Source organism: Bombus flavifrons, chromosome 6 (genome assembly GCF_040668555.2).
Source record: "Bombus flavifrons isolate JBK064 chromosome 6, iyBomFlav1_principal, whole genome shotgun sequence".
Taxonomy (NCBI): Eukaryota; Metazoa; Arthropoda; class Insecta; order Hymenoptera; family Apidae; genus Bombus; species Bombus flavifrons.
In genome coordinates, this window is record NC_138447.1 from 12,527,273 (window position 1) to 12,588,732 (window position 61,460).

A 61,460-nucleotide genomic window follows, 5' to 3' on the forward strand; every position below is an offset into this window, starting at 1 on the left:
AAATTACGAGAGTGAGCTTTAAGTCGTGTAAATTTCTAGGAAACATTTTAGCGATATAAACTGAACAGAGGGATTCATTTGGCAAATTGAAGTGGAGGATGGCAAATAAGATGTTCGCTTAGATGGCAATTAAATGTTTCGCTTATCGCAGTTCGTTAAGTAACATCAGGCGAGCGGTAGTTCAAGGTTCGAAGTGAGCAAAGTTATGGAATAAGTAGATATCAGTAATTAGACGTTTACCGAGCAACGACGTCGAAAAATGAATTCAAGGTTAGCATAGAAGCTAGCAAAGTTAGTACGATGAGAGAATAACGTTATAATTAATTTCGAATTGTCACAGTCGGAAGCGAGGAAAGAATCTTGTGTCTCGGTCCGTCTCAGAAAGTTGGAGAACGTCGCAATAAAACGTGTTCTATGGCCTTCCGGATAAACAGAATCTCAATTGTTCGTGTACTTGGAGCTCCAATTTAAGTCTTATTATTTTCACGATTTCATTTTCAATTCTACGTACGTTTGATTCTTGTTGAATTAAATTCATATTGCGCGCAACTTCGACCTGGCTCTCAAGCGGAAAGGAAATCACCGACCGCTTTTGATCTCAAACTTTTCTACAGCCTCTTCTGGAAGGAAATTCTTCTCAGTCTTCGAAATCTTCCTTTTCAACAGAAACATGCTGAATATCAGTTTGCTCCATGACCTTCGTATGTTTCCTCTGTACGTTGCCACAATTCGATCTAAGAATTATATACACTTTGCCACAGTGGGGTGTTTTCATATTCTATTTGTACGTAACGTGAAACATCAATCGCGTTCTTGGAACCTTTACGATTTATAGCAAAGAACGATTTAATAATGGTTGTGCGTATTAATTCCTGTCTTAAGGCCAGAAACCGCTAATACAAGATACAAACATAAAAAATGGCTATTCAACTTTCGAGACAAAGACACACAAACGAGGCTTTCAAGCCGCCTATGCATGTGTTTAGTCTCACGGATTTAGTTTATGGAACTAATTAAACTCACGACATTGGAAACCTCTACGCTTGGCTCTTATAAACGTTACCATACAATTTTCAAGAGTGTTCATATTTAGTCCACGAATCTTTTTGCAGGTATTTTATCGCGAAAAAGAAAAAAGAATGGAGAAGTTATAAAGTGTATGTTGATTTATTCTGACACGAGAAACAATACCGATACGGTGGATCATCGAGGAAGATGCACATATTTCAAGATTTTTTGATTTATAAGTGGGTCACTGGTACCGCCATAGCACTCAATTTTTCTCGGACTGAAGAAATATTGCACTCTGCATCTTTTTAAGGCGAGAAAACCGACTTGAAACATGCGGAAGGTTCCTTAGATTTTTAGAATTCACTGTTATCATAAGGATATAATGAGGTGATTCGTGAATAATGGACGAAACTAGTTGCACTGACAAAAATGTTTCAGTTATTTTTCCTACCTTTTGAAAAAATTTAAAATAAAAAGTATTTAATTACATTTTCGGAAGGGGAAAAAAGGATTAAAAGAACGCAGCGACAACGTGGCAAGAATTATCGATAATCCCTACCCAAGTATTTGATAAATTGTCGGGATGTGATTGATGGAAAAGATTTATGCAATCCAGATTGGAGGTAATTTGTTGCGAGACCAAACCTAGCCATCGATGAAAAATTTGTATTGATGCCAACATGTGTATCTGATGGATAAAAGAAACTAATATCGTTAATTTTAAAATTATACCTAGTTCTCGATTTCCAGACAATATTATACTGTTTGTTGGTGGATGACGAACCCCTTTTGCGTCTATTGTTCAATTGGTAGTATACTTTCGAAACGTCCAGGAGGAAGAAAAAATTTGATGCTGTAGAGTCAGGTTAATTTGTTGTTATATATATAAACCATATACTTGTTGCAGAAAATAGTTATCTTTATTGTTTGGTCCTATTTCGTATAAATAAAAATTAGAAAGATCGCTCAATTTATAACTCGAGAAACTGAATTTATTTTAAGCCGAAAATAGTCGGTCAGAGAACATATTGCGTTTGTAGGAGTTTTCAATAAAAACGCTATTAACAAGTAGAATGACGAAGATGCAAATAGGAGGTTAATCAAAACTCAGTCGCGAAACTATTCTATTAAACCAGCTTCGAGGAACTCGGGAGGAGATTGTAAATAATTTCGGAAGTTCGCAACTCGCCAAGGAGGCAAGTAATTCTCGAATATCCGCTATACCTTCTAAGAAGCCGTGTGAAAATTCACGAAAGCTAATTAAAACTTACGTTTATTGCAATGTATTGAAAACAATTTCACGAAGAATAAAAATTACACGTGGACTTGTTTTCTATGCTTTTATGTGAAAATGTGGATCGAGAAATGCAACGATAGAGAAGGATTTGATAATCAAACATGAAGAGCAGTTAGATATATGTACACTCTAAGGAGTTGAATCGAAAAAGTAAACGCTTCCAGCACTCAGAATCTTCGTAACTCGGATAAAACCGATATCTCTATCCTTCTATCAGCGTAGTTTCCTTTGCTATTTACTCTTTTGCTTTTTACGCAAACTGGCTCAGGATTTTTCTTATTCATATAATATATGTGTAAAACGTGTATTTTATGATTTATGTATACTTAAAGGCTTAAATATAGTAGTAGCATACTAAATATACTAGGACGATAAGCTCTAGCGATATTGAAGGTAGTATTTCATAACATACCAATTTTTCAAGTATGATAGTTTTCCCGGAACGTTTTTTGTACGGCAGTGTTGGAAGAATTAAACAGTAGAACAGAACGATTCAATGGTACTTCATCATTAAAGTGATACGAATCGATCGATGACTAATCGTACGAATATTCGCATCAAACCTGCAATGATTGATTCGATCGGTGTTTGTTTATTTCTTGATCTCGCCGTTGAACGCGAATGGTATTAATCCTAAACAATTTTAAACCACTGCGGTAATATCTATGGTTAAACGTTATTCTTATCCTCTCACCCGAAGGTTTACTTATACCTTGTCGTAATTTTTTGCTTGTTCTGTAGCTATAGATTACAAATCGATAACGCTCGTGTGGGAGTGATAAACATTTGTGTGCATCCTCATGTAATGACATACTCTTAATATAGTTTGAAAAAAAGCAATAACGTTGCAACATACATACTTGATGAAAATAGTTGAAAAGAATCGATGGAAAAATTGTATTACAGTGGAAAAAAATTGACCTTCACGAAAAGGGCGTCAAGAGTATAAGAGTAAAAAAAGTGCGACTTCGTAGAGAAAGAAAATTATTTTCTAAAACATTTAAGAATAAAAAATATTACATATAATGCTCTATCAGACAATCTAAATGAACGTCTAGTAGAAAAAATGGAATTAAAAAGCATTATAAATACGTTGTTAAGTTGATTAATTGTTGAACATAATATGTAATGACAACGTAATGACATATGAAGTGGCACCAATGTTATTAACTTCTACAAAACTTTAATCGTGTAATACATTTCAGAGAAACATTTAATGAAAACGTCAATTTTTATAATCTTTTATTTATAATTTTTGATATAAAACAATATGTTGGTTATTAACACAATCCTAACATATTTTTTTTATGTCAAACAATGTGAGTGTACAATAACAATTAAAACTATTTGCTTATCATAAAAAGTATCGACAAATAACTAATCAGAAAGCAAAACGGTTTATACATTGAACTAGATGAAATACGAAATCATAATAATTTTACATAAAATTACCTTGCATCGTGAAGTAATATTTCGTTAATACAATGTGAAAAACATAAACACACGGTTTCGACTGAAACTACGGGGTGCTTTTATAACCCGTAAACATAAAACAAATATTCAATTGTCCGAAATATTACGTCCGAAACACTGAATTCGCTCCATCTAGAGATCGTTTAGTTATCGCGAAACTGTACTTCGATAAACGATAAATCGAAGTTACTCGTAAGCTCGAACGATTTCCAGTTGCCGCGCTCCATCTTAGCGTAACAACCCTGTTTCAATTCGAACGGTTCTTCCAAACGTGTGTTAACAAATATATCGCGAAAGTTATATATATTTCATTTATATAAATTTGGTTCTTACAAAAAGTACATAATCCAAGGTTGGATTTTCTGCGCGCTAGTGATGTTATTATAGGCGTGTTGAGTTTATTCGCTTTCGCTGCCACCTCCTCGATCTGTACTCGAATGGCGGGAACCAACGTCACTGCCCGAAACTGATTTTCTCGACTCTGGAGTAGCAGATCTGGAATAAAATAATCGCAATATGTGACCATCACGGTATCATGGGAGCTGCATTGCGTTTCGGTAAGTGCATTTTGATGTTCTTTTTATTTACCTTGCCGATCCACTAGGGCTGCGACTTCGAGAGCCACTCTTTGACCGTGAGCCGGAACGCGATCTAGATCTTGACACAGATTTAGATTTTGATCGGCTTCTGCTTCTTGATACACGTCCCTCCGACTGTGAACCACTTCTTGATCCTGATCTTGATCTTGACCTTGATCGCGAAGCTGCTTTTCTGGAACCACTAGGAGACCTTGATCTCGATCGTGCACTAGCTGCAGATCCCGATCTCGAACGTGCACTACGTGCAGAACCCGATCTTGATCGTGCACTAGCTGCAGAACCCGATCTTGATCGTGCACTAGCTGCAGAACCCGACCTTGATCTTGGCTGCGATCCACTTTTCCTCGAACCACTACGCGATCTTGATCGCGATTGACTCTTCCGCGACCCTGATCTTGATCTTGAGCGTGAACCACTTTTCGCTGAAACGGATCTTGATCTCGACGGACTTTTCGACCGCGATTGACTTCTCGACTTAGAACCTGAACGAGATCTAGACCGTGAACGAGATACGGATCGAGATTGAAATCCTGATCGGGATCGTGATCGCGATCGTGAACTACTTCTAGAACGGCTTCTAGATTTCGATCTGGAACGAGACCTAGATCTCGATGCACGTGATCCTTCTGAGTCAGACATAATTCGTCTATTTCCGCGTCCACGACCTTCGTTACCGCTTTCACCCCTGAAAAACAAATTAACGACACCATTAATTTATTTATTACACATCTCAGTATATTATATTCTTGTAGCGGCACAAGAGTCAACGTTGTTTTAATTGGCTAGGTTCAAAGGTAAATGAACTCTGGACAAAATATTATCGTCGTTATTTGTAATCGTCAACCGGAGTTACATTTAAACTTTTTGTAATATTACCGATCGATACAAATAGACGAACATGCTCTCTAGGACGATTAGTATAACGAACCAGTATAGCGAATCAGTATAGCGAATCAATATAGTGAATCATTATAGCGAGTCATACAGTCGAATAACGAGCGTAGAGTTGAACAGTAGCATTGAGCGAGCGACGATAACGACCGGCATACACTATCTCTGTACTTGTACTTAAGGTGATTTTAATATACACTAACTATTATAATTTGATCACTCACATAATAAACTAACCAACACGTATAATAAACCACCTCATTCTCATAAAATGAATGATCCTTACCCGCTGGCAATTTTAAGACCTCCTGAATCGCTATCAGATTCGCTCGTCGATATAGTTTCCTTTGATAAAGGCATCTTTCCTTTTGCAGTCTCAGCTGTACTTTTCCGAAATGCTCTGTCTTTCTTAATAATCCCTTTTCTTGCACGTTTCCGCTTGACTCGATCACTTTCTGAACCTGAATATTGCCAAATAAAATATATATTTTTTGAAAAACGCAGATTAATGACGCGTATAATCGAAGATCATGAAATATTATCTTACCACTTTCTCCACTCCCCAATTCTTTCTTACGCTTTCCTCTACCCTTGCCCCTTTTTTCTTTACGTTCACCACTTGCTTTTCTTCTGCGTTTCCTTTCTCTAGGAGCTTCCTCCCGACCTTCCTCTCTTCCAGAACCACCACTGTCACTAACGTATTGATCAGTGCGTACTCTTTTTCCTTTCCTTCCAGGTTTTTCTGAAGGCATTTCGCCGAATACCAAAGCGTTCTTTGTCTTTTCAACGTACTCTTGACGTTTCTGTAACATTTCCTCTTCTTTTTGTCGTCGCATTTCTTCAAGTTTCCGTTGTTCTTCCGTTTGTCGCATTTTAAATGCTTGTCTATACATTAATACAAGATCATTATTATGGTGTTTGATGTATTCCATATGCTAATTATGTTCATATAATTACCTTTCTTCTTCTTGTTTTCTCCTAAGCATTTTTTCTTCCTCGTCCAATCGTCTAGCTCTGGCAACATGATATTGCGCTTGCGATAAAAGATCTTGACACCTCCTTGTTTCTGCTTCTGCAAGTTGCCCCATTTTATCTCCATGCGTTGATAGATATTGGAAGTATTTATGTGAGAGTCCCAATTCGTGAACTGCCTGGAGTACTGTCGTTAAGGTGGACTTCTCATCCTTCAAAATTTGTGTCGCTAGACGTTGAAGGACAAGTGCAATATTGTATAACAAAACAGTGTCCTGTGGAGCTACTCTTCTTGCCTAAATTAATATAATGAAATTGATTAGTTATCCTTCTTTAATCAATATTAACGACATCAGAGCATGACACAATGTTTCTGACTCACCTTTAATAATGTCAATTTTGCTTCTTTTAATTTACCAGCTTTAAAGTAAGCTCTTCCAAGATATTGCAAAACTTCGACATGATGATATTTATAGAACTTCCGAAGGCAGTTTTCATACTGTAAAAAGATATATTTTATAAAATAGTTGCCGAAACATTATCATATCGTATTACATACAAAACGGAAAGTTACCATTTGGATAGCGCTAACGAATTGTTTTTGCTCTACATAAATGTGCGCAATATTCAACCATACATCGCAAAATTCTGCTGTTGCTTCCCGAACTTGAGCAAAAATATCTCTAGCTTCATTTACACAACCTTTATGCGCTAGTACAGCTCCTATTCCATTTGCAGCCCAAATATTTTTAGGATCGTTTCGCAAAACCTATGAAATAGGTTATATTTCAATATCTATATATGTATATACGAATAAGAAGATTTATTAATTTTTAGTATCATACCTGTTTATACATAGCCAATGCTCTGTCTTGATGTCGCTTCTCTCGATCTTTATCTTTTCCACTTTGATGCAATGTTTGCAACCAAATGTTACCCAAAGCAATCAAAGAATAGGCATCGGTGCTTGTTGCTGGATTTTTTAAAATTCTTTCGAATTTCTTCTGGCCAGGACCCCATTGCATTTTAACCAAATGTAAGTTACCCAAAAGAGACCATGCATCTGGGTGCTCGTTATTTATGCTTAAAGCATCCTTAAACCAATCAGATGCTTCATAAATTTGTCCTTTATCTCGAGCCATACAGCCAAGTCGTAAATAACAATCTACATAGTTTGGATGTTTCTTTAAAATGGCTTTGTATAATTTTTCCGCTTTATCAAATATACATAAAGCTTCGTTCAAACGAGCCAAATTATATGTCGTTGTAACTGCAATTGAGTTATAGTATACAGAATCGTGTAAGGCATCAGCTTTAGAACGCGCTAAAGATTCCTCCAAATTTTTCCTAGCTTCTTCTAAGTTTCCAAGTCTATAATAAAGTAATAAGTTTTAGCATTAATAGCACATAAAATAAATTAAAATAAGGAAATATGAAACATACCTATAATGTAGAGCACCAACATTATTTAGAATTTCTGGTGGTATATCTGCCTGGACTTTTTCTTTTAAAATTCTAGTTGCTGTACCATATGCATTTAAGGCTGCATTAAGGTCACTTTGCTCCAATATTTGAGCCAATTCAATCCATGCTTCAACATCATCCGGAAATTGTTCAGTTACTTTACGAAGATGGTTTTTAGCAATATCGCGTTTTGATTGAGAACTTGAGTTTGCGTACAGAGATCCAAGAATTTTCATTGTTTCATAATTACCTGGCTGAGCTTTCAACACTTTTTCGAAACATTGTGCTGCCTGTGATTTAAAAACAGTGTATGTAAAATTTATTAGTTTTACCCTATCATATATAGTATATAATAATATATATAACACGTTATGCTTACATTTTCTGCATCACCACGATAAACATACATTTGACCTAAGCCAAAGTGTGGTAATACAAAAACTGGAGGTGCAAATTGTGTTGCCTGATAGTAATATTGAAACGCTTGGTCATAGTCACCCTGAAATAGTTAAATTATTTTAAAAATTTTGAATATGTATATATGTAGACTTACTTATATTGTATACTTACTTGAACATGAAATGCTCTGGCTAATTGATAGCAACTCTCTGCACGCATAGCTTCGTTCTCTGTATTGTGAAATGCATGGAGGGCTAAGTGCTGTACTTTGTTATAGTCCTTTTTAAAGAAAAAATGATTTGCCAAATGATTCAACACCATAGGATTAGTCGAATCAATGGTATAAGCTTTAGATAACATTTGAACACCAGTTCTGATACTATCAGGCTGTTGTTGATTCAGTTTCAGTACTGAAAGTCCAACTAATGCTCCAACACATTGGCCATCTAACTGTAAAGCTCTTTCAAATGCTAAACGTGCTTTTTCCTGGTTATTTAATTTCATAAAACAATGTCCCATTCCCAACCTCACAGCAGCTGGACAATTTGGATTTGTTCTCAATGCTTTTTTATAAAAGGCAAGCGCACCTCTATAATCTTTTTTATTAAACGCTATGCATGCTTTTCCCAGTAGGGAAGGAATATTATTCGGAGACTGATTTAGTACAAAATTAAATTGGGCATCAGCCTGATCCATCTTATCCCCTTCCAGGAGGCAGAAATAAGCTCTGCCAAGTAAATGATTCTGTAGAACAAAGAAGTATTATATAAATAATACATAAATATTTCCAAGCATCAAATTAAATACTAGAAATGATATATACCTGGTCATACATAATAATCTTATCTGCAGTTGTATATAATAGGGTAGCTTTTGTAAATAGATCTCTCTTTTTGTCTTTATTCTTTTCTCTGTTGGCTTCCTGCACATAATATGCAGCCAACATATCCAACGCACGCATTTGATCTTTTTCATAGTCACGGTAATCAATATTAGCATCAATCCGAGAAGATTCAAGTATTTTAATGAAATCCTCGATTTTATGTTGTTTGTAATATTCAAGCTGCAATGAAATACAATATGTTTAATGTCTTGTAGCTTTTATATTATATCTATTATAATTTGAGGCACTTACAGCCAAATTGACCCAAATATTAAGTTGTGCATGTTCTTGACGTAAAATACCAAGAACCTCATCTCCTTCTGGTAATTGATCCAGGTATAGCTCGATTACCTAATAGAATGTAATTTAATATATTAACAAAAATTAATCAGCGAGATATGGTGAGGGATTTAAGTAGACAAAAAGTGGATAAAAGATTTAGTTTTAATTAACAAATGTCTAATGTTTAATATTTTACTGTACATGACACAAATGGGAAACATATTGGAAATAATATGAACAAAATAAGATCAAAAAATTAGTCCAAAATTATGCGATCAAAACAAATATGAAACAATATTAATTTATATTTCATGTCGAGGACAAATTTCAAGATATTTAAGAGCCATTGTTTGTACGATGTATATATTCCGCAAACAACGCTTGCAGGGATTAACTACACAAACGTGTCTTCATATCACGGGTCTTTAAAGAATTTTGAATTACATGTCAATGATGTATAACAGGAATGATTTAGCTTACTTTCAATACTTTGCAAATGATAAAATTCAATGTTAAAGCAAAAATATTTACCTCATCTGTATCACGAAGTGGAATCTCTATGGAACCCGCCATTACGTTCAGTGTCTAGCGACTAACTGCGGACTTAGCGGAGTATAGTGGATAGATGTCGTGTCGGACGGAAGTTCGTCGCCATTTTAATGTAGGAGGGGGAAGAAGATAAGGAAATATATAATATAAGGAAATATTAATTTAATTTATTAATTTATTTAAAAAAAATATACACAACACGCGAAATAACGTTCTGACACATGAATGGACTATAAAATATATAAATACAGTTTAGTGCATTTACGAACAAAGATTAACATTAATATTAGATAATAAGTATGAAGAGTATAGGAGGGGGAAGAAAAGAGGAAAAGAAAGAAAATTTTGTTTATTTATTAATTTAATTTATTAATTTATTTAAAAAAAAATATACACAACACGCGAAATAACGTTCTGACACATGAATGGACTATAAAATATATAAATACAGTTTAGTGCATTTACGAACAAAGATTAACATTAATATTAGATAATAAGTATGAAGAGTATAGGAGGGGGAAGAAAAGAGGAAAAGAAAGAAAATTTTGTTTATTTATTAATTTAATTTATTAATTTATTTAAAAAAAATATACACAACACGCGAAATAACGTTCTGACACATGAATGGACTATAAAATATATAAATACAGTTTAGTGCATTTACGAACAAAGATTAACATTAATATTTGTTACGTCGCCTAAAACATCGGCGCTGCAGCTCTTGCGACCGGGTAGCCGATGGCCTGCGTAGCGTCATTTCGACCCTCAATAAACCTAAGGACCAACCATAACTTTTATATTTCATTGTGTACACATATGTCTTTATTCAATCCATTGTCTTGAAAGATTTCTTAAGGCTAAAAATATTTTCGACGCAAATCTGAGTTTTAGAGAGGTCCTTGGGTTTATTAGGTGCAATTAAAAACACGGAGAAAGCAGGTACGCACTCATTAGGAAAAACCGAACATCTATCTAATAGAACAGGCTGGGTTTTTCCCAGGCACAAGGTCACTCACGAACCACGTTGGTAGGAGGCTTCCTACTCATCACTTCTCCTACGATTCTAGGAGGGTCAAGTCGAATACTTCTCCTACGACTCTAGGAGGGTCAAGTCAAATTATTTCGTCAACACCGCTAGGTCAAGTCAATTTACTTCTTCTACATACTACAATGTCGAAGTCTAGCATCAAAATCTAACGTATATCAAGTATCCTCTAGTGCTACGTCCACTAACATACGAAATTCGACTGTACGAGCCTTGCTCTACTATTCATATCTATCTCATCTTCGTACGATAAGTTGTTATCGACGATTTATATCTACTCAGCAGTGTAGTTTAAGTGTTGGAAATATATATTTTTATAATTCTGTGAATCACATTTCTGTGAATCATTCTGTTATATAAACTTAATCACCCCTATTATCCTAACGGAAATCAGGGGATCGATCAACTCGTGGTGTCGATTAGTATAATCGTAACGGGAATTTACGACTCCCGTTAACGTCTCTCCTCGCGATTGCGTCTCCCCGCGATTGGTCGAAATTACAATATTAGATAATAAGTATGAAGAGTATAGGAGGGGGAAGAAAATAAGGAAAGAAAGAATATTTTGTTTATTTATTAATTTAATTTATTAATTTATTTCAAAAAAATATACACAACACGCGAAATAACGTTCTGACACATGGATGGACTATAGAATATATAAGTACAGTTTAGTGCATTTACGAACAAAGATTGTAATAAGAATCATTAAAAATAATTCTCATCAATTTTCACTTATTATTTTACAACAAGAAATTAGTTAACGTCCTTCGGTATTTAGACCTAGTAACAATTAGTTGTGTGTATTAAATCGTACATTATCATTTACAAAGTATGTTGAGCAACAAGAATGTATTTTTATTCTTATATTTCGATAAACAGTCAAATCAACAATGAAGATCGCGTTTATACCCGGCTAATCGATATTTATGTAGGTTAAGTTCTTTAAAAAATCACGACGTTATTTAGAACACTGTGTAACGCGTATATTTAACTTATTTAACTTATTTATCGAGGAGATCTATTTACTCTTATATTGTATAACATCATAGAAAACGAAAGAATGTACCTCTGTGATCATCAATTTCGAACTTGGTGTAAAACTTTAACAAGAGCGCGCACACGGCGAATCTACACATGTTCTTCGGTTTGACTCTACGTTTTCTGTGCGTCTTCTTGCAGATTCCCTTAATCGTAATAACTTCCGTAAAAGGAGGTGAAGGCTGTATCAGAACTAACGCTTGGCGGTATACTTGTCGCGTCCATAGTTTCTTTTTCGCTGCCAAGGGTCGACGTTCTAATGTCGAGGGTACCACTCACGCCGGACATCCCTGAACTTGTTGCCATTTCCACTTCTCCAACGTCGGGATGAGACATATGTCTTAAAATGACGTCTCTTTAATCCACAGTCAATCGTTTATTAATTTCTTGTCAGGGCCGATGATGAAAATAAAAAAATATAACGGGAATGGAGGAGTTGTTCTTATTGTAAGAAAAGTAACTGAGATTCTCGCGGAAACCATTTTTTGAAAAGAAAAATAAAAAAAAAAAAAGACATTCAATCGAAGGGTGAATAAATAGAACATTAATGAAATTGAGCATTTAAGAAAAAAGCACGAATCGAGTGACACTTGAAATCTTTAAGACTTTTCAGTGTCGTTTATATTTTGCTTCTTTTAAGAAACCACGAGTAACGTTTCCTTGACATCTTCCTTGACGTTTCTCTTAACATACAAGTTTTTCGATCGTACGTACCTTCCAAGGCAGAACTGCTCGCTAATTAAAAAGAGTTACTTTTTAAAACGTTTTGTGAACATTACCTGTAATCTGGAGCAGTGGGTTCAGTGTGCTGTCTTCGCGAGTTCGACGACATTGGTGTTCTCTTTATCGCGTAGATATATATGCCCGTCATTGTGAGCGTGTACGAGACGAAGTACAATGCGTGAAACTGGAACAGATGGAACGAGGCTTATTAGCATATGTAGCCATGTATTGTTTGTTATACAAGTTGTCGTAATAGATGATTTTATTCGCGTAACACATAGCTTCGAACACATAACTTCGAACACATACGACAAACCAGAACAATGACGTTATATTCCGATTACATTTTAATCTGAGAGGATCGTATCGAATGTATAATATACCTTGTATTGATGGACCAGCATGCCAGATAAAACGTTGAAAGAATCTGCGGTCAGTAATGCTAGTTGCAACGCAGTTGCACCGGACTCGAACAATATAACAGGTACCAATGAGAAAAACACGAATTGCGTGATGCAGTAAACTATCAAGAACGTTATTACTGGTACATTGTACTGAAATGATTCTAACTTCAAGCTCTCTAGTATGGCCCTGGAATAATAACGATATAAATCATAATAATCAATTATATTGGATCGAAAATAATCTTTTTTTCTGGCGAACAGTACTTACGTTTGCATACAGCATAATATAGTACCGAAGAAACCGATCATGCCGAGATATTCGATAATATCGACTGTCTTAACCGTTAATTCTTGTAGTACGGTTGTTATAGAAAACAATACCGCGCCTCCAAGGCACAGCATATCACCAACAAGGTGATTCTTTCCTTTGCGGAAGAAAATTTAAATTGAAAAATTCAATAATAAACTTTGATGGTTCTTTTCTCTAATTTGAAATTTATAATATTCGGTCGTAAACGAATGTTATGGATATAGATGAATTTGTAAAACAATCACCTGTAGTCGCAGGATCTTTATTGTCGTCAATCCCTGCCCAAACCAAGCATCCTACACCCATCAAAGAAACAGAAACGCCGACTATGTGTACCATCCGATATCTCACTCCTAGAACTAAACACGATAGCGCCAATGCAACTGGTATGGCCACACAATCGAGCAGCTGAAAGAAAATTATTTCATAATTAAGTTAAACATTGTCGATTCTTTAAGTCGTTAAAATTTTAATCCGGAATGGGTGACGATAACGAAGTTCGTGATATTCGCGTGACGTTCGATTAAGAGTAGACAACGAGGGGTGAGTATGCCGGGTCGAAGACCTGGTATCCTCCTTTCGTTGGTGGTAGTATAAATCCGATACAATAGTTGCGTTCCGTGCCATTCATCTCAGCCACAAATACTACGTACGCCGTTTAATTGATGGCTAAGTGACGAAAGTTGCATTCTCAACCGCATATAGATTGTGCGATGCAGCGCTTGCACCTTATTTTATTGAAACGGAGCTCTATACCAACGATGAAGAATAAGCCATTTTTACGTTCAATGATGTCGCTCCGCTTTTTCTAAGTTCTGGATAAATACGAGCTTCGTAGAATTTACATTTAAAAAGGGAGAAATATTGAATAAAAGCAGCAAGTTACAAAAGATATATTGTTCGGAATTTTAGTTGGCCGTCCGTTTATGGCACGGACAGGCCCATTTCCCTCATTAGGAAATTCCAAATTACCGGTCCTCTTAGGGCAATAAACGTAATGACTCGAAGCCAGGTAAAACCCAGGAAAGGATTAGCCGGAAAGGCACGGTGGGGAGAAAAAACCCAACTGCGGGAGGAGAGAAACAGGCACGGAGAAAGAGAGAGAAAGTCCTAACTTAGTTCGATTAAGTGTTACAACGAATACAAATAAAGTGCCGTCTAAATCTAACACTCGAGTTATTACATCTCCTCCACCTTGAACGTTAAGTCATTCGAGGTACGCGATATCGACCGATCGGTTTGACCTGACCGGTCGCTCTTTAGTCGATAATACGCAACAAATATTTTGCATTCGTTCAAAAGAACGAAGAAATTTGAGCAAAAGGTTTTCATCGTATAAAAGAATTTCCACGTCTGAATAGCAAACTCTTTCGCTTTTAATGACATTTTTTATGAATTGTCTTTTTATCTCGAATACGCGAGAAGGAAAATACAATAATTAATGTATCGTGTAATCTCTGACGTACGAAAGCTAAAAACTTCGTCATTGTTGTTTGGCAAAGTACAACGTTGAAATCCCACGTGACATCATTAGCACGTACCTGTATTCCGGCTAGGCTAGTGAATTGATGCGAGGATGTTACAAGTGTGCACGCTTCGACGTCAATGAGAGCCAGTAGCAAATACCTCCATCCACGGGCTCGTATGACAGAAATTAGGCCGTTCCCTACCCCTCTGCAGGACATCCAGGTTGTGTACACAAGACACATCATAACGTAATGTGGGAGATTTTGTCCTGTTCCGCGGAGAAAATTTGCTGGCTCGTTATATCAAATATATATACATCTAGGTACGATTTCAAACGTAAAGTGTAAATGTACGCCGATTATTTATGCATGCGATTAATCATTAATGACATACCGGTCGGAAGCGCGAGCTGATACGCAGTGTTGATGTGATGATTTGCCAGTGTCATGAAGCATAACACGAGAGATAGAAATTGTCCCAGTATTATCGCTCTCCACACTGACCTGTTAACAATGAAAAACGCAATTAAAGACATCAAGCATTTCATACATGATAAGCCTGAAATGATGTAGCCGTAAAATTGCAAAAAATTAGCAGCGAGGAAATTTCTAAAGTAAACGCAAGGTTAATTAAATGATAAGTCATCGATTGAGATTTGAACGGTATCTTTTTAACGATAAAAAGATCATATCAAAAACTATCTGTGATTGAAGTAAATACGAAAATTATATTCCATGAAAGTAACAGGTCCTCGACGCGAGACAACACGAGATCAATGAACTGAGAACGTTGTTTTTCCGCCCACGAATTGTACGCAAGAAAATTGCTCCTAAACACCCGCCACTTTTATTTCTGGTGTTCCCCTTCCTCTCTCCGGTTTAAAGGAGGCGAGAAGCCGGTTCAAGGGTGGTTCGACGTTCGACTTCCAAGCGGAGGTTCCCTTGCCGATTAACCAGCTTTTGCTTACGTACCATTGTCCCAGGTCCGATATGTAATTTTCGATCTTGTCGCAGACCCCGTTCCTGGACTGCATCACCGTATTTTCGCCGTAGCGACGATCACCCGCTGACACTCCCATGCCAGGGTGCATATTCGCCCCGAGGCTTTTAGCCACAGGCGCTAGAAGAGAGGCGCTTGCGCGACCTCTTTCCCTCCATCGTCTCTGCACAAGCAGGGACCGGTATTTTTCGTTTTGCGAGTGCGATGAGGAACAGTGTGCAAAACCGAGAAACACGCTGTTCCATGGATGTCCTTCCCGTTAGTTATCCTACTACGCTGCATCGATCGATGAGAGTACAGTCCAGTTTGCGTTCTATCAGGAAACGAGATTTACCTGGATCCGTCGATCATTTTTATTAAAAATAGCTTTGCTCGGTTTTTTTTTTATCAGGTAGCGTTAGAAAGTTATGGTTCGAAATTTCTTGGATTGTGAGTTTTTAAGAAGAAATTTTAAAAGATCGATGACTAAGGCTGAATAGCTCCTTGAAACTTTTTTATTAAATAGCGTTAGATAGCAATGATGAATAGCTCTTTGGGACTTCTTTATTAGATAATGTTAGAAAGTCACGGTTGGAAATTCTTTGGTTTGAGAATTTCGATGAGTAGGTTTGAAAGATCGGTCGTTAAAAATAAATAGCTGTTGAATTTTCTCATCAGGTAACTTTAGAAAGTTCCGATTTTAAGCTCCGATGTTTGTAAGTTTTTGATGAGGTTTAATAAATCGATCGTTAAGGATGAATAGCTTCGGTAAATTTTTAAACTAAATAGTATTAAGGAGTTAGTATCTAAAGTTCTTTGAGTTGTGACGTATTCCTGACGAGAAATTTTGAAAGAAGGACCGATCAATAAAGATGAATAGTTGCTTGATCAGGCATTGTTAAAAAGTTATGGTTTGAAGCTCCGAGTGCTGCGAGCTTCCGATGAAGAGTTTTGAAAAGTAGGGTTGCAAGGCCAATCATGCGATCTATTTTAAGTGTATTTTATTGTACTTAAAAAGTAATTGACGAAGTTTTCTTGGGAAAGTTTCGAGGAATAATTTTGTTATTGTTACTTAGTAGCGGATATGATATCATTGAATGATAACGATAAACTTGTAAAATGTTAATCGACGGTTACATATGACAGTACACTATTCGGATCTAATGGAATATTAGTTGCGAGGGATTGAACAAAGAACATCGAAATAAAGAAGTATGTCTTTCTTTATTCTCAGGTAATCTTGTCGTAGATCGTTATTTACAACATATTGACATGTTTGATTATATCGCGATTTCAGTCGTCAATAATCTTTAAAGAGCTTCCACGTGGTCGCAGAAACCTCTATAATTTGATATAAACTTTGAAACATCTTCAACTTACGTAATATTCTTGTAATATCTCAAACATTACGTTAATGAATTAAATCATCATGCACAAGATGTGGTCACTCGACGTATGAAAAGAAGGCAATCGTAACGTTTATGATAATGTAGATTTGTGCAGTCGGTTCTTTTGTCGATGATCAACAACATTGTAAATTATCTATCTAAGGAGAGGAAACTGTTGATTATACGGTGTGTCCAGCCATCCTTACAAAGTTGGAAAAATAAGTTGGAAAAATATTTCACCAGTCTCCCAGCTTGTTTCGCTCGTTTGCACGCGCTACTGGAAATGCGAATTTTTCGATCTCGTACGCGTGCAACTCGCGCAATTCTTAGTTAATGTGCTCTAATCCGCGCGTCGAAGAATTCGCTTAAAACTTGGAATAACGATAGATGTCGAATGTAGAAGATATACACGCGTTCAATGTAGTTTATCTATCGACAAACTAGCGAGAGTATAGTGTTTGAAGAATTGAAATCGTACGCTATCGAATGTTGTTTGCGATATCTTAACGCGATATCTTTTCTTTGCGTGTAGAAATTACAGACTAAGATTATCGAAGACGTTTCAGGAAGGGAGATCTTCCTTGGTAAATCGATCGATCGATTGGTCATTCAGCTATATGTAAAACGACATAAATTTGAAAAATTTGTTTATTTCTTCTTTGCCTCTTCCTCCACTGCCTCGTTCTGTTTGCGGAAGCAATCACCGACCGGGAAAAAGTCCCAACACCTTTGCTGATACATGTTCCACACGTACGTTTCTTGACCGGTGTATTCCGTGTCTGGTTTGTTGATTAAGTGCATAAGGAAGAACCTAGAAAAATTTAAACCACGATGGTTAGTTGCTTGATAGTTGATTGCTCCAAACATACGAACGTGTGTGAACGTAACGTACATATAATTAGCAAGATTATGCTCCTGTTGAACATGTGTGTCGAAACCATGCGGTACCGTATCGAAATATTCTTTTCCTAAGCCACAAATGAAACAGTTGCTCTCCATGTTCGTTTTTACGTTTTCGAGCTGGTCTCGAAGCTCACCGAATGCATCGATGATCAAACCTATCGTGCCAGAAAACAGCAGTTAACGTCCTAGTGCCAAGAAATAGCATACTATTAAAGACATTAAAATTTTCTTCAATTTACCTTGAATAATGGCCAATAGAATGACAATGACGAAGAAGAAGAAAGTGATATCAAACATGATACGGTAGACTTCATAGTCATCGCCATCAGGTTCGCCAATTTCATCACCGATACCACCACCAGCCCTGACACCTTTGTACAGATGAAATACGAAGCACTGAAACGTAAATATAAATATAGATAGTTGAACAATTTATTCCAACAAGTTGCATAAGCACCGAGAGAACATTTTCTGTTATACCGTTAACATATCATGACATTTCTTGTCGACTTCGTCGTCCTCTTCTTGAATATAGAATTTTCTGAAGAAGTTGAAGGCTATGACAGTGTATATATAGACGACGATAGTTAATAACATCACTGTTAACACAAGTTGTTTGCCATTGTGCGTGACGGACTGCAAGATCGTTCTCAGAGTTTTGAAACCAACCGCGACATCCAGCAAATGCGCAGCGAAGAAGAAGTTGTTATAATTGCCAAGGATCGAAAATGTGAAATACCATAAACTATACAAAAATGCCTATAAACAAATATAATAATTTAACGTATCTGAACGAACTGAATTTTATTAATATTAATTATTTACTTACGTTATCCGTGATGGTGACTCCAGCTTTCCATACTTGATATCTCCAATCGATATTTACGATACTGAAGAACCAAAGATCGCAAGTAAATAGAAACTCGTATAAAAGCTATAAAAGCTGTGTGATTATACTTACAAGTGTATCAAACCAGAACCCTCTTCCTCTTGTTGGCTGAACGAAGTTTTTTCCATGCCAAGCAAGTTGCTGATGTAATCGAAGTCGTAAGTCTCGCTGTATTTCTGTCGAACTTTTTTCTTCACGAACTTGTCCCAATAATTCACGGGGAACGTTTTCGCCGATATCACCATCTTGTCCCAATGCGCCTTGATGTCATCTTCTTCCGGCGTCTCGGCAATGTACAGACCATCGAACTCTACGCGTCGCGCAATTTCCTTTTCCCGTTTGAAGATAGCCAGCGGTACCTACAGCATACATTTACATATTAACACAAACGTATTCATATAATCGAGAGAGTTGAATAATACGCAATAATAATTAACGTGCGTACTTTCAAGTGATAGTAGGCAACCAGCATAGCAAGAGAGACGATGGCATGAAGAATAGCCATGAGTCTTATAACGTGTGCCATATAATAGAAATCTTCTGACACCTCCACGTATTCTAACGCGTACGCATCTTCCTCTTCTTCCGACTCGTCTTCCCCGCTTCCGCTGCCTATTTCTATGCCACTGCCACTTCCAGAACCAGATGCACCCTCGCCAGACATCTCTGCCAATATGTCACTAATCATTTGTCCGCTTCCTTCCTCATCCCCTTCGCCGGCCAATGATGTAACCTACAAGTCGATGATTCAAGATGCAATAATGTAAAATAAAACATTATTTATTTCATGAAAATTTTAAGCAGAGAGACGACTTTGCTTATTTGGTAAAGTTTTAAAGCGAAGAATTACGCTTACCTTGTAGAACAGCAACATGAAATTAATACAGAAAGCGAGAACTAGAGCCACGTATTTTAGATTGTAGAAGTTTCTAGCCAAGAAGGAGACGATACGATGGGTGTATTCGGAGAAGTCGATAGTAGATGTTGAAGGCTCTGTTATCGTTTCCTGTTTCGCTTCCGCTTCGACAGCAGCCATGGCTGCTTGTTGAGCGGCCGCTGCTTCTGCTGCGGCTGCTGCTTGGGCTCTAGCTTGTTCACCTCTGTTCAGAAATATTTAAATATATTTCGTATCATGTATACGCTAATAAAAATGTTGAATTGCTTTTCGAATTGTACTTATATCGAATCACCTGCTAATTTTATTATTAATTCGAAATTGCTACTACAAGTATCGGTAACAATACCCTTTACTTCGATAAAATTGTTCACCAATACGGTTTTCTAAACTAATAGAATTATATACTGACTTTTTTTAACGTTTGCGTTCTATGAAACAAATAGTGATTCCAGATTTTTTAACAACAGTGTACAAATAGAAAACTTAATTATACCCTAATAAATCAGCCAATGAAACAGGCGATTCCATGTCTCCACCACCTTCAGCTCTTGCACCTTCTTCGCCAGTAGCTTCTTCCGGTGTGCTTTCGCCCGTTTCTTCGATGCTCGATTGAGGGGTCGATGTTGCCGATTCGTGGGGCGCGATCTTTATCTGTCCGCCTTCTTCTTTCGTTATATCCATTCCGAACGCTTGTACCTGTATACAAAATCGAGAGAATTTAATCAGTCTGTGTAAACTTCCTTTTATAGCTATTACGCATAATTTTTGTATATTTTTTCAAACCTGTAGATTAGATTCATCCGGTGTTGGCGGCAAAGCAGGCAAATGTCTTATCGGCTTTTCTTCCTCTTCCTTCACCTCGACTACAGGTTCTTCCACATGTGGTCCTTTCATTAACGCCAACAATAGCTTCATAAAGTATCCAATTATACAGCCAACGCCAAAACCAGAATAATAGAACGCATAGAATATCATCTTGAAGAAACCAATGAAGAGTTCCAGGAACGTCATCTGTTGCATTTCTGCGATCTTGTTCTTGATGTTACTAGGGGAGAATATGGAGAAAAAGAAGTAAATGCTGTCCTTGAATGTTTGAATGCCTCTTCTGATGGGATCTTTGTTTCTTTCTTCGTCATCCTCCGTCATATAGGTGTACGATGATTCTCTCGCCTTTCCGATTCCTCCACTTTCTTCTACCGCCATCAGCGCACTCGCGTGTTGCATTTCAAAGATAGCATCCTCGCAGAAGTTGATGAAGGTCTCCAATTTTTCCTTTTCTCCAGCTTCAACTACGGTATTATAGAAGTATGTTCTCTTTGACTCTTTAATTTGTGGCTTCTCCCATTGCTCGATGTTCGACTCCTTAATCTCGAAGTATACACGCTCGATCTTCTTATTTCCACCGAGAATTTCGATTCTTCCAAGATATGGTTCGAAGTAGTTCAACACGGAGCCTGCCGTTTCCAGAAATCTTGCCAGTCTCGGTTCATTTGGCATATGCTCTGATAAATTTGTTAACAGAACAGCAAGATTGAAACCGATTTCTTTAGCCGGTTCGTGGAAACGATCCATGAAAGCCACGTAATCGATTTTACCGTCGTGGTTCGTCTCGCAACAGGCCAACAAAAATTCGATCTCCTCGCTATAGAAATTTCTCTATGATATTTTTTGTCATTAACTTCGATATATAAACATAAAGAATAATACATACTCGGTGTAACTCTTCTGTTGTTCCATTTTCTCTTTAAAATCTTTTGGATATACCCAGCCATCGCTGTTGAGATCCACTTCCAAGAAGCTTGGCGACGATACGAGGTCTTTGAGCTTCAAGAACATGTCGAAGTATTTCAGAATCAACTCGACGTTGCTTGCGGATTCTACCAGCGTGTCCACCATCTGCTTTCCAATAGTTCCATTTACGACGTTACCTACGATACCAAAACTCGTGAAACATCCATTGAAATAGATTACATAAAAATATAGATGATCGTTAATGATATCTATAGTAATTATTAATCTAACTTTATATATAGTAAATAGCTTAATTTCGTACAGAGTTCATTATCGATTCGAAAGAAATACCTTCCAGCATAGAGAGCATCATAGTGATCATATCCTTTTGTAAGTTCAGCAATTCCTTTAGAAGGTCCACTTGACTCGAGTGTTTGGATAACTTGTCCTGCATATGAGAGAAGAGGAAAAGGAATCCACCAACAGCGTCCCACAATCGAGAGTGAGCAAGTGCCTGTTGATTCTGAGCGCAAGGTCCTTGAATCACTTCAGTAAGGGTATTGAATACTTGACTGGCAACGCCGATAGCTTTAAAGAAATTAGCCTTGCCAGCAGGATCGATGAGTTCCTTGCTGGAATAATGCCAGTAAAAGTCCATGATGGATTCCTGGAGGCGTAGTAGATAATCGACGGTGCAGATGACCACGTTCACCGTCGTCGTGTTGCCAGCTTGCGTCCTCAGATAATTCTGCCAATCTATTGATATTGAAAATTATATCGATTATATTTCTTTAGTCTCGTCATTGTATACCTATACACGCAGTGGATGTAAACTTCTTTCGACCGAAGCATAAGAGCTCATCTCAAGTTTCACTTGCACTCAACTCTCCGCTCAAGAAACACAGTAAAACAACATCGTTCCGTGTACATTTAACATTCATCCGCACATTCAGTCTTCTAAGGTGTTCTTTTTGCAATATATAGCTATATTTAAGCATTCAAAACCTGCGTCAAATTCTATTTAACTATCCTTATCATTTTAATCGAGATGGGGAATTCGGGTGATTCATGGCGTCGATACTAATCGAGACGAGAATTTACGACTCTTCCGCGAACACAGTCGAACACTTACCAAGATTGTGGCCTTCGCAAGTCAATTGAATGAATCGAAATAGAGCGCACGTAAATTCAGCATCGTGCATATTCTTCTCTCCAGCAGCTCCTTCAGAGCCGACTCCAAGACCTTCTGCTTTCGTGTTCCTCTCGAACGCATCCAAATCCAATACGCTACAGGAATTCATGAGACCAGCTATCGAAGTGAAGAAGCCTACATCCTTCTTTTCCTTCAGGTGGTTCAGCATTCCTCGTTGAATTTCTATGTTACCGCCTCGCAGGATAGAGATTCCCAATTCCAAAGTCTTCATTACCATTTCACTAGGGACACCTTTGCACGCAGAGATATGAAGCAGAACCATCTCTGCTACGCCACGATTGGCGAGACGCGTTTGGTGGAAAAGAAGTTTCTGCTTCTCCATTTCTTGTTCCTAGATAATGATCGAGATTGAATCGAGAATGAATTTTAAAGTTAAAACTGTTTTAAAGTTTTTGATGGTTTGTTTCTTTATTTAGCTGTTTATATTTTCTTCGTTCTTACCATAAGTTTGTGCATCGGTCGCTTTAGGGAGAGCATTAAAGAAAGCATCATAGAATTCGTTAATGAAGTGACAATGCTTATGATATCGGATGACAGGAGAACCATTGTCGAAAAGGAACATGATAGACATATGTGGGAACAAAATTGATTTTGTACAGAGTGATGAGGGAATAATCTACTGTTGATGCAAGCGTATTTACAAACTTGTGTATGTATATGTTTCAATAGGAATAATTTTTTAAATTAGGTTAACTAGATCCTACAATGAAATTTTGAGCAATTGATTGACATTACATTTAGCAATGGTAATATCGGACTTTTTAACGAACGAGCGTACGTATAGAAGCAATTGAATTTCCGCAAACGATTACTTGTCCTTACCATAAGTGGCTTATAGCCCCGCTTCTACAAGGTCAGTACGCGAGAAAAAGATACGAAATTGTTAATAATTTTCAAACACATCAGGCAACCTCCCATGTTTGTATTCTTCATAAAAGAATGATCAGTAGTTCACAGAGTTTCGTTAGTAGAAATTTTCGTTTTTTTAATGTTTCAACAAATATTAGAGAAAGTACTTACATGGATCGAGGCGCCACCTTCTTCTTCGCCTCCTCCTCCACCCTCGTCTTCGCCTTCCTCTTCCTCTTCGCCACAAGATTTTGATATAATTTGCGCGTAACTCATGTACAAGGGATCTTCTTGAAGCGCGCCAGATCGCTCGGTCATAGCGCCACGACAGAATGTTGTTACCAATTGCGTAAGCGGGTCTGGTTTTCCTTCGTCCTCGTCTTTGTCCATTTTCTTCAGTTCCGCGTCCTCGAAAGATTGCTTACAAGAAAAGAAGTAGAAACAAAATATGAATAACGATAACTCTTAAACGAGGTAACTTTCAGACTTTTGCCAATGCACATAAAACTGTCTCACTTCTCAATCGTATGATATTTTTGAAGATTTGACATTACATATGATGTATATGCATATATTTTTTAATTTGAATTGCATGTGATTAGCCGCCGATACTTTAGACAGATTCATTCACAAGATGTTCACTCCTCAGTTCATTATTATTCTTCGTCCACGTGAATTCTCATTTTCACAGTGAATAAAACGATAATTATGGAAGAAAATATTTCTTCACGAAACATATTCTTACCGTAAGGTCTTCAATCATCACTTCTTGGCCAACATTCTCATCCTGCAACCAGAGCTCGTAGTATGTCCTCGCGAAGATATTTATAGCCCGATGCCTGAAATAATATGTGAAATAATTATCATTTATCAAAACTCGAAGAGCCATTAAACGTTCATTTTACCTTCGTAATTTGTAAAGTGGCTCACTACGCAGACATGCAATCGCTGCCCTTTTTCTTGCTGCGCACAGCACGCGCTTCCATCCATCCCGAGATGGTGGAGGTTTCGTTGCCTTTTAGCAGCATGCACACACAACTACAGTTGTTAGATCACTAACAAAACAATTACAGGGGTCATTGTTGATGGTTAATAATATTTTTTGCTACTCTTACGATTAGACAAGCTTTCGTGGAAAACAACAAAAAATAACTGAAATTTTGGTTACTGGTTTACTTGGTGATAGCGCACTAAAGGTATAATATTTGAAACTCAAATCGAAACAAACGTCACGCAACAAAAGTATAGGGATTAAATAATATATTGATTATCCTAATTTTATTGTACTTGATTGCTTTTTATTATTGTCAGCGAAATAAACACAAGTGCCACGGTACACCGGTAACGCGAATCAAACCAAAAGAGGATACCTGGGCAGGGAATGTAGGGAAGTTTGACGGAAACAAGCGATCACTGCTCGTTTACGTTGTATCGACACCACGGATCGATATTGACCCTTGCTCTGCTGTTGCGGATGATCTATCTACTCAAGAACACAAAATTACTAAATAAATCGAACGCATCTTTCGAACGAAGAAGCTTCGCGTATCTGAGAAACAACTATCGTAGAATATTTCAGGAGACAATGGTTACGTAATACTTGAAAATGATTCTTTACTAACCATATGTAAACCGTAAAGAACTTTGGCCATGTCTGTGATCCTTGCAACCACGTCCTCTAGCTGTTGTGCTTTCACTGGTTCCATGGAATCCTTCTTTTGACCTAGTTTGGAGTACAGATAATGTTGCCAGGACATTTCGTCAGCTGGGTCGATTTTGTCTGGCAAAGTGAGTTGCGTCTTTGCGAATTCCGAGATCTCATATTCCGGCATCTTCTTTAGGAATCTGTCCTTGCAGTGTTGCACTAATTCTTGTTCGCGACCAGCAAATAAGTTCAGACCAACTGGAAGCAACCTCTTCAAACAGGCTACCATTAGGGAAGCCTGCACTTCTTTGTCTTTATCTCTTTTCTTGTCACGATGCTTCTTCTTTTTCTGTTGGGTAATGGATTATAGAGTTAACTTTTTTTATTAATTTTGTTATTTTTTGTGAAATTTTTATATCGTATTAACTACTATTGTTATCAGTTATGTGCATTATTAATCCTCTGTAGGCAATCGTTCACACCACGTGTTTAAAGCTAATTTCTATTTTTTCTGAAAAATTTGACTTATTTGGCTAGAACAGTATAAAGATTAAGCATGGCAAAATATGCTTACCCATAAAGAATTAGCTATAATTTCCATAGACCATAGTTTTTATTAATTACAGTTACTATTTACTATATCGCTATAATAGTGATTTATGATCGTTTAAAGTCACTATTGATTCTTTCGTATCAAAATACCAACCTTGCCTCCTCCGGAAGGTGCTGTTCCATCCGAAATAGCAGTAGGTCTTCTGGTCGCTGTTGGCATAATGAGCACCATATTATCGATCTCATTAGCCGATATGAAGTTTTGTTCTTCTCTCAAGAAGTACTGAGACTTGGACCAAATATTAAATATCGCTGCTACGTGATTATAAAGATCTTCTGCTTCTGGAATGTTATTCCTCAGCCAATGATTCCTTTGCAAATCAACGTACTTAATCAAAAGAGGATAGAACGAGTAAATATCGCGAACCAGAAGTTGCCAGTCTTCTTGAATCTGTGCTTCGATTTGTGACGTGTCATCCGTGGATGATTTAATAAAACCACGAAGAGATTCTTCTTTATGGAACATAGTGTCTGTACGTTTTCTGACACGTTCGGCAAGTGGTAAGAATGGATCCTTCAACAACTCTTCTGATGAATTTATAATGATCTGCTGAGTGTAAGCAGCGATACGAGTCATCCAAGGAGCATTTTCGTTACCGATGTTCTTTTTAATCAACTTTAATACGTTCTTCAGCAGTTGATTCATGTGATCGCTGGTAACCATGCTGACGTACGTTCCTTCTGTCGGGTTTACATTGTCTGGACCTTGAGACCACCAGAAAGGCAGATAGGAGCAAAGCAGAGGAAGAATAATGTCAACTACGTGGGGAAGATCGTTGTAGGTTTTCTCAGACTCGACGAATTGATCGACTTCCGTCAAGATCGTCTCTAGGGTAGGCATACTCGATTCCATCTTCATCATGATATCTTGTGCTTCCAAGGAATGGTCGGCTATACGATTCAAAAGGGAATACTGATTGTGCTTGTTTAAATGTGGCTCCAGGAAGGCCACAGGGAAACAACTAGAAAAGGCACCTAGACAGGAACCTAAGCTGGGCTTGTGACGCTCGATTTCTGTCTTCAAATATTTTCTGTCGTGTGTTAGAGAGGCATCTACACCGAGAGTGTATAAAGACGCCAGCATTTTGTAGGATGCCACCTGAATTTCGTCCACTGTTCAAAAATACAAACAGATCAATTTTTTTGTGCATGTGTAGATATCGTGTTCGATTAGTGAACATAATAATATTCGTTAAATAGTTAATAATATATCTCGCTATGTTCTATCGATATCACTAGACTATGGATGTTTGTGCGAAATTATATCTTTATAAATATGATCTAAAAAACGACAATCAGATAGAAAATTATTTTACCCGCTAAATGTTACAACGAACATTATATTTTGAACATTTTTGCATATTATATGCATTCTGTGCATGGCTGAACTTCCAAGTTTCCCATAAATGCACAAACATCCGCAGTCTGGATATCATAAACATTCACTCGATTCACGATCGTGTATCATTCGTAACTTTACACATATATAAAAAGCTTAGAAGAATTTTATTTGAATTTTACTTACATAGCAAATCGCTACCATACTCGCAGGCAGCCAAATGATCGAACATGGCTGTGAGCACTGGCAAAACCACGCTATTGATATACGACAAGGATGTAGAAGTTTTCAAATGTGTTCCCCTCAGATGACTGTATTTGCCCTCTTGAAGATTAAGAATCGTGTGCCCTAAATCATCTGCAGTGTTGTTGAAGAACGTTAACATAGACGTTCTGATAAACTCAGGACAATTCTTCACTAAACTCTTCGCGTCTATGCCTTTGACTAGTACTTGAAGACAGCGGACGGTGATCCTAACATCCGGCCCGAAAGCAGCCAATCTAGATCTCAATAAACTGGCCAATTTGCAAAATAGCGCTGCTACCATCTCCTTCTCTTTCAAGGACGCAGCTCCGACATTGTTGGTAGCCGTTGCCACAGCGATGAAATAGTTTTTGTGTGTGCTAAAATATTTTTCCATCAGTGGCAGGACAACTTTGCTGAAGAATTTGATGTCTCTCGTAGACGTTTTAAAACTATTTCTACGACTGAACGTGTCGGACGGTTTCAGCAATTTCATGTTGATAGTGGCCTTATCCAAGTAGGCTATCAACTTTTCAAGTAACGAGTAGGCAAATCGTAATTCCACCGAGGCTCCAGCCGTCGCAACTTCTGATTCTCCGCCTCTATTTGGTTTATGAAGCTTGTAACCCTGATATTGCAGGTACTTGAGGAATTCTTGGGAACGTTCGCGATCCTTTCGTTTCTCCTTGTCGGTCAAAAGATCATACGGAACTAGTTGAGGATGAATACCACCTCCTGTGAAGGACATAAATTAATATTTATATATTGATGTTAAATAAATGAGTTATTAATAGCAATATCTTGAGACAAATATTTGTGTTTTATTAATAAATTATTTAATAATTTATTTCGATTCTTCATCGATACGAACCACAAGTGATGAGTTCTTCCTTCTTCTTCTTCGCCCAAATATCGTGCGCATTATCCGCGAGACGCTCTGCCATGTTTTGCATTTCTCTGCTCAGAGTCAAATTAGTCATGTCAACTGGATGAGGATTATAATTAAATGGACTCGCTGAATCAGCCTGAAATATTATTTTTTATTCGTAATATATAATTCAGTTTGTGTATCGATAAAGATATATGTAAATAGAATTTTCACTCACTTGACTTTTCGATGATCTTCTCATGGAACTACGATTGGTAGATGGTACATCCACCTCTGCATGTTCAACGCTCCATCCTATGGCCAATAAAGCTTTTAAGCTCTCTCTGACTGGCTCCTTGTATCGTTCTCTCTCGTAATCGTTCAACGTGTTGTACGGCTTCAGCCTGGGATGAGTCTTGTTCACTTCAGACCACTGTTCGCCGTAGGTCCAACCGTTTTCTAATTTCCGACTGGCCCAAGCGTCGTGGTAATGCTCGGAGAACTTTTGGACTATCTGATTGAGGTCGTTATTAAGGACCACACTGTCGAATGTTAAAACAATATCAGTATTATATAATTTAGAATTTTCATTCGCCGGTTTTATCGAATCGTAATGCAAATTTCGAAGGAATTTCGTAATTTTACAAAGAACTACATTCTTTCTAGAGGTGTTAGACAAGATTTATGACGTTGTTACGAACGATAACTATTTAATTTGAAAGTTTAGATTTTTATTGTATAGTATTGAATGCAAGCATTCAGTTAACGTATGATTTAGAAATTACGAACTATATTCAGGAGATTTGTTGGATAGTTTATACTGAAATTTTCGTACTTTCACTTTTACACGTTTCAGTAGCAAATTACATTGTCATAAATCTCGTAGAACTTTCGTGACAAGATAACGAAATAAGGTTTTCTTAAATGACTATACGCTAATTATTCATTCACATTTTTATAAAGAAAAATATAATACCTAGAGGTATTGATTGGCTGAGGATTATAAGGTCCATCGGGCGACTGTGCAGATGCAGATTTACTTCCGTACCACTCGTCATCGTAATTTTTGGACAAGGAATAATCAGGCGGTAACGCGCAACCAATAGCTGTGAGACAAGGTAGAGCTTTTCCAAACAGTTCTGGATCGTAGTCCATCTTGGATAACGAATCGAAAATGTTGCTGAAGAGAACCATAGTGAGACGTTTCTCTTCATCGCTCGATGCACCGTATGCGCCTTGTCCACCGGTCGATCCGTAATATTTCGCGCAACGATCGTAGTGAAGGGTCAGCAACTATTATAAAATTATGAATACCTTTAATACCACAAAATATATTAAATAATTCAAAGTACAGTAAAACTCCATTTATCGCGAATACGTCGAGAAACAAACAATTTATGTAACGGTTGTTCACCAATTCCCTTCGCTACCAATTATTTTTGATTTACATAATAATAGCTCACATTGAAATTGGGGGATTTAATTGGCAAAAGTTCGATTAATCAGGCGCTAACTAAAATTTCGTTTCAATAAATGGAGTTCAGATAAATGAAATTCAGGCATATTTCATTTATATTCGTCATATTTTATACTCTACAATATTTTTCAATATTTTATAGAATTTACTTTACCCTTAGAGCAACTGTCGTATATTCTGATAGCTTGGACACGTCTACGGTGAGCTTTCGAAGCAGCTTCAGCAACATGCTGGGTTGCATTTGGCTAAAAAGAAAAATACATTAAACACATATCATAAAGAAGTAAAAACGTGAGGGCACTGAATACTATAAGCGCCTTTACCCTTATAGTGTAATTATTGTGACTACAATCGTAGGCGAGAATTAGCAATTTAAAATAATATTGTTAAAACTTACGAGACATTTAACTCGTGGACGTCTCTTGTTAAGCAACAAAACGATTCCGTTAATCATTTCAATTGTATTTTGGAAAAAGGTCGCGCTTACCTGGTCAATGCCACGAGGAAATCCGACACTGCTTCGCGTTGACCCTTAGTGAGCATTCTGTTCTTGCTCAATCGATATACGGTGTGCAACGTAGCATCCAGTAAGCTGGCATAGTTATCCGCCTCGTTGTAGAATTTCGAATGCTTGATCAACAAAGGTAGAATACTGTTTCCAATGTAACGGTTCATCGCTAACGCCATGTCTGATTCGTATCCATCGTTCTAAAATGATAATTGCAATTAAAAGAGGAAACAAAACGATTCGACGTCCGATTAATTGGTCACGAATGGATTGACATCGAGTCTGTGTTATATTTACCCTATCCAACATAGTGGCGGCTCTGAGATCGGGCAAAAACGCTTCCTCGAGTATCTTAAAGAACAATTCTCTGGTTTCGATTCCGTAAACGCGCTCCAAAAACAGAACGATGCTCTGTTTATGTCCAGGAATCAAACCAGACGGCATATCGCTTTTTGGTTTCTCTTCGCCTGCCGCGGGATTCAATAACGTGAACCTCAAAGACAGGACACCTTGTAGATCATCGAGTGGCACCAGAGATCGAAGAATAGCCCTCGCTCGAAGAGACTCGTTCTTCCCTGGAAAACATGCTCCGATGTAACCTCCTTCACAAATTAGCGATTAGCAAAGAAAAGAAAGCTTTGATTTCGTATATATTACCGACAGATTCTGTAGAAGCCTCTGTTGCTCGTCAAAAAATAAACACTGTTATTAGATAAATAATTTTGAAAGTTGCGAGGGATAGAGGAGCTCGTGCATAAATTAGGCCGCAGGTTCTTAACCATTTCATAAATACGTATAGAATTTCTGTACCACTAAAAAAAAAAAAAAAAAAAACAAAAAAAGAAATGTCTTGCATGTAGAAATTTAAGGTTTGACCCTCGTGTTCAGTTAATCTTCGATTTCGGTAGGAAGCTGTTCTACATATTTGGCTAGCCTCTAATTATTTAAATACGAAGCGACCACAGATTAAGATTGAAACTGAACTTCTGAATGGTATCATTTTTATATTGTATATTGTACAAATGCATAAATTATTATTGTAGTACTGGTTGAGAACCGTTGGATCGACTATAAGCTTGGAAATGAAAGTAAAATCGCGAACACTCTATCGAAATAAATAATGAAGTAGTCATCGATTAATGATACTTACGAAGGTTCTGCGTATTGCGTAACCCACGGAAAGGGGAATTCAACTTTTACTTACCTTGTTCGATAACAGAAGAATCTGGAGCGCAGCGGCCTAATAGGTCCACCAAGGTACAGTAGAAGTTCAAGATCGCAGCTCCTGTATCGATATAGTCTTCGTCGTCGTCTGATTCCGGAAGCGGATGTTCGAATTGCATGAACGCCGTTGTACCTTCTGCTTCGTCGTGCACTTTCCTTCGATCAGCGATTCGTTCGGACATCTTGTTGGCGTCTATGATAGCTCTTAATAGACCCTCACCCTCGCCACGAAGCGCTGGTCCCAGACATTCCGGTCTTCTGATCAGCAAACGGATCACCAAGTTTGCATTTTCCTCGACGCTTTCACCTAGAAGGAATTATTTCGAATTATTTTCTCAATACGATATAACACGACTTCTTTGATATAAAATAAGTATCCCAAGACGAATTTTGGACTAACCATTAACCCAAACGCAGAACCTCAAAAAGTCCAAATATCTTTCGCCTTCCACCGGATCCCATCCCAGATCGGGATAACCTTTTTCAACTAATTCTGAATTCGATTGCAAACCACAACGGGATAGATATATGGCAATCTTTTCAAGATAATGTTCTCTGAGAGCCAGAGCCAGCTCCGTGTTCTCCATGAGGGAAGAATAAGCTACGTCCAATGGCGTGGAACCTCTTAAAGATGGTCTCGATAACAAGATATTACTATTCTCCAGTAAAAAGTCAAAGTGATCGAACATAGCCTTCTGATTCTGTCTGGAAGTTCGACAAAAGTAGCACAGGAATCTACAGCATGCTACCACCATTTCGTGAGAAGTATCCTTCTCCTTGGAAACTGGTTCTCCTTCGGTAGTTTGGGGCTGAGTTTGAGCGTCCGATTGCGCCTGTGCACGTCTACCTAGTGTGTTCATCATGATCGCCATAACGTTCTCGTGAATTCTAAGCACTCTGATTAAATCTGGATGCTGGAAGAACGTATGATTGTTGACTAATTTCCAGAGTCGTTCCCGAACGAGCTCTTCTTCCTCTTGAGACATTTGTACAGGCAATAAGGCGCGAATTTGGCTCAAACCGACCCACATCAGAGCAACGTCGTCCTTTGTCTTGCTGTTGGTCACGTAGGTTTTTTCTAGAGCTCGAATTAACTCGCCCACCGTGTCATACTGGCGAACCAGTAAACTGAACATTTCTCGAACCAACTTCGGAGTCTCGATTTGCGATTCCTCGGCCCAGCTGACGATGGTTTTTATCAGAACTTTACGGAACACCTCTGTAACAAATATCAAAAGAAGTGTCACCATTTAATATTTAAATATGTTTTAAAAAATGTAATAGCAAAAGACAGGAGCAAAAAGAATTGAGAAGCCGAATACTGTGATCGATACTGTGATACAATTCCAACCTTCTGGAGTCTTTCTCTCGGGTTCAGGTTCAGGTTTAGGTTCCTCTTCGAGTTCTTTCACTGCGTTGATAAAGTTGAATAGCTTCTTAATGGCGCCAGGTTTCTGAACTGCGTCTTCTGCCTCCTCCACGGCGTCCGCTGCTTCCTGCAGGGCGTGCAAGGACACGTAGGACATGAGACTGTTGTGGAATTCATTCATCCGATTTATCAGATCTTCTCCGCAAGGACTATTCTCAGGATCATCCACGAATTCCATATTCTTGAAACTTAAGATCGCATTCATCTGTTCACGAGGTGGACATCGAAATTCTCTTGTCTTCTTCGCTGCTACTGCCGATGGTAAGTCAGATTGTTTGATTTCGATATAACGCCGAAGTTGATCGGATTGAAGATCACCGACGAAGTCGTGGCTAAATGCGATAATGGACTCGACGCGATGTCGAAGTTGGATGTCGTTTAGATGATGAAGAAGATAGCACATCTGTAGTTTCGCACCTTCGGCCATTTTCATGTGAAGCAGTCCCTTCTTGTGCTCGTCTTTTCCTTCTGTAAATTGATTTTTACAATTCGCCTTTAGAAGATAAAATTTCATTTCTATTAAAAATATAGTAGGCCAGAGAATCATTGAAATATCATAAAGTATTTGCAAAATTATTATTTGGATGCTGTATCATTGTATTTGCCTGGATATTATCTCGAAGTAATTACGGTATTAGTTTATTTGATCTTTCAAATGATTTTTCTTCGAAATATTTTATTCAGCCATCAAATACTCGAAATGATCTGTTATCTCAAATCTTTGCTTTTGTCTTCGTTTCAAATAAAATTTGCGTAAGTCTGAAATATATTTTACCTTTGTCAAACGTCGGATCCCAAGTCTCAGGATGAATCATAATCAGAAGCTTCATAACGTCTTCGTTCCTGAGCATTCCTACCAAGAGCAACCTGTCTACTAGTTTCAAAAGTGGCCTGTAATAAACAAAAATCACGTAAATAAGAGGCACAAGAATGGATCTGAATCTGCGGCAGCAAGCAAGTTATCCTGAAAGCATTTTCTTTCTTCGTATCGTCGACGTAGATATTAAATATGCAGAATAGCCCAGGCGTGCACGTATTCATTTGGCTACATACAGGAAAAGATTCTCATTGCTGCCACCAATGGGGTCCCGATTGTGAACTTGATTGACCTCAACGGCCTCGTTCAGTGCAGTCATCACGTAGTCCCGCACTACATCCAGAGGGAAGTACGGACTGTAGAGGCTCCTTATGTTCTCGATAGTTTGATCGCTGGAAGGAATATCCCTTGATGTCGCCTATTAGTCATGGGGTTCACATCTAATTTTGAATTGAATGTACCTACCTGATGTCTGTCATTTTCATTTGAGGACGAACCGACTCGGTTTCTAGATACCTGAGACTGTGTTTCATTTCTTCGTTTTCGTATAAATCCTTCAGTTCTTGGCCTATGAAACGTATAAACTTATTGTTAGATATCTATAAAGTTACCGATATTGGCTGCAGAAAATATTTCCACGTGGTTGCATTTATTATAGCATTCACAAACTAATTAATTACAAGTAAATATATTAAAGTACAAGTTTATCGAATGTCGTGTCATTTAGTAGCATTTTTACATCGCTAAAAAAATGGAATATAGAACGTGACAAAAGAAATAAGTTCATTGGTAAATATACCGTAAGAGAGATGCAATATAGTGACGTGTAAATAATTTTCTGTAACCACTGTATCTATGAATAGATCTCTTGTTTCAAGAGATGTTACTTTGAAAAAGTTTCTTTACCTAAAGGAATTATGTATTCATTTTTACACACTTCCATCGTAGTCGCGTGTGACTCGAGATGCAAGGCGATCAACAAGTCATAGAATCCTTGTCGTAGGGGCCCGGACATGTATTCCGCTCGAATTGCGTACAATAATTGTTTTTGATCGACGTGCTGGCATAGAGCGTGTGCTGCTCTGTAATTCGACTGATAACATAGAGCTGCGTACAGCGTCAGAGTGTGCGCATGGAAGCTGTAACAATTATATAGATAAATGTTAATTCTTCGAATAAATAGAAGAAAGTTTAATTCTCACTTGGCAGAGGCTCATATTTGTCATGGAATATTTGTTTCATGACAATAACCTGAAGGTCCAGACAAAAAAATTTTTTACCCTTATATGTTAATGAAATTCCTTTAAAAAATAAAATTGTACGTAATTCGATAAAATAACAACACATATACATCCATATGTATCTTGATACTTTGATCGATTTATAGTAATAGTATTTAAAATAGACCAAAGTATAGTTAGAAGCAGCATTCGCTTGCTTTTTATAGAGTCACTTTATGAAATCGAATTCTTTCATGCAATCATTGCAGTTTGATTTATCTGTAATTTTGTAATTGAAATATATGTAATCAAAAAGTTAGTAAGTGAGCGAATTCCAAATGACAGCATACAGGATGCAATCGATATCTGTATAAATCAAAATAGACCCAGCCTCTGCCTTCTGAGAATTAACATCACACTTCTAAAATTTACCTAAGTAACTTATCCATCTCGATAAGCTCCAAGATATCGATACATCTATCCTCTTCAGGGATATGCAAAGCCAACATTGATATGGCATCCTCGCACAGCATGGACCAACCTCTGATATCGGACAGTTTCAAGGCATGAACCTGAAGCGATTGATTTGGAACTCTTGCCCATTGGTGAGGTTTCAGACATTGAACCTTCAATCTAGGTGGGAACTGTGGTATCACATGACGTTCTGAGTTTTGTAACACAGCAGCGGATAATGGTAACGTTGTGGAGGTTCTTCCAAGTTCAATCTGAAGGATTTCTTTGCTGGTAGCTTCTACGAAGATGGCAGGGAATAATTTCGTATCGGGTTCCATCTTGAATTTGTGGCTAGTTTCCTTTCCCTCGCAAGTGAAGGACACCCAACCGGTTGCGGTATCCACGAAACATCCAACGAACATTCCTTGAGAAGCTCCCTTGCCGGATGCGTCTTGCGTTACTTCGTTGTAAAGCTCATCCGCTCTTACCATATAACAGCTCTGTCTATCAACCCTGCAATACATTGCTCCATTTAACAGAACAATTTAAAATAAGTTATCTTGTAAAGTAAGTTGATTCATTCGTTGACATACATGCATAGAGTTACGTTTAGAGTTTTGCTAGTACGCCATGAAATTAATAAAATTTTAATAGAATCGATAAAATTGATAGCGTGTTTGCATAAACATCATCGTACATAACGAAACTAATCGACATTTATTTCTTATAGAAAGTTGGAAATACGCAGTTTTCGTGCTGATAGGAAATCTTAAAGATAAATTTATCTTTTACATTGCTGATTTTCAATTTATCGTCATTACATTACACTGTCATAGTTCTAATTTGATGAGTCTTGTTTTAATATATATATAATAGAAGAGAAATTGAACTTACTGTTCTATAGGACGATCATAGTCATCGGTAATAACTACAGAGCCCTTCCTCACGCGAGACAGATTAAAGTCTTTAGTATGCAAATGATACTGGGAAGTGACCCAGCCAACATAAACGTGCGTTGGATCCTGTCCAGGAAAGATTCTCACTCCATAGAAGTATTCGTTCATCAATTTCAAGCATTCTGCATCAAATATCTCATTTCCGATTGCCTCGACGCCGCTTCCACTCAGGGCAGACATAGACATTGCTTTTGGTGCGTTGCGTTCTGGGATCTGAGGTGGCACTACTTTCAAGTCCGTCTATAGAAAGAATTTGTCATTTATTTCGTGGCGCTTGAATGAAGATGGCAATAAAATTATAGCAGCAGGTAGTTGGACGAATGGACAAACAAATAAATAAATAAATAAATGGTTTTACGTTTGATATGCGAATTTGGGGAGGCCGGTTACTTGCTTTGTTCATCGATTGGGTCTTGGTGCTCTTATCAGAAACGTCTGAACGTACTGGTGGCTCGGGCGTTTTCGATTTCGCGTCCGGAGACTTCGCTTTGCGAGAGAAGAATCTGCGAAACACATTGGAAATTTATTGTTTCTTCTTTATGTGTTCATTCGTATTCTTCACATGGCAAAGACGCAAAAGGAATTTCACATGTGCAAATATTTAGATATGGAAGATTTATCAATTTAACTTACGGGGCATCCTCCATTTCTTTGCTAAGTTTGCTAGGAACATTAGAATATCAAAATCTATTTCGCCTAGAAGAACTGATTTAAAATATGTGTTTATACTAACCGGAACGGAGAACGCCCACGTTTCTTCTTATCGTCCTTGATGTCGCCGTTCATATCGCCGTATCCATTCATGTCAACCTCGCTAATTGCGTTATCCATGTTTCCGACCCGTGACCCATACAGGGAACCCTTTCTTGGAGGTCTCAACGGCTTGTTTCTTTGCATGGGAAGCGGTGACTCCTTCATCATTTCGTCGGCTTCCACTGCATCCTCCGAATAGTTCCTTTGTAATCCTGGAACAAACAAGGTTCTCGTTAAAGACGCTCAGAAGTTTGAATTGGACAAATTATTCGTGTATTTATAAAAAATATAATGAACAGGCACCTCGAAGCAAACAAGTTTTTGCCTTTAAACATTATCAGCGAGTGTTACATTTTGGATATTTGCAACTTATGCAACTTATTAATAAACTTATAATGCAACTTATTAATCGTAGAAAATCTTACCTTTAATGTCGCTCATACTGAATCCAGACCTCATGATCTGCTCTATTTGAGCAGAAGGCGCTGCCTGTTGAGCCTGCTCCACTTGTTCAGACAATAGTCTATTCTGTCGCATTTTGATTTCCTGCCATCTCCTTAGTTTCTCACTTTCCGAAATAAACGTCGATTGACAAATAACCGGTAAAGATAATCGCAGGAACTCCCAGTTTGCCTTTTCCATAGTTTCGAACGTGTTATGAGAGATCTTTAAACATGGTGGGGTATCGGAACCCGCTGGAATCCTGGCTACATCTATCCTCGTGTCAGCCATATCGTCTGTGTTCTCGAAAATTGGTTGATCCTTGGTGTACCAATACGTAACTGGACGATTCATGTTCCTGGTATATCGAAGACGATTCTAGACATTTTACTTTACTCGATAAAATTCGTAATTGGAAAGGAGCGAAGGAAACGCATATCTAATTGGCATATAATAAAATAGGATCATCTTCCCTTTTGAGAAGATAAAATAGGGTGCCTAAAAAATAGGGCACACATATTTTCGTAAACGATAATCGCTAGAGAATTACTCGTATCGATTACTCAGATAGTTATATAAATCATATGTCTAAAAACAAAATTATAATTCCAAATGCACCCATGACAAATAGTACACCTGTTTGTACACTAACTAAAAAAAAGAATGAAGTATCGTTTATTGATCGAGGTAGAAAGACAAGCAACCAAAACACGTTTCTTCCAGCCATCTTTCCAACCACGTGTAAGACGGATTTATGATTCACATGTACTACTTACACACAGAACGGTTCGTATCCCTCTTGCAAACCGCAGGTCGTAAAGAACTTTAAGGTATTTACATCCTGTCCGAAAGTTAATTTTGCTTTTTGTCCAACACCAAGCGTGAAAGCTGGTACGAAACAGTCACCCTGCACGTCAGCGAAAGACGTTTCACCACCGAGCGCATCCATCAACAGTTCTCCGTTTAGAGAAAAGCCTAAATATTTCGATATTTGTATAAAGATTGTTTGTGGCGATGGTTAAACGTATAAATTTATATTGGATTACTACCAGCACGGCAGGAATTAATTTTAAGAAAAGGGGTCAAGTAAAAGGAGTAATCCATTAGTGCGACTAGCAAGTTGAAAGTTAACGAAGCTTTACGTAATCGACTAGCAGCGGCTATAAAGATAAAACACGCAGATAAAATGCGACTATATACAACTATGCGAAGCTAATGTGAAAATTGACATAAGCGTTACACATGCATATAGGGCTGATAATATCATAGCATATATCAAATATTAAGACATGAAAATAGTGTGACGTTATCACAAAGAAAATTAGCTTTGGAAAATGAACAAACAAATTTTGCAGAAATGTCGTAATGAAGAGATAGAAGGGCACTCCATATTGGTTTAGTTCAAACAATATTTTCTATCGTTGATGAACCGCGACGGTCTTCTTTTCAAAGCCTATTCAAAATTATTTTGCGATACCAAAATTTAGGACCACCCTTTGTTTTAGTAGTTAGCAAATATGAATCGTATGGAATATGAAAGCTTTGTTGCTGTTATTTACAATATTAATCGAGTAGAGTACTGGATACGGAAAGAATACAAGGACACACATGATGCCAATCGACTGTGTATGATTAGAATGTATAGCTTCGGTTGTAAATGGATAAATGGATGAAAATTTGATATATACGAATACGTCGTCGTGATGATGTGACAAGGTGAGGCAATAATCCGCATTAATGACTTTGTGGAATACATATGCTTTCTTTGCCGTATGATGTTGCAAAGTTTGTTTGATTAAGCAAATGGCACTCATCCAAACTGTACGAAATACCGTGTATACAACAATGCAGAAAATAAGCGAAAGATATACGATAAAAAAAAAAAAAAAACAAACGAACGTAGGTTATTTGTTCGACTTTAAACTTTTGTATTTAAAAACACGTTTTTCTGTATCCAGTAATCTATCTCTTGAATCAAATTATATATATGTATAGCTTGAAATGGCAGCTGAAGCGTTCGCTTGAAAGATTCCGTCTTACTAATTGTTCGGTCAATTAGATCCAGGAAAACCCCGACAACGTCTCCAACCTGCCATTGTTTGCCAAATGTCTCGGCTGTGCCCGAGTATACTTTTTCCTCCTTTAAAATAAAATTTCACCAATTCAAAATCTCCGTTGGTGATTTGTACGCGATCCATGACACATCTACCTTACGATTAAACACGCTTAATATCGATATAATTTGCATGTACGTTTCGTCGTATATTACGTATCTATTTATATATGTATATTTGTATGTCTGCGCGAGACTGAGATTCGAACAAAGGCAATACGTAGGAGACACAGCAAATGATGTACACTTGATAGATATATTATAGAGATATAATGTTGCTCGCGGATTCCTTCGCGTTCGCTAATGAACGTCAAGCCACACTTCTCGAACGAAATCCCCAAATCAATTTCGTTCGATCTTCGGACAAGGAAACGCAGAAAAAACAACCAAGTCAACATGAAAAAGAACATATAGAGACAAAGACAACAGTAGTGACGAGAAAACTCAAAAAATGGTGGGCCTGCAGATCGAATTATTGGAAAAATTGGAGTCTTACTGATCGTTCGGTCTGCGACGTCAATGAAACATCCAACTACGTCGCCCACTTGATATCTGTGACCAAATGTCTCGTGGATACCGGCGTGTACTTTAGTTACCTGATATTTACGATTGGTATCAATTATTTATGGCCTGTCAGCTTATGATGCATTTAGAATCTATTTCATGGACAAACATCTATCCTTACCGTGAACATTGTCGAAACCATTCGAACAAATTTATCTGCGATGCATAATTCGACGTACGTGAATTTTATTCTTTTATTTTTTCGTTTACGCGAGTTCAGTGTCTTTAATAACAAATTGCTCGACCTTGAAAATCTATTGGATTGAATCAAGGAACACTTACGTTATAGCCGTCAAAAGCCCAAGTGGATTCGTCGCTTCCCAGCATATTCCCGGGAGAGCAGTCAGCTTTTGCCCAACCGACTCGCATAGGGCCAGCTGTCAGCACCTCGAACTCGAAGTACCACTTTCCGCTACTGACTGCGTAGTGTTTCTCCACGCGATACGTTCTAAAGTATAGTTGTCGTAACCTGTTGGCTTCCAACAGTAGCGCTGTAGGAACAAACGTATGGAGGTAAATAATTTAATAAGATTTTATTTTACTATTAGGTCGATCGGAGATTTGAGATTTTCACGACTTGGTATTGCAAAATTTCCAAAATAAAGACCGACGTTGCTAACGAAGCTAACTGAAATCCTGGCAAAACATCGGAACATATCTTTTTCTCAAGAACACGACCCACGCTCGGAAATCTCGATTATGAAAATTCTATTATTAGACTACTCTAGAATAGAACAGGATTTGCCAATATTTCAATATCTTTCACCTTCGTGTTGTTCTCCAGTAGGTGGTTCCAACATGTATCCATAAACCAAAAGTGTCCTCACAGTTTCACTGGCGGTGTCACGATTAGCTTTCTTGATCGCTTCGTCCACCTTCGGGTAGGGTACCAAATGGGGGCTCCTTCTCATCTCAGAATCCTCGTTCAGACCATAAGTCCATCCCTGACTAATTCTTTCCTTTGCCCACAAATTATGAGTATTCTCTGCAAGCTGGTCTACCAGTTCTTCCATCTTTGGCGTGAGTGTAATGGCGCTAAGATCGAGTGGTGCTGGTTTATATCCGCTGCTTTGCAGGAAGGGTTCATTCGGAAGCCTCAGAGTCTTTATTCTAGAGGGTGGTTTATCCATCGTGATATAATATCCCAAGGCTAGAACAGTCTTCAGTGTTTGCACTGCTAACTGAGTGTCGTAACGTTTTTCTGCAGCTGGTAATCGTTCAAACTGAACGATACATGGATGAATCTTTCTCATATCGTCTCTATGTTCTCCATATATCCAACCAGCTTCGATTTTATTCATTGCCCACATCTCGTGGATATTCTCAGCCAGTTTATCTCTGATTTGCTCGACGTAAGATGGTAAATTGATCATAGATGTATCGACTGGAGCTGGGACGAAAGCTGTGTCGTCTTCGACCAACCATGGACCAGCTAGGACCACCTTGTTCATGTTTCCAAAGTAGAAACAGGGATCCAAAGATAGAATTTGCTGTGGTAATAAGCTTTCCACCAAAGGTGAGAATTCTTCTGGCGGTTGAAACTTGAGTCGGCCGTGGTCACCGCCTAACAGGAATCTACAGGATAGTTTGGACGAGCAGCTGATTGCGGGGAAGAACATGCCATCGAGGTTGAAATTTCGGAAGGATCCCATGATAGGTGCTCCGTTGAAGGTGAAAGTGATTATGGGCACTGTGAGATCCAATGCACATCCGATCACGTCGCTCTTTCTGATGTAAGGTTCCGTGACATTCTGAACAACTTGAGTTTTTCTACCACCGGTCCATAGATGTGCACCGTCGAAACCGAATGAATAGAGGTCGTCGCCAACACCGTTCCCACCCCATTTCTCGCCACCACCGGGGTATGGCATGTACCTTTGCAGAAAGAAATAAATAAGTGTTAAATCAGATTGAAGAATTCTCCATTGAAACTCTATGTGTATTTCTTTTCTCGTAAAATAAGCGCAGTTATACGTATGGGTAATTTTATTGGTTGAATTATTTTCTTAGCGACGTTGAGCGATTCGTTCATAAGTTCGGTAGCTATAAAACAACCTTAAGATTATCTTAAGTATCAATGACGTAATGACATTTTTTGTAACTTTGATACATTTAGTTATCAAAGAAGCGAATGCGCTGAAATGACCTCTAGTTGATATTTGATAAAACCTACACAGCCTTAAAAGGACCACGAGTATCAATGAGACAATTTGAAATGATTTTCACTATCAGTGAATGCCAATTAAACGACTCAATGGTCTGTCATTTATTGACTTACCCAGCGGTGTTCGCCCATCCTATTCTCAAATGCGGCATCATGTGCGTGGTCTGTTCGATGTGGTCGACGGTGACTTCGAAGTACCATTTCTGGTAAAGCGCCGAGTTCTCGACTCTACCGACGAATATGTTCGGCCTAACGCTAGCCACGTGATCGACCAGTTGCGTTTGAAGAAGGAGATTTTTTCCTGGCAGCAAGAAGTCACAGATATTGTTCTGCGAAGATCGAACAGCCACACCGTTACCCACGCACAGCGAGCAAAGTACGTCCAAGACTTTTGGATCTCTTCCGTGCTTCTCCAACAAGGAAATGATGACTTTGATGTGCTCGTCCTGTGAAGATATGGAAGTTCATCGAGATTATGGGATTTCAAGTATTTTATCGTACGTTTAACTCGTTATAACGCTTACCCTCATCATGTTTAAAGCTTCGGGCGAGTCGATAAGAACGCAATGAAGCACGTCCAACATTCCAGTGCCTTCGCTGGAAGCCTGCGATCCGAGTCGACTGAACAACCAGTTCAAACGATTGCTGTTAGCAAATTGCGCGCAGTTTGTGTGATTTCCTTTGATAATAGCTGCCAATAGTTGATACAGGTATCCTGATATTTGATCCCAAGCTTGACCACTCTCGTCTCCCGAAAGTGCCACGAGGAAACCTTGTGACGTAATCACGTTGATCTTGTCGATGGCTTCGAGTATCAAGTTCAATATACCTTCTTCTTGAAACAGGTCTTGACGATTTCTCAGAGCGCGGAATCTGTTTTGTTTCTCTTCGTGCTCTACATAAATCGTTAAAGTACGTCAATCTACTGTAATAATAGCGTTCCTGCGATCATAATAGTTTGCTTACCCATGTCGTCTTCGGGTTGAGCAAAATAATTAATCAAGTCTTCCAGACACATCACCATTTCGTTCAGATTCACATTTTGGAAGAACATAGACGCTCTTCTATCTACTTGCAGCGTCTCTAGGCCTCTAAAACATATTCGGTCCTTTTAGCGATCTGCCTGTCCACGTTAATTTATCATTCGGTTTGTAACGGCTCTGTACGCTTCCATCCAAGCCTCTACCATTTTTAATTGCATACTTTAATGTGGAGAAATTACAGTATCGATCGAACGATAGACACTCACGTGATGAACTGGGTGAACAGACTGCTGCACTTTCGTATCACACGAGCTGTCCGGGACTCTTCCTCTTGAGACCGAGAGAAGTCCAAACCATCGTCCATCTTTCCTTCTTCGTGAAGGACGGCTTGCTTCTCCTCCACTTTGCCCACACCCTTTTTCTTCGTCTCGTACGACTATGATATAAATCAAAGTCAATCAAAGTCAAGTTTAATCCACCTCAACGAATAATATATATGTACTTTGAGTGTAAATGCGTGTACGTACATCAAGATGAGTTATCTCAATAGTTAGGAGTTATGAGTGTAAAAAATAAAAAAGAGAATGCATATGAATTTGGAATTTATGTATGGATAGATTTCTTACGTTTAGTAAATATAGTAATAAACGTTTTAGTTTGGACATTTTATATATTTTATATTTTTATATATTTTAAGATATATATAAAGATATAAATTATTAAACTGTCCTAAGAGTTTTGTGCATATGTGCATCTTTACTTCTTCGTTTAAATAATTCACTTGCTTGAATATAAGAATCCTACGTATAAATTATTATTAATGTATACCTTGTACGAGACCCAGAGACAAGTAGTAGCGTGCTGCATGATAACAGTCGAGTCACCATACTTGATGATGGGTGTACCGATAACTTCGAGGTCCTTATCCTCGAGAATGATCTTCTGATCATCCTTCTCTTGCCGTAACCAAAACGTTGAAGTCTCGGTCGTTGCCTCGTTTCTTCAAACACAGAACATAATTATGTAACTTACGATTATTGGCACGACGTTCCACTTGACCTTTGAACTTTCCTATTAATACTTATTAATAGATATCTACCTATCGACCAGGTACAGTTCGTTGTTTTCTTTGACACCAAGGTAACGTCCAGTTGTCAAGTGTCTGATCCTCATCGGATGCAGCCAGTTGATAAAACCACCGGCCCATTTAGTTCTTGCCAGCTCCAGTCTCCATAGAGATCGAGCTTGACTCATTACGCTGCCTCCCTCGTACACCACTATACTGTAAGCAATATATTAACTACTAGAAGCCATATCTAGCTTTAGCTGTGCTAATCGAATTATCTATAGAAACGATTATCTCTAGTGGAATCAACGCGACGATTTCGAAAATAAATAAATAACAAGTTGTAATTAACTTTCTCGAGAAGAATTTTCCTTCCAACGATGAATGCAACAATACGATGGTGTGAAGCGTAATTGGATTGTACATTATGAGATATTTAAAGATGCAAATTAGAATGCATACTGTATGCAAAAATATATAAAACGTTCGAAATATAGTATTTGTTATGACGCTCGGTGGATGAAACATATTTACGTTCAAGCTACATCTTTTGTTTAGTTCTGTTTACAAAAATATGAACTTGCATAAAAATAGTTATTTTGCTGTATACAGTTTTGCTAGTCCAAAGGGATAGAGGAAGGGGTTGAATTTTTTAACACTTACTTTTGACTCGGTGTTGTGCCCCATGTTGACGGTATAGTGAGACATTCGTCGCCACCGTGAAAAAATCGTAGAACGTCACCGCCAAATACGTAACCAACGTATTTCATCCGGCTGATTCCAGTGCCGTAAGGTTGTACCGACCAGTGGGTTACGTGGAACGAGGCGTTAACCACGGATAAGTCGTTTTCTTTTGTTGTGTGCTAGATAAATGTAGACGAGATTAATTTTCAAGATAGTGCGCATTTTAATGTACTGACGTTGAGACAACAAAATATTTGTTTATTTGAGTGCGATGCTTAACAAATATCATTGTGAACGCAGCTATTGGGAATATTACTGGAAAAAATTATTGTTTTCTGTTTGTGTTGCTTACCAAGTATCTCTCAGTGGCCACAGATACCAGAATAAGGTCATCACCGACTCGAACCTTCTCACCCTCTGACCTCTGCTTCGATGCTGGATGCACAGTCCACCAACACGCCTCACCTAAATGATCAATCGTATTACGTACACGTAAACACGACAGGAATTGATATTAGTTGATATTAATTCGACCGCGTTCCTTCGGCTAACCTTGAGAATGCTGTTGCAGACCTACGTCGAAAGCCAACTTGTCGTTGGACGAGCTGGTCGATAAACACGCCAAATACTGTAAACGAAGCAGTCAGTTCTTGTGAAAATGACGATCGAACGATGATACGTTTATTAATTATGTGCGAGAAAAGATGCAATTGTTTACCATGTCGCTGTTTTGATGCCTCAGTAAAATAGCGTTGCCATACAATAACGTTCTGTGTCCAGATCCAGTGCCCTTTCCCTAAAATTACGGAACGATATTCTAGCGATTAAATGAAACATGTAGGAAGCCTGAGATACACGTAGGTCGAAAATGGATTAAAGAGAGAGAGAGAGAAAAAAAAGAAACATAAAATAAGTACACAAGCATACCGATAAGAGAAGGCCATAAATAATGATTGTTAACGAATGAATGTCAATGGCAGGCATGTATTCATGCTCGTACGATCGAAAAAATAAATGCGTAAATTGATTGTATGTTAATTGAACGTAAAAGAGAAAAGTACGCAGTCATAGAAATTCGCGCGATCAGCATACAAGCACAACGTAACTGTGTCAGTATTTACACATAAGATAGAAAGATGCATAATTGAAGAAAGAAATTTCAAGGAGGAAAGAAAAGAAAAAAATAACCAAATGGAAGAGAAAAGAGAAAGAATGAAAAGATCGGTGCAATCAAATGACGTTACTCACAAGCATGAACGTAAACGTAAACGTAAACGTAAACGTAAACGGTGTCTTAGAGCGATACGGAAGGTATACTTACTAAATTTTCTTGCTGCTGCAAACAGAAACACAGATGTTGTAAATCTCATCCTTTCGCTTTGTCAATCGTGAATAGATAGAGAAAGAATAGTAGAAAGAAAAATTCGGTCAACACGCTTACAATGTCGGTCGATAGGTAAAAATGTTTTGCATGAAATTCTCGTTTTGCGGTGAGGTGCAACGCATCGACGTAACAAAAATTGGACGTAAACATGGGACGTAAAAACAAATACGGACAAATGAAAGACAATTTGAGACGTGTTACACGGCTACATGGACGCATGCCACACTTATTGGACAAGGAAACGTGCGGATGCATTCAGAAAATTATTTCGTTGTGTCTTATCGAGGAATAAAAAAGGTACGGAAAGAACAGCGATTCAAACGCAATTTAATGCGCAGTCTGTCAAAAACAACGTGAATAGGTTCGCAAAATCGCAGGTGTCTACTTTCTAAGTGCATCGTTCAGTTTAGTTGGTACAATTTTACAAAAATATGGATAAATGATATTGATTAATCTCTCCTGTATACGATACATGAGATCAAATGGATTTTATGGCCCACTCCTATGCAGGTGATTTAAGTACAGAGGTCATTCACGTCGAACAATCGATTTACGCACGATGCAGAGGAGAGTCTTGTTTATCGTACGGATTAAACATACTGCAACTATTTGTTGTCACAGTTATCGAACAAAAAATAGATACGGCGAAAATATATGACAAGAACGCCTGCACAGGAAAACGAAAAAATATCACGGTGTGGAGGATTAGAAAATTAGAAAAGAAACAGTTGCTTCGACAACGTAACGTTCGGACGATCGTGTCAGTGACACACGAGGATCATCGTACGATGAAGGATGATAAAGAAGTGGTACGTTACCGTCTCGGAACCGGCGGCGGTTACCAATTCCTGCAGAGCTCTCACCGACAGAGCTTGTTCTATTACGAATACGCATTGCGACAGGTCAGGTGGTATGTTCTGCAATTGTAAATAAAATGGTCAATATTAGATTTCTACATTTATTTGGTTCAACTTTGTCAACAATCGTAACGAAATACAATAATCGAATTAATTAAAAATTCTACCTTGTCTGCGATATTCTCGAGGAAACAGTGTCGATTACCAAACCCCTCAGCTGCGAGGCAAACCCTTTCACCAGTTGCGGTACAGGACAGACATACCATGTCCTCCTACAATTTCGATTCATCGTTGAATTCAATTTTTCTTTTATCATTTTTCGTGTAATTATCCAAGACACGAAATAATACTAGCAAACGCTGATCTGTTCTCGATTTCCATGGCATCGTGTACATGCTATATACAACGATGTTATATACATTTCGATGGTATTTCGTTGCAATAATGTAATTTTCGAAATTCTCAGTTTTCGAAATAACTAATATATAGTACTAACAAACGCCGATCTGTCTTTAATTCTCGTAGCATTGCATAACTGTTATATAATAGAAACTTTGATAATTCTTTTGAAATAACGCAGTCTTCGAAATGTTCATTTATTTAATAAATATATAAAAAATGGCAACGTAGTGAGAGAAAGAGGTGTTGTGTTTAAAAAATGGTTCATTGATGCATTAGAAATACGAGAACCAACGACGACCTTTGCGAAACGCTAAAATATGATGTGAGCCAAACGGCAGATGTTACGCACAGTGCCAGAACCAATTTGGACCGTCTCAGGAATGCTCGACGCTGGTTTTATACAAGCATACTGGGAAACGCTTCTCAAGACTTTCAAAGCGGATTGTCAGGGAAACGATTTCACTGTTTTTACTACGCAAGGCTTGCTTAAGCGTTACTTAAGAGGCAGGAGTGGTAGTATTCTTCGGTATAAGACAGTGGCTTCGACTGAGTCATATCTCTTGCGAATGAGTTTTATCATGCAATTCCGCCAATGTACAACGCAATTCGGCGAAAATATACAGACAAGAATTTTCGAAGTAGTTTTAACTTGACTAAACAATATGTACTATATATTTGAAATAAAACAGGGACGCGACACGGCGGTGCGCTTAGGATTGCATTCTTTAATAACAGTATTGAAATTATCGACGATTAAAATATAAAACTTCCGCTAAGGAACTTGAAAACAGAAATATATGAAAATATATAATGCAAACTTCTATCCATATATTTTACGACAAATCATTCAAATACTCAAAATTTATCGTTGCAAATGTAGAAAATTTCTACGGCAAGGTATACAAACTGGTCATATCGAATACTTTGATAATTTTGAAGTAAATATAGATATAGTATTTTTAAAGCGGCAGATTACGGTCGCGGACGGATTTAGAGTTTCGAACGGATGTGAATGATCGATTCTAATTCGCTCGTGCGTTTCAAATTAGCGTCTTGGAGCATATTCGACGGCCCGTGGAAACTTTCTACGCTCGATAACGCAATTAAACAGTCGCTCTTTATCACTGCGATCGACGACCAATGGTGCAATATGCTAACACAATTATTTCTATCGTCAACGACGACCTGTCATGGCGCGTCGTATCGCGGAAAAATTCCGTGTTGTTCCTCCATATAAAATTCGTACGCGCGACGTCAAGAGTAACGGCAGTTCTGCTTCGTTACTTTACATATTTTTCACGCAGATAAAAGGAGCACGCATATCCAAACGCAACGCGTACGACACGAACGTCGTCATGGCGTATTATAAGAAAAACGTGTTCGAAGGTGAATTAACATAACGTGTTACCGGGTTATACGAAAAGGCACGCAAGTCTCATCTGGTCGTCGAGTATATTAGCGATTCAGGCCTGCCAACACCTTTGCAAATTTGTCTAACGACAACGTTGATGGCGTTTCGCATTTTAATTATTATTTTAGCTGTTCGCTAGCAATTTCTGATAAAATATAACGATCACCGATGGCTGATTACAAGTTGCAATCGTGATTTCTCGTGGTATTTCATTCGAGCGCAGTATATTGCTGCACGAATAATTAATAGACAAACATCTTTGCAAATTTATTTAATGAGAATATCGACGATGTTCTCTACCTGAATTTCTATTTCAATTGTTCGTTGAATAATTTCCGGTAGAATCAATAAATTACGGACAACAATATAGGAATTTTGGTCGCTTACGATCTATGTATAATCACGACTTTTCTCGGTGTTCCATTCAATTATGGAGAATGAAGCAATCGAACACGGATAATGAATCAAATAAACCAATTATTTCCGCTCTCCGCGATATCAACCGCGATCGAACCTGCAACGTGTTGCAAGCGCGGGTCAAGGGTAGGTTTATATTTTAGTGTTCAACAATTGGGCGCAATTTTATTCTAACGTGTAGTAGGTGTAAATCAAATTCATTTATGACATCGTACTAAGAATCGTACTTCAATTGTATAGGTATAATTTCACAGTTTAAAAGGAACAAACGTTTCGATTGGAACGATTATGTCGTTAATTGCCGATCGATATTTTCATCGTACAGCGAGGTGCTTTCAGCACTTTCCAAACTACTCGTATCGGTCACTTGGCCCGTGGTTGTGTACGAAACCGACGAGCAATTGTTACGAATCGTTAATGATACGTTCTTTGCGTTCTCGTACGCAAGCACTCGCTGAAACGAAGCACGTTATTAACTCGGACGGTCGCTTTTCGACGTGAAATCTTTAATGAAGAGATACCTACACAAGCTGTATTGATCATACGGAACAATGCAACGTCGATTGCTAAAATTAACTGTCACGACGCTCTTAAAGAAGAGAGTTGACAGTCTAGAAGTGGCTCGTCCGCTAGACGCACGGCATATTTAAACGGTCCAATTTAGTATTAATTTTAATTAGCCAGCATCGTCTATTTGTTGCCACTCGTGTTGCTAGCGACGAGTGAATGTAAGCGAATCGTAAAAGTGTACACGATAATTTTAAGGGGCGCTCTACGATGCCAATAGCTGTTGACTTAATTAATGATCATTACATACAAACCAACGGATCGTGCGCGATGACATGACTTTTTTTTAGTCATCTTTATATTTCTCGAGACATCTCAACATTCTCGAACGTTTTCATTGGACGGATACCGTCAAAGGTAACATCCATGCATTTCTATGTACGTCCGACATATTTTCGTGAAATTACGTTAAGCGATTTATACCAGTTCCTGAAATTGAAAACGGTGCGAGGAAGAGAAAGAAAAGAGAGAAAACACTGGAGAATGAAATTACGCTCCTATTTCCGTCCTTTCTCGAAGCGGGGTAAAATTGATTTACGTCGGACTCGTTCTCGTGCCAAGCAAGGCTAGCGATAATTTCGAAAAGATTATGTATATTTGTCTTCGTTAAACTGGATGAACGAATGCGTCGTTATAAATTTCGTTTAATCGCATTAATCGGCTCTCGATAAAGTAAACGGGACGTGAAACGATGAGACGATGGTTTTACTGGGATTAATAACAAAGATAGAAATTATCGATTTGCGTGTCGATGATAAACGAAACGTTCGATTATAATCAGCTCCATCGTATTAATGCTCGATTCACGTATAATACTATCGATTCTTCTGTTCCTACCTAAGCGAATCTAGCCGATGAAAGCTTCAAATGTTTTCAACCGTTTGGACATTTCAGATTTCGGCCACACATAATCAAATTTTCAAGTAAAGCTTAATAATAACGGCACAGCAATAGAACATGGATCGACCATTCGATTATGAAAATCCTAATGACAACAGGTGAGACACGTTCGATCCTATAAACTAGGCTAGAATCGTGTTTAAAATCATTTATCTCTGAATCGACACGATCGTTCCTCTAAAACGAGGTTGGCTTTCCTATAACTAGATCGGTCTCGATTAAATTTCGTCGTGAATCCAACGATAAACTTGTTTCTCGCACGATTTCCTAATCAACGAATCGGCAATCCCATATAGTTGAACTCAACTTCAAAGGATCAAAGAAATATTAAATATATTATTTTCTCGTTTGAGATAATCGATTTGTGACACGTCGCACACCAGCCAAAAACATATGACAACCATATAACGTTGCATGCCCCTAAACATTTTCTTTCTTTCTTCTTTTTTTTTTTTTATTTAGCCGATACATATTTACTAAAATGCAGTATATTTTATCGGTGAAAAACGTGAAATTCGGTGGCGATCGATAACATTGTTTCTCTTCGAATAAATATATCCGGTTATGCTTCCCAGTCACGAACGCCACTTACACTCGCTTAACACTTTGGATGGGGATATGCGATAACGTGTAATTTCATTAGCACGTAATTTCCTTCGATTCGTTTAATCAAACGCATCTCGTGCCTTGGAAACACGACAAAGAAAAGTAATTAGTGTCGGTTATAGCGGTCCATGTTTCAAAAGACCTCTGGTTTAAGGTATTTCTTCGTGGCATAGTAATTTCCTTGGAGACCTTGCAACTTGGACGACCACTTTTACGGATGCGCGATTCTTCAAAGATTCCCCCGTGCAACTTCTGGGTCACGAGTAGTTTCCATGAACGATCCTCTTAACGATATTTCGAATTAAAAGAAATTCTCAACGCTATTTTACGAATTAGATGTTATTTGGTCTTCTTTTTGAGGCAAAACATTTTAGGTTCGTAACGGGGTAAGCGTTCTCACTAGTAAACGATATTCGCGACATGGAAGATAATGCTTGCAAGATATTCGCAAACATTTCACGAACGCTTTATGATCATTTTACGATTTTCGTGCGAATATTACTCGTAATAAACTCACGAATAGTTCTTTAAATCTACAAAAATGTGTCATATACCAATCGTGATCGATAGAAGCTTCGACGTAGACCGAGGATTTTCATGCTTTTCATAAATAAATATATCCCAGTTCACCACAACTCAGTAACAATAAGATCGATATATCTTGCATGTAGAACTATCTTTGGATAATAAAGGCTTTATGGTATATATCACTGATCGAAAACCGCCGATACAGGCGTTTCAGAGAATTATGTTTCATGAACATATTCGCCAACTCCTAAAGATTTATAGGCAGCAATTTCAACGTTGTTCGTTCTCTTGATAGAAATGTAACGCAACAGACTGTTCATCAAGAACCGAATCCAGCCGTGGATAACCCAGTTGTCGAAAGGGGAAGTAGAAGAGGATGTCGCAGGCGTTCCCGAAGAAGAAGGAGGAAGTCCAAATGCGTGTGCAAGCCTCGTAGAAGGCTGATTCTATCGTCTAATCCTTTCATCATCTACTATTTGGAAATGTACTTCAAAACGCCTGGGAAACGCGTGACGATAGTGGCTCGCGAAGCTGGTAAAAAGTGGTGTTCCATGTCGGAAAGTTCAAAGCGAAAGTACTACAAGCTCGCAGAAAGGGTGAGGCGACGATGCTCCTCGAGGCGGAGGAGATAGCTTGCGATACGATGCACGAAGTGTCTGATTTACTTCGTATCCGTGATATCATTCTGATGATAGGATAAGAGAATACCCGGAAGAAAGCTTGAACGCTCTCACGTAACAAAGTGACGCGTATTCCAAAGCAAGAAACGGCCGTTTGAAACGCGAAACGCGTGCAATCTGCAGAAGTCGTATTATCGTAAAATCGGGGCATCGTATCGAAATTCGAATCATGAAATTCGTGTTCGAAAAACGAGATCGAGCGTATATAGATTCGCACCGAAACATACTTTGTACTTTATGGAACGAATGTACAGATTTTTTTATACGTAGAAAAAGCCAGAACGTTGCGCAACGACGGCGTGTTGCAGAAAATGGAAAAGGCAAATAACAGAGGAAGGGAGAAACACGGAGGAAGAAAAAAAAATCGATGGACACGCGTGTCGGTGTTGTTGGTCGGCGATATTCCCCGATAAGAGGACCGCGTGCATCAGAGAGATATATTTTTACTAAAGGCGGGTATTAAAGAGTCGAGCATCGAGCGCGTGCAGCTTACGGAAGCTCAAGGCTGTAGCTACCCTCTCGGTCACTATGTTACTGCCTGATCCTTGCGGGTTGAACGAGGTCAAGGTCGTTCTACACGAGAACTTTAAGTGCTTCCACGATTCATTGAATTCCTCCCCCCCCCTGTGCTCGTCCTTTGCAACAGAAAATCGCGATTTTATGCAAGACAACAGCACCGTAAACATCGCTCACACCGCGAATGCTAACTTTAAACGCCTTTTAAGCGGATTTACCCGACGTCACCTACTCGCTTGCCATCTAATTGCGTTCGAGCCTGAACGATATCCGACCTTCTACGATGTCGCGTTCTTTTTTCGCCGAGTCCAATCCTTCGATAACATCGCGCGCTTTTCGACCGCTCCCACGTGATGATCCGAGCTAGTCGAAGACTTTTCTGCGCACGACTTTCACGTGAAAATATCGCGTAATCGTTTAATGTCCATCGAACGTTTCTCTCGTTAGATCAGCGTTTGCAGGGTACCAAACTATAATACAACAAAAAAGAAAAAAAAGGAAAAAAAAAACGTTCCTTTGATAATAAAGGTCCATGTCACGCTCAACTGTTAAATTGTTCTTTGGAATCGTAAGATAAATCGCTAAAAAAATTTTCCTATTGCGTTATCAATTTTTAATGTAGTAACGGATAAACATTTGACTCACCGTACGGAGGAAGGATACGTCATCCTGCTCGGAGCCACCCTCGCTGTCAGCCATCCCGTCGGTACGTTTTCACGTAGCCTGACGCCGAGCTCAGTTCACCTCTCCCTCGCGTTATTTTTCTCGGTCGTGGTCTGGCCTGGTTCTCCGCGACGCACGTCCACCGTCTCCAGCCTCGTAGTCAATAGGGTGCGGATGAACGGTCACACGCGGTCACAATTCGACATGGTTCGCCTTTCCGGTGGCACACACACGGCTGCCGGTGAGGAACGTTTACGCGCTGGCCGACGATGACCACCAACACCACCAGCACGGTGTCGACGACGTCCTAACCTCCGATAGCGTACCAATGATCAGCCACTACTGGCCGGAGAGTGGCTCGCGTGAACCTCGGCAACCCCTGCGCAAGCGCCCGTTTCCTTCAATCAAATTCCGCATGCTCGAAATTCCGTCGTAATGAAAACGATACCCCATATACACCACCCCTTGTTGCTGTTTTTCTTTACGTCAGGACAGTCTGCTCATTTCGGTGATTTAAGTGGGTTAAAATGGGCTAGTAGTTTGGGAATTCCCTGTATCTCCAGCAATCTTGATCGACTCGATAGATTTCACGAATTTATCGAGTTCCGGAATCTTGGAAGTTTAGAGACATGGAATGTTTCAGACGCCCTTGGGATGGGAAAGATCGCGAAATATTTTTGAAATTCACTAGTAATTTACCGAAAGGTTTGACTGGATTTATAATTGATACAGCGAATGCACGAATCCTGTCTAAGCTGTAAGATCCTTCGTATTTCGTCGGAAATATTAATTAGGTTACCCTATTACTCGAAAAGAAGCCAGAAATAGGGGAAATTGTATTGCGTCCTACGCACTGATTTAAACGATCAAAGTTGGGAAGAAAGCGCAGAAGGTAGAAGTTGGCTGAACAAGAAGGGGAGGCTGCCTGGATCTTACCGCGTTTAATTGAATTGGGAAAGTAGAGAAGTAATTATCGTGCCCTAGAACATTTCTACCTGGTGCATTTTGAAACTAGATACACACATTATTATTTATTATTATTATTTAGCAAATATCGTAATGCATCGCAGATCGTTTGGTCTGTTATTTTTCCAATGAATCATCCACGCGCTATTAATCGTCGCGTGTCATTTCTATACACGATCACTGCTAATTGCGGCGTTGATTACGGTAGCGTTGCTATCATTGTTGTTAACGGTATTATCGGTTTTACTATTTACGTAATTGTAGTGGCGATGCGTAAACGTGCGTCAATTAAACGGAGAAAGTTTCCAGCAACGAAGTCCGTATATTTAGATATAAATCCAACGGGTGACGGGTTTAAGTAAAAATAGTTTAGAGCAACTGTTTCGCCCCCTCCCTTGCCCCTGTATTACTTCCGGTACAATTTAAGGTACAACGATCTGACGTCTTACTTGGAACAAATTCCTTTGCCATTGCACTCTTCCATTCTAATAACCGCGTCAAATTTATAAACCAACATACACACGCGACACGTAAGATCAAACATAAAATGGTTACGAATAATCCGTGGAAATCCAATTTGCGCACGAATCGGAATAAATCCAATTTCGTGTGAACCCTTCGATCAAGTTTGAAGCAGTTCTTCATCCTCGACCGATATTCGTTTCCGAATATCAATCGAACAAATCGAATTTAATTACTCGGTTAATTAAACGATATCATCGACGATAACAAACGCGATGGTGGACGACGTTGACGCGAACAGACACACGCTTCGAATCGGACCTGTTTCATTCTCGCGTCTATTTCCAGCAACCGGCAGAAATAGATGCATTTACCACACGGTGAAACGTGCGAGGGATCCGTGTGAGCTTGGCCGTGCCTCTACTCGAATTAGAAATGGCAACATGTTAATCGAAGGTTAAGGATATCGCGACGATGTATGAGCGAGTCGCGAGACGCGATCCCGAGAGGAATCGTCGAGAGTGCGTACGAACGACCGCCGATAAATCAGCGACGCGTTGCCACCAATTGGCAACGAATCAGCATAAATTAATATTGTCCTAGTGCTAAATATTTCTTTGAACAATTCTTACGGAGCAGCAGCGAGAAAATATACCTTGTTACCGAGATGGGAGCGTGTGAACGAATTCGTGCGAGTGTTTCGCAATTTTGGAAATTCGCTGCCAGAATATACACGAGCTACGTGGAAGATCAGCATCGTCGCGTGCATCTAAAAGGAATATACCTATCTCTGTGCGCGATCGATCTCTTCGATCGAGCTATCGAGCGTTTCATCCACCGATGTAGGAAACATCGTCGCGATAGAAAAAGGTAAAAGAAAAGCTGCCCGTACGTATCTGTAATTAAAACAGGCACAAACTTTCGAGAAAGCTGCCTGTGGCGCGTATCGCGCCCACTCGTACGCAGCCACGCATACGCTTCTCCATGCGTACAGTATGCAAATGCATCGAGGTCGATCGGTCTGCCGAGTACCCGCAATGCAACCGGTAATTCACGCCGCATTACTTTCAAACTGCACGCCTTTTTTTCAGCCACTTCACTGTATCGCCAAACAGACGAATCGATCAGAAACCAAAACTGCCCTCGAAGTTTCACCTCGAGAATCGGAAGGGAAAACCGTAAAGAAACTTCCTTTTACACTATACACCAAACAAAAAAAAACGATAACACTCACTCTTGTCTGAAATCGATTTGCGGATCGACCTGGATCGAACCAGGGGTTAATTCGGTCGAACGATTCAGGATGGCTGGATCGTTCGTTTTCTTGGTCGGGCCCCACCGACGAAATTCGTATCGAGGCTCGAGCGGTTCTGCCGGAGCACGATGCCGAGCGGAGTGAAGCGAGCGAACGAGCTAGCGGCGCTCTCCGGCTATTTTCAGCCTCGAGCCGAGCCCGCGTTGCCTCTCCTCACGCTACGCGTCGCCGTTCCTCCGCGTTGCACGCAAAACACACCGTGTTGCTGTCGCTTCTCGTAACGACGGTATTTTGCCTAGTCGTTTGAACGAATTACGAGCAAGTTCGATAATAAACAGGTTCGTCAAACGATCTTAAAAAGATAACGAAACTACCCTAAACAGATGTTTAAACTAGTAGATATTATTTCTAGTATGACTTGTTTCTATACTTTTGGATGTCTCGTCTCGTGTTCTCGGAGTATATTTTATGTGCGTGTCAGAGAAACGTATGACTAACGTCGGTACAAGGAACGGCTGTTATTTATTGTTGCAACATATGTAATTACGAGTTTCATTGAGTTGATGTTACAATTTTGCAATTGCCTCGTCGCTGTTGGCAATGTTTGCCAAATTCTCTTGTATCGAGAAATAGATTTGATTCAAGCGTACAGAGAATTCCGACAGTGGTCAGACGAAGCGTTTTCCATGAAATTACCCTTATAACGCACCACCGACAGAGAGTAAATTCTGGCGTATTGATCGCACTTGCTTGTTCCCGGCTGTTGGTATTCGTTCACGTGTCTCGTCAGCGGGTCTGCAGTGAATAAAGTAGAATAGGATTTTTTTAGCAGGATATATTTTTTAACGATTGCGTGACGTTAGATGGCGAGATTATTTAACGTTGTACTTTTTTCTTTTTTCTTTTTTTTTGAGTGGCTATTGTTTAGAAAGGATGTAAAAAGATTTTTCTGAAATTTATTTCTTACGATACTATTTTTTCGTCCATTGTTATTACCTACTTCATGTCGATAAAAATTAATGTGCGACGAGCGTTAACAAGTTATAGATAGAAATTCAGTGCGATACAACGATATATCTTAACTTATGTTGACTACGATCTACGCGATCGAGATAGACGCTAGATCCGCGATAAATCTTCTACCCCTGTTTGTTTTATACGACCTCGGTGCTGAGCTACTGGTTGATTGACTTGCTTTGATCGATGGTTATCGCAGATTTATTGCTCGATAGAAGAGAACTTGTTAAAATTCTCACCGTGCGATAAATTCTTCCTGCGCGATGTGAATTCGGTAGAAAGAAAAAAGAAAAAGAGGAAGAAAGGAGAGTATAACGAAAGGTAACAGCGTGTATCGATGTTGACTATAGAAATTTCGTACAAAATAGAATTCACCGAGGTGTCACGCGATACGATTCACGGCTCTATGGTGTTACGCAGGAAAGCATGTGTCATTCCTTACACTGCACTTCGTCCTCTTTGCGTGTGCCTTAAAATAGAACTATAGAGAAACATCGAAGTAATCGAACGACGATGTAACATTATTTCTATATTTGGAGCTTCACGGAAGGGTGTCTCTATAAATCACAGAGAAATCTCCCTTAGGATTCAAATTAAACAAACCTCAACCAAAATGGCATCCGCTCGAAGAAAGCACGATCCACGAAGACTCAAAATGTCAGTATCCAACCGTAAAATATCGTTGACAAATGGTCGGTTCTTGGCCTTCTCGCGATTCTTCTCCGAGCGAAGAGCAATAAGCCGCGCGTCAAACGCGAGGAATTATTGACTTTATCTGTCCCTATCCTATCGCCCCCTCTTTATATCGTGTAGCGCGGCAAATACGCGGTGGCTTTTTATCGAATATGGCAAACTTACCTAGACAATAAATCGCCTTAACCTGACCCGAGTGATCCCTTTATTGCCGGGCCCTTCGAAACGAGGGAAGGTTTGGCCCGCTCACTCTTTCGTGCTTCTTCGCGCAAATAAATTTGCACCGGCCGACCTGTACGCGTTGGAATCTGCCGGGGGAGCGTAATTTATTTTCACCCGTCTGCACCGAAGGCAATTGCATCATTTATATACGGACGCCGGACCGCTAAGGGTGGAAATTTGAAATTAAAACCCTGCCGCGCCGCAGCAACGATGGAAACTTTTGTTAGGAGGTGTTCGACATTTCTCGCGATTTCAAATTGAAAGTGTATAAGAAATTGAACGGATCGATAGAAAACAGTCACATGCCACAAATGCCATAAATTTAGAAAGGAGGACAATTTTTAGGTGAAAGCTTTCCCTTTAAATGTTAAATAAATGCCAACTATTCTCATATAATAATAAATTAATCTTTGATTTATTAGCTCTTGTCACTTTTAAATGATGAGTCAATTTGGCATATTGGAAAGACAGTCGAAGTACAACAAATTTTTAGTTAATCTCGCGTATTTGTATTATTTTTCTATAAATATTTTCTTCTCTTCCCGTTTCATTTGTCCTCGTTAGAAAAACGTTTTCTTCTTTTTCTTACTGCATTCAAGTGGAATAAGTGAGTAGTATTATCCCCATCTTTAAAATCTTTAAAATCTAAGTATCTTCCCAAGTATATTGTCCTTCTATCTATATTCTATTTGTTTGCTTTCTTTGACGTGAAATTTTCATACGATCTGTATAAATCATGGTAATATAAAAACGTACATGAGATGTTATATCGATACATGGAAAATGGTTAAATGGAAGCTAAGAGAAACTAATTGATGATAAAAAGAATAAAAAACATTGATACAGATGTGACACGTTCCCTTTTTCCACTAAACCTCTCAATTGTTAGACGACAATCGAGGGAACGAGCTTGGCTAGATCGAGGACTTGTCTTTATCGATGTATTAAAGCTCTTAATACCAGCTTGAACTTGTACAAACGCTGTTATATCGGACACGGCTTAAGCCCCGTTCAAACTTTCCCTTATGAATAAGTATTTCTCGGTATCGCGAGAAACCTTGTCCGTTCCATTGCATTTATTAATTATACTCCGTGCAATGGATGGAATATTCGATTGGATAAAATGGAAACGAATAAACGAGAGAATGCGAAGCATAAATTGGATGCGCAGCACTTTGCGGACGGAAATTCGTGTTTCGTTTTCCCCCCACCCCCCGAGCTTTTTCGAAATTAACATTCTACAAGCAAAGCGTCAAGTATTTAGCTGTGAAAGTTAATATTTTAGTGCGTTCGTTTGTGAATTGTTAACGGTTCAGTGTCGAATATACCAAGCAAAAAAAAAAAAAAAAAAAAAGGAAACAGGAAAGGGAAAAAAAGAAAAAAATTTGAAAATATCGCAATGTCTGTATACTCAGTCAATATTTTATTTACTAGCAAACCGTTATTATTTTCGAACGAGTTAAAACGTAATTCGATATGGGGATACGGTGTCGTCGTATTTGCGGTTTAGGCTTTCAAATAAAATATCGCTCGATTGAATAAAGCAACGCTTATCGACGGTAACGATGCAGAATCATAGATGTTTCGACTAAAACTGGCGAATTCTAAAAAAAAAAAACAAGAGGTAATTTTCGTTTCCCTAGGAAAACAAACGAAACGCGGAGATAAAGGGATCGCGAATTGAGACAAGTAAAAGTGATTTATTGTTTCAACAAGAATATCATTCTACGGAGATCCGCACCGTTTCGAATCTATTTCATTGGAGGGCGAACCAAGGTATTTTCGGATAACAATAAAAGTTCCGACACGCCCGTTTCCACTAGCGCATCGATGGTTTACCAAGCCAGGCCACGACATCGTCCTCGTCGACCTTAATTTTCGACACCCAGGAACTGTTGCGAGTTGGCAGAGACTAGACGACCACCGAATCCGCAGTGGCGGTTTCAGCTCCGACACCGAGGGTGATCGAAAAATTTTTTCCCTGTTTACTTCCGTTCCATTCGAAAATAAACGAAACTAAATTCTGTTACGCGATTCTGTTTATACGCCAATAACTTTTTCCCTCGATATTTTGTTTTTAATATCGATTAGTATCGTTTTTCATATTTCTATAATTCGACGACGTATATATAGTTCATTAATTTCGGTTAAGTTATCGTAATCGAGCAACTAGAACGCTGTCACGCGTCACGGAGTATATTTGAAGAGATTTCGTAGAGCTGTCGTATGCACCGAATCGGTCGAGTAAGAGAAACGTTGGGAAACTTTTCGTGAAAAAATTTCTTTGACACGCAGTTCGACACGTGCAGCCGGCTCGGGATATGGACTTCGAATCTAATTTGTTCAATACGCAATGGAACTTTCGACCTCGTGGAATATAATGTTGACGTGAATTTTGGACAGCGTAAATGAAGTGACAACCGGACTTTGTTGCGCAACTGGAGAAAATAGAGTGCTCCTGGTGGTGGGCAACTGCTAACTGGGGTACGAAGTTAATCTCGGACTCGTCAACCGCACGAGATTAGCATATAAATTTGTCAAAATGCTTTGTCTACGCGGCCACGTCGAGCTTATGTGTTGGTACGACCGTTTTATAACGTCGACCGTACTTCTTGATTATTTTCCCTTTGTTGATTCGTTACATTCGTTCGCGTTGAACGCGATATTTCCCGTAGATTGCTCATCCCTTCGGTTAC

The 61,460-nt window shown here is 38.7% G+C and overlaps 3 protein-coding genes across 14 annotated transcripts; all 3 read right to left on the minus strand.

Moving 5' to 3' along the window:
- Positions 1 to 4,047: 4,047 nt before the first annotated feature.
- Ctr9 (RNA polymerase-associated protein Ctr9) lies at positions 4,048 to 9,867 on the minus strand. Its single transcript, XM_069114730.1, has 14 exons — positions 9,803 to 9,867; positions 9,242 to 9,340; positions 8,930 to 9,169; positions 8,278 to 8,850; positions 8,087 to 8,206; positions 7,687 to 7,997; positions 7,089 to 7,614; positions 6,818 to 7,012; positions 6,626 to 6,742; positions 6,229 to 6,539; positions 5,819 to 6,156; positions 5,558 to 5,732; positions 4,370 to 5,065; positions 4,048 to 4,276 (listed from the first exon to the last, which is right to left on the minus strand). The coding sequence occupies exons 1-14, from the start codon at positions 9,842 to 9,844 to the stop codon at positions 4,180 to 4,182; spliced, it is 3,840 nt and encodes a 1,279-aa protein (XP_068970831.1). The 5' UTR covers positions 9,845 to 9,867; the 3' UTR covers positions 4,048 to 4,179.
- A 1,574-nt stretch (positions 9,868 to 11,441) lies between these two features.
- On the minus strand, positions 11,442 to 16,661 carry LOC138181026 (solute carrier family 35 member F2). 2 transcript variants are annotated; one of them, XM_069115492.1, is made up of 8 exons: positions 15,782 to 16,661; positions 15,204 to 15,313; positions 14,885 to 15,078; positions 13,589 to 13,751; positions 13,302 to 13,458; positions 13,013 to 13,220; positions 12,686 to 12,813; positions 11,442 to 12,246 (listed from the first exon to the last, which is right to left on the minus strand). In XM_069115492.1, the coding sequence occupies exons 1-8, from the start codon at positions 15,898 to 15,900 to the stop codon at positions 12,054 to 12,056; spliced, it is 1,272 nt and encodes a 423-aa protein (XP_068971593.1). In that variant the 5' UTR covers positions 15,901 to 16,661; the 3' UTR covers positions 11,442 to 12,053. The 2 variants fall into 2 exon arrangements, with proteins under 2 accessions (XP_068971593.1, XP_068971592.1); XM_069115491.1 differs by having other exon boundaries at positions 11,443 to 12,261; positions 15,782 to 16,660.
- Positions 16,662 to 16,993: 332 nt separating this feature from the next.
- Positions 16,994 to 56,973, minus strand: RyR (Ryanodine receptor). 11 transcript variants are annotated; one of them, XM_069115479.1, is made up of 61 exons: positions 56,812 to 56,973; positions 54,132 to 54,528; positions 47,627 to 47,731; positions 47,421 to 47,519; positions 46,540 to 46,554; positions 45,937 to 46,014; positions 45,771 to 45,846; positions 45,571 to 45,683; positions 45,198 to 45,397; positions 44,568 to 44,750; positions 44,297 to 44,468; positions 43,735 to 43,904; positions 43,452 to 43,576; positions 43,010 to 43,380; positions 42,600 to 42,931; positions 41,088 to 42,196; positions 40,604 to 40,812; positions 39,685 to 39,784; positions 38,421 to 38,619; positions 37,629 to 38,002; positions 37,184 to 37,415; positions 37,084 to 37,113; positions 36,809 to 36,953; positions 36,389 to 36,690; positions 35,474 to 36,007; positions 34,728 to 34,960; positions 34,287 to 34,389; positions 34,058 to 34,228; positions 33,780 to 33,895; positions 32,927 to 33,472; positions 31,976 to 32,794; positions 31,556 to 31,882; positions 31,009 to 31,029; positions 30,649 to 30,926; positions 30,331 to 30,551; positions 30,241 to 30,264; positions 29,998 to 30,088; positions 29,343 to 29,659; positions 28,605 to 28,908; positions 28,370 to 28,523; positions 27,442 to 28,233; positions 26,011 to 27,029; positions 25,282 to 25,653; positions 25,030 to 25,142; positions 24,405 to 24,498; positions 23,831 to 24,079; positions 23,633 to 23,656; positions 23,252 to 23,272; positions 22,730 to 23,141; positions 21,949 to 22,353; positions 21,578 to 21,794; positions 20,650 to 21,508; positions 20,360 to 20,562; positions 19,825 to 20,068; positions 19,414 to 19,701; positions 19,041 to 19,327; positions 18,909 to 18,969; positions 18,560 to 18,838; positions 18,319 to 18,475; positions 18,069 to 18,234; positions 16,994 to 17,987 (listed from the first exon to the last, which is right to left on the minus strand). In XM_069115479.1, the coding sequence occupies exons 2-61, from the start codon at positions 54,183 to 54,185 to the stop codon at positions 17,825 to 17,827; spliced, it is 15,477 nt and encodes a 5,158-aa protein (XP_068971580.1). In that variant the 5' UTR covers positions 54,186 to 54,528; positions 56,812 to 56,973; the 3' UTR covers positions 16,994 to 17,824. The 11 variants fall into 11 exon arrangements, with proteins under 11 accessions (XP_068971580.1, XP_068971581.1, XP_068971583.1 ...); XM_069115480.1 differs by lacking the exons at positions 37,084 to 37,113; positions 39,685 to 39,784 and adding an exon at positions 40,254 to 40,353; XM_069115482.1 differs by lacking the exons at positions 25,030 to 25,142; positions 30,241 to 30,264; positions 31,009 to 31,029 and adding an exon at positions 24,565 to 24,674 and having other exon boundaries at positions 34,058 to 34,213.
- Between the last annotated feature and the right edge of the window lie 4,487 nt (positions 56,974 to 61,460).

What these genes read in the sequence shown, in the direction of transcription:
- Ctr9 (XM_069114730.1), bottom strand. Translation starts at nt 9,844, where the DNA reads ATGGCGGGTTCCATAGAGATTCCACTTCGTGATACAGATGAG. An exon ending in CCAGAGCATTTCATGTTCAA is followed by an intron (nt 8,207 to 8,277) that starts GTAAGTATACAA and finishes TAACTATTTCAG; the next exon opens with GGTGACTATGACCAAGCGTT. An exon ending in GGTCTTAAAATTGCCAGCGG is followed by an intron (nt 5,066 to 5,557) that starts GTAAGGATCATT and finishes TTTGTTTTTCAG; the next exon opens with GGGTGAAAGCGGTAACGAAG.
- LOC138181026 (XM_069115491.1), bottom strand. Translation starts at nt 15,900, where the DNA reads ATGCACCCTGGCATGGGAGTGTCAGCGGGTGATCGTCGCTACGGCGAA. An exon ending in TCAGCTCGCGCTTCCGACCG is followed by an intron (nt 15,079 to 15,203) that starts GTATGTCATTAA and finishes TCCGCGGAACAG; the next exon opens with GACAAAATCTCCCACATTAC. An exon ending in TAAAGATCCTGCGACTACAG is followed by an intron (nt 13,459 to 13,588) that starts GTGATTGTTTTA and finishes TCTTCCGCAAAG; the next exon opens with GAAAGAATCACCTTGTTGGT.
- RyR (XM_069115479.1), bottom strand. Translation starts at nt 54,185, where the DNA reads ATGGCTGACAGCGAGGGTGGCTCCGAGCAGGATGACGTATCCTTCCTC. An exon ending in CGAGAGAAAGACTCCAGAAG is followed by an intron (nt 32,795 to 32,926) that starts GTTGGAATTGTA and finishes TATTTGTTACAG; the next exon opens with AGGTGTTCCGTAAAGTTCTG. An exon ending in AATGTCATGATATGTTAACG is followed by an intron (nt 18,476 to 18,559) that starts GTATAACAGAAA and finishes TTTACGTTTCAG; the next exon opens with TGCTTCGTATTTCATCTGTA.